This window comes from Zingiber officinale, chromosome 9A (genome assembly GCF_018446385.1).
Source record: "Zingiber officinale cultivar Zhangliang chromosome 9A, Zo_v1.1, whole genome shotgun sequence".
Lineage (NCBI taxonomy): Eukaryota > Viridiplantae > Streptophyta > Magnoliopsida > Zingiberales > Zingiberaceae > Zingiber > Zingiber officinale.
In genome coordinates, this window is record NC_056002.1 from 98,440,692 (window position 1) to 98,512,780 (window position 72,089).

A 72,089-nucleotide genomic window follows, 5' to 3' on the forward strand; every position below is an offset into this window, starting at 1 on the left:
ATGTAGATGATTTACAAATAAGGAAAGTTTTACCAAAATTAAAACCATCCTTTTAAACTACAAATAAGGAAAGAGATTAATCTCTTCTCTTAATCTTTGTAGAAAACTATAAAAGAAAATTTTAATTTTTAAACTCTTTAAAATCATGATATCCACATAAGAAATAATTTTAATAAAATCCTTTTATTCTAATGTCGGCCACCCAAGCTCGGGACCCAAGTTCCTACCACTCATACGGCTCATCCACTGGTCTGGCCCTAGCTGGGTTCCAAGCTAGCTGGCCCCACTGGATGGGTAAGGTGGGTATGTATAAATCTACATATACTAGGCTACGATAGGAGGAGGAATTGGTTTGTCTCCACGAAATTAAGCATCCCGTGTTCGCCACGAAACATAACTTAATTTCATCAATAATAATTCATTCCACTAAAGAACTATTATCAACTACCGCACCAATCCCAAATTACATTTCGACTCCTTCTTATTACGAGTGTGTTAGTTTCCCTGTGTTTAAGATAACAATGCCCACTAATTAAGTAAGTTACTGACAACTCGCTTAATTAATATCTAGCTCCAAGAGTAGTACCACTCAACTTCATCGTCATGTTGACTAAGTCCACCTGCAGAGTTTAACACGACAATCCTTATGAGCTCCTTTTGGGGACATTCTCAACCTAGATCACTAGGACACGCTTCCTTCTATAATCAACAACACACACTATAAGTGATATCATTTCCCAACTTTCGGGCTTATTGATTTATCGAACTAAATCTCACCCATCGATAAATTAAAGAAATAAATATCAAATATACGTGTTATTATATTAGGATTAAGAGCACACACTTCCATAATAACTAAGGTTTTGTTCCTTTATAAAGTCAATATAAAAGGAACAACCTCAAACGGTCCTACTCAATACACTCTAAGTGTACTTGTGTAATTATATAGTTAAGATGAACTAATACCTAATTACACTACGACCTTCCAATGGTTTGTTCCTTTCCATCTTGGTCGTGAGCCACTGCTTATAATTTATAAAGAACAGATAACAATCTTCTGTATGTGACACCACACACCATGTTATCTACAATATAAATTAATCGAGCAACTACATTTATCATAAATGTAGACATTTGACCAATGTGATTCTTATTTCTAGATAAATGTTTATACCAAAAGCTAGACTTTTAGTATACACTCCAACAATCTCCCACTTATACTAAAAGACTAAGTTGCCATATCTGCGCCATACATCCGATTCCCAACCCTTCAACACGCCCATCAAAAGCTCTTTAAGGACCTTAGTGAAAGGATCTATAGTCATCACCGATGCAATCTAGGCAAGAACAACTTCTCCTCGCTTATACGATTTCTCGTATTGGGTGGTACTTGCGACTTGCCTTATAGACTTATGGTTTCTTCGAGTTTGCATCACCAACATTATTACAATAAATTGTAATAATCTTTGACAAACCGGAAATCATATCTAAGTTTATCTTGAGGTTATTGAGTCATTCAACTTTTATGGTTAGCTTGTCATATACTAAGCTTCTATGGTGGAGTCCAGAAAAATACCTATGCTTATCACTCTTCCATAGTTATGACTTTACCTCCTAAAGTAAACACAAAACCCCGAGGTTTACTTATTATTATCCCTATCCGATTGGAAGCCCAAATCCATGAAACCTACTAGGACCAAATTAACTGCCTTGTAAGCTAGCATATAATCTCTAGTGCCTCTAAGGTACTTCAATATATGCTTTACTGCAGTCCACTGTCCTTGTCCAGGGTTACTTTGATATCTGCTAACTATGCCCTTGGCAAAACAGATTTCTGATATCGTGCATAGCATATATTAGGCTTCCGATAGTCGAAGCATAAAGAACTGCCTTTATTTCCTTTATCTCCTTTGATGTCTACAGAGATATATGTAGGATCGAAAAGAATTTAGATATCTCCACAATTGCATGATATTGTCCATTTTGGGCCTAGACACTCATGGCTTTGCTCTTGGACTTTCCCCAAAAGACCTCATGCCAATGGAGATATCTTTTCTCTTATAAACCCATGATCTTTCCCATGTGTTTCCAATATGGGACTATGTTTGCAACCTTGCAACCCCAACAATCCCCCCCTCAAACAAAGGACCATAGGCTTCTCACGTCTGATCCTCGACCCACCAGGTCTTCTTGCCCCTCAGTCCACCCGACCTACTAGGACTTCCTTGCCTAGTCGCAACTAGGACTTCCTGCCTGGTGTCTGGTCCTCTTGATCCGAACATAAGAACCCCCACTTTCTTTGTTCGAGGTCAATATTGTACCCACATGGCTCAATTAGACCATAGTTCTTGTGCACAATCGGCGGTTAAACCTTCTGGCAGTTCAGGCTCTGATACCAATTGTAGGATCGAAAAGAATTTAGATATCTTCACAATTGCATGATATTGTCCATTTTGGGCCTAGACCCTCATGGCTTTGCTCTTGGACTTTCCCCAAAAGGCCTCATGCCAATGGAGATATCTTTTCTCTTATAAACCCATGATCTTTCCCATGTGTTTCCAATATGGGACTATGTTTGCAACCTTGCAACCCCAACAATATATCTTTAGATAAAGTTACTCCATCCTAAAAAAGTAAGAAACCTTTCTTGGAGTTTTGCATGCTTAAAATGAGCAAGGATTTTTCCGATATATGAAGCTTGGAATAAGTAAAATATTCTTTTCTTGCGATCCCTTATTACTTTGATCTCAAGAATATATACATTCTCCCAAGTCCTTTATATCGAATTGTTTGGACAACCATACCCTTACTTCTGACAACATTTTGATATTGTTTCCAACTACCAAAAATGTTATCTACGTATAGTACAAGAAATACCACCGCGCTTCCATCATACCTTTTGTATACACAAGACTTATCCAGTTACTAAATGAATCCAAAGGTCTGGATTACTTTGATAAACTGGATGTTCCAAGACCTTGAAGCTTTGTATCAGTCCATAGACAAGATGCTCTTAGCCCTTTGCAATGAACCCTTCTGGTTGCTTTATATGGATGCTTTCTTCAAGACTTCCATTAAGGAATGCTGTCTTGACATCCACTTACCAAATAGATAAAAGAATCCGGATAGATTTAAGCATGACTACCAATGAAAAAGTTTCCTTTTTCATCTAGCCTTGCTTTGAAAGTTTCTACCTTCCTGTCTATCCCTCTTTTCCTATTATAGACCTTTTTATATCCAAAGGCTTTTACACCATTTGGTGGTTCTACAAGCTTCCAGATTTTATTAGAATACATATATTCTAATTCTGTTTATTCATTACTCTTTGCCAAGATATTACATCTTTATCTTGGAGTGCTTCGTCATATGTCCGGAGATCGTGTCCATGTCCTCCGTGGATCGAGTCCAAAATTCTCCCAAAACATGAATCTTTTAGGTCGCTTAACAACCCTCCCACTACGACAAGACATTTTCTACAATCGTATCATTTGTGATACGTGTTGCAGCTTCTTGTGGTATCTCATCTTGTACAATTGGTACTAGATTAGACATGTCTTTATTATTTCCTTAAGAACAAGTTTTCTTATGGGCACATGGTTTATTATATAGGTCATTGATGCTAACAATGACCTTCTGATTTTTAAGACTATAAACCTACTTTCATTTCTCTAGGATAACCCATAAACAAGTGAATTCTTGTCCAACTTATCATTGTCTCTCTTCAGCATATGTGTTGGACTACCCGAATCCAAATATGCTTCAAAATAAGCTTACGCCTATTCAGCAATTCTATATGAGTAGAGAGTTCTGACTTTGGAAGGTACTATGTTCACTTCCGTTTCTAGAGTATATCCTTAAAATGAATTTGGTAAAATAACTCACCATCAATCTACTTATTTCCATAAGAGTCCTATACCTTCTTTCTACTACACCATTCTGTAGAGGTGTACCAGGTGCAGTTAGTTTGGATTGAATCCTTACTTCTGATAAGTGACTCCTAAATTCTCCCAAGAGGTACTTGCCACTATGATTTCACCATAGTGTCTTTTTACTTTGTCGTTTCTCCACATCAGCCTAGTACTCTTTGAACTAATCAAAGTACTTAGTCTTGCGGTACATTAAGTAAATTTATTTGTATCTTGAATAGTTGTCTATAAAATAAACAAAATATTCAATACTACCTCTTGTCTGGATAGTCATAAGATCACACAAATTAGAATGAACCAATTTCAACATATCTTTGACTCCATACCCCTTAGACTTGAAAGCTTCTTGGTTATTTTTCCTTCCAAGTAAGACTCGCAGGTTGGAAAGATTTCCACTACTAATGAACCCAAAAGTTCATCAGCTACCAATGAATCATACTCAAGTTAATATAACCTAGCCTTAGATGCCAAAGATATAATTGGTTCATTTCCGAAGGTTACTTTCTCTTAAAGTTAGAAGATGTGTTACTAATTTCCATTTGTTGCATCATGAGAGTTATTTGATTTATAAATTGCCAATCAACGTACCAGAACAGATAACTTCCCTCTTTTTCTTAATAACAACTTTGTTATTAAAAGAGGCAGAATATCAAGTTCTTTGAATAGTTTAGAAACTGAAAACTAGTTCTTTCTAAACTTGGTGCGTAAAGACAATTACTCAAAAATCCATGTTTTATTCTTATCAAAAGATAAACATCTCCCACTGCAACAGCTACCATTTTTACAGTAGTGCCCATGTGGACGGTGTTTTAATTTTCATTTAGTTGCCGGGTTTCCTGGAACCCTGCAATGAATTGCGGACATGATTAATGGCATCTGTATCTACACTCCAGGTTCTGGTAGATAACACCACTAAACATGTTTCAACTAATGAATTAAATACACCTATGTTGTTCTTAGTTTTAAGAAGACAGTCTACCTTAATGTCCAAGTCCTATTTCCAATCATTACAATTGGGACTACTAAGCCTTTTCTATAGTATGACTACTAGGGGATTGACAAATATTTAAATCTTAAGAATCACAAAAATATTTGGTCAAGATCAACTCCTTAAAAATCTCCATGAATTTTGTATGCCACGATAGTGTGGACGTATACAAAATCGAAGAGAAGATTTTATTTATTAATTTTATTATCTCGTTAACTTTACTTTATGACGAATAAAATTAATAGTTGATCTGTCTTTGATCAAATATTTGATCAAAAACTTTTGAATTTTAAAAAAATATTGATTCCTCAAACAATATTATTTAAATTCACCAACACCTCAAACACCGTGAATTTTGGATGCCACGTTAGTGTGGACGTATACAAATTCAACATTTGTAAAAGGAGGGTTTTAACCCATTAATTTTATTATCTTGTCAACCTAACTTTTTGACAAATAAAATTAATAGTTGGTATCATTTGGTCACACAAATAATAGCAGTGACTCCGATGGGGAGGATACTATTAGATGTGTCTAAGTGTATACCATTACTTGACACTAAGTCCATTAATAAGATTATGCTCCTTCCGTTGGGGAAGATCACACGCTCTTAATTAACTTCCTATAGTCATCCAAAAATGGAAGTCTGTTCTAGTGATCCACAAACAAGCTCATCCGTTATGGAGGAAGACACTCAGAGCCAACGCGCAAGCTTGTTTGCATCACTTACAAACCAGTAATGGAGACCATGGGATTTACTTAAAAATCTCTCTCCCACTTAGTTATTTATAAATGAGGAATTTTAACTATGCTAGCCTACTAAATATGTAAACTAACATGCACACACAGCACAATATAAAAGTAATAAATAGAAAATCTAATTTTCAACTATTATGGCTTTTATCTCTAGTTGTCCTTCGTGTGTTGTCATCCCAAGCTGCTGCCATATTTGGCCACTGCCACCGGGCCTAGCTGTCGCATCCATCTTGCTCCTAGTTCCGCTGCGCCTCTGGTCCTTAGAAGGTTCCACGCTTTACAAGATTCGATCCGCGACATAAATAGAATTTTACATTTTGATCCTATATTCCATAAAAGGAATGTACATGTATCTAGATCAAAAATAAAATCCTAATAAAACTAAATACAGCTCCTGCTGTATTTTATAATACAATCATGCACACACAATAAAATGCCCTTGACATGTCCAAAGGTCCAATCACACATATAATAACTATAAGGCATAATAGTTGGATCCTGCATCCACAAAGTTAGTACATCCTACTATTATCCTGCCTAAATTATGTATGACATGTGCATAATTAAACTAATACCAAATACACAGAGGCAAAACCCTAGCTCTGATACCAATTGTTGGTTGCTACTCGGAAAGCCTAGAGGTTCCACTGTACAAAAATTTTATACAAAGGTCTGAACCTTTTCCTAGCTACCATGTGTTCTTTTAAATTAAATTTTGGATCGCCTGCGGAACTTAACACGTTTGATCCAAAACTTAATCTATTCGTTCTTTTAGGTTTTGACTTGGGTCTCCTGCGGAACTTAACACGTTCGACCCAAATCACCTTAAGTTATTAATTCCATTAAATATTAATTTCCATAATTGGTTCCCAGTACTGACGTGGCGAGGCACACGGCCTTCTTGGATATGGGAGCAACCACCACCGACTAGACAAAACCTTTTATGGAAAGCTAATATTTAATTTCCTAAAATAACTTTAGGTTAACCGAAAAGAACAATCAAATCACAAGGAAAAATAAAACAAAAGAACACATCATCGAAAAACATATTCGAAATACTAGAATCGTAAGCCTCTTGTATTTGGTATTATTTCCATAAATAACTAGCATGATGCGGAAAGGAAAAATTACTAGTTATACCTTCTAGAAAGACCTCTTGATCTTCTACCGTATTCCTCTTCTAACCGTTGTGTGGGCAACGTTCTTCCGAGATGAGAAACCACCAATCACCTTCTTCTTCCTTGCAAGTTTCGGCCATCAAAACATCTTCTAGGATGAAGAGGTTCGGCCACCACCACCATGCTCCAAGGGATGCTAGAAACGAGGCTTGCTTTCTCTCCTTCTTCTCCTTCCTTGATCCGACCACTAACAAAAGCTCCACCAAGAGATAAGTTTCGGCCAACAAGAGGAGAGGAGAGAAATAGGGCCGGCCACACCACCAAGGAAAAGAGGGAGAAAATATAATAGAGTCGTTAGCCTTGAAGCCTCCTCTACCCCCTCTTTTATAATCCTTGATCCTAGCAAATAAGGAAAATTTAATAAAAATTTCCTTAATTCTTTTTCCATTGAAAAGGAAAAATTATTTAATTAAAATAATTTTCTTTCTCAATTTTATTTGGCCGGCCACATAAAAGCTACAAACAAGGAGAGTTTTAATTAATTAAAACTTCCTAATTTGTCTCCAGAAATTTATAAAATTTAATAATTTAATCCCTTCATGATTGGTTTATAAAAAGGAAATTTAATAAATTAAAATCTTTCTTTTAAACATGTGGATAAAAAGAAAGTTATCTCTAAAAATTAAAATCTCTTTTAATCTACAAATAAGGAAAGATATCAAATCTTTTCTCAATCTTTTGTAGAAACTAATAAAAGAGAATTATTAATTTTTAAACTTTCTTTTAAATCATGAACATGGTTAAAAAGGAAAGTTTTCTTAAAATTTAAAATCCTCCTTTAATCAACAAATAAGGAAAGATTTCAAATTTTAAACTCTTTTAAACTGTAGATGCTTTACAAATAAGGAAAGTTTTACCAAAATTAAAATCATCCTTTAAACTACAAATAAGGAAAGAGATTAATCTCTTCTCTTAATCTTTTGTAGAAAACTATAAAAGGAAATTTTAATTTTTAAACTCTCTTTAAAATCATGATATCCACATAAGAAATAATTTTAATAAAAATCCTTTTAATATTCTAGTGGTCGACCAAGCTTGGGACCCAAGCTTTGACCGACCACCTACATGGCTCATCCACTTAGTCTTGGCCCTAGCTTGGGTTCCAAGCTAGCTTGGCCGACCCATTGGATGGGTAAGAAGGTGGGTATGCAGTGGGTATAAATCTTTATATACTAGAGGCTACGATAGGACCGAGAGGAGGAATTGGTTTTGGTCTCTGATGAATCCCGTGTTCGCCCTGAACATACAACTTAATTTCATCTAATAATTCATTCCACTAAAGAACTATTATCGAACTACCGCATCAATCCCAAATTATATTTTGGGATCCTTCTTATTATGATTGTGTTAGTCTCCCGTGTTTAAGATAACAAATGTCCACTAATTAAGTAAGTTACTGACAACTCGCTAATTAATATCTAGCTCCAAGAGTAGTACCACTCAACTTCATCGCCACGTCGGACTAAGTCCACCTGCAGGGTTTATGACAATTATGCATATGAGACATTCTCTTCTATAGATCAACACATTCTTCTTCTATAATCAACAACACACACTATAAGTGATATCATTTCCCAACTTATCGGGCTTATTAATTTATCGAATTAAATCTCACCCATTGATAAATTAAAGAAATAAATATCAAATATATGTGCTTGTTATTATATTAGGATTAAGAGCACACACTTCCATAATAACTGAGGTCTTTGTTCCTTTATAAAGTCAGTATAAAAGGAACGACCTCAAATGGTCCTACTCAATACACTCTAAGTGTACTAGTGTAATTATATAGTTAAGATGAACTAATATCTAATTACACTACGACCTTCCAATGGTTTGTTCCTTTCCATCTTGGTCGTGAGCTACTGTTTATAATTTATAAGGAACCGATAACATGATCTTCTTTATGTGACACCACACACCATGTTATCTACAATATAAATTAATTGAGTAACTACATTTATCATAAATGTAGACATTTGACCAATGTGATTCTTATTTCTAGATAAATGTTTATACCAAAAGTTAGGCTTTTAGTATACACTCTAACAAAAATTACATGATCCTATAGTTTTAGGAGCCAGCATCTCACAAGCATAATAGGATCCCTTGCTTGATAACTTAGAATGAGTGAGATGCTTAGGACCTAGCCTAAGATTTCAGATGCTTATGTCAGTGCATCGCTATAAATCTGGGCTTTAAACAACATACATGGATCAATTTGAGTTAACTAGCTAGTAATAACCTAGTTAGTACTATATACTCAAATTGACCAACCTGAGTCAATAGCTACTATATTGTGGTAGTTAGTTTTGTACAAAGGTTGGACATTTCATCATAAGGATATTTTTTCCTTAGTTTTTCTAACCATGCTTGGACTTTTAGGATATTCTCAATTTTAGGGGGAGATTCGACCTATATTTTTCAAGTCTACCTTACAAATTTTCCAAATCTTTTCCTGTTTATAAATTCATTTTCACAATTATTTTTGAATTTTTTTTTGAAGTATTTCTATAATTAGTAGAAATTTTTCACAATTTTACACTTCTCATATTTTTCAAAATTATTATATTTTGTAACAAAAATTCCTTAATTCTTATATGTCTTTTAAAATTATTTTTCTTTATTTCACTCTTCCTAAATATTTTTTATGAAAACAATAATTTTTCAGATTGGACTTTTCCTAAACACTTTACTGCTAAAATTTTAACTTTGCTATGTTTCTAAAATATTAACTTCATTAACTTTTCAAATATTTTTTAAATTCTTCAAAAGATTTAACTAAAAATTGTTAGGTTTTTCAAAAATTATTTCACAAATTGCTATAGGTTTAAAAACTTTGTGAAATTTTAACTGGGTTGTAAACCTTAACTTTTTTAATTCAAAGATTTTCTTTTAAATTGGTTTTGAGGTTTTCTCCTATTTTTGATGTATGTCAAGGGGGAGAGATAGAGAATCCAGGGGGAGTTGTTTAACTCAAGGGGAGAGTTAAAAGTTAAATTGCTTGTTTATTTAATTTTTGCATATTTTAACTTAACTTTGAACATTGGTTGCCAAACATCAAAAAGGGGGAGATTGTTGGTGCAAGTTGCACCAGAATCAAACCTAAGTTTTGATGTTGTCAAAGGTTCAAGTTAAGTCTTGTTGTGATCTAACAAGTTAACTGAGTGTGTAGACTGTTTACTCAACCGGAAAATACCTTGTTGGAGGCTAGGCAGGAGAAGTCTTAGCAGATTGTGAAACCCAGGTGAAAGTCCAAGTGGGTCAAGGGGACCCAATGCTTGGCGGTGTGATCAAGAGGTCTGGAGGGCCGAAGATCAAGAAAAAAGTCCTAGCAAGCTGATCAAAGCTAAGTGAAAAGTCCAAACTAGATCTGAAGGATCAAAGTTTAACAGGTAGGTTGAAGTAAACAACTAGAGGAGCGACAGTGAGGTCGGGTTCTCAAAGGGAACAACCTTAAGTCGCTGATCCAATTGAAGAAATCAGGAAAGTTTCCAAGTTGAGATCAAGACAGTTCTACTGTCTTTTATATTACTCATGTATTATAATATTATTGTGCTAACATCTGTTTTGCAGGATGCTTTGTCTAACACTGTTGTGTAGGTACAGCTGGATCGGTTGATTGAACAGGTGAATAGGTCAACCGAACAAGGAGAAATCAAAGCAGTGTTTAGATCAGACCAGAACAGATTGAGTCCAATCAAAGTTTGATCGGTCGGCCAATAAGTAAGTTTGGTCGACCGAACCTAATGACTCAGCACAAAATCAACACCGATCAGAAGCAGAAGGAAATAGAGCTGTTCGGTCAATCGAACCCATGGATCAGTCGACCGAACCAATCAACTATTAATGCAACATTAAATGTGGATCTTGGTAAATTTCAACGAACAGGGAAGGAGACTATTCGGTCGACCAAAAAGAGGGATCGGTCGATCGAACCCTTAATGAACAGTAAATGCCGAAGATTGAATCAACATCAAATCTCAGCGAGCAAGGAAAGCAGCTAGTTCGGTCGACCAAACCCAGGGATCGGTCAATCGAACATCGACAATCTTATAAATTGAAGCTCGAGGTCTGAGGCTGTAGAACATTTTCTGATCATCTCAAAGCTCTTCTCTGCAAGTGGACCGTGCTACAAGTTCTCTACAATTCTTCAAGCTACTCCGTCCGGAAGTACCGACCGAACTCCAACCTTCATTTACTATTGTCGGTATACTTTATTTGTATTGCACTTAAATTCATATAAGATAGTAGGATTGTTACTATCTTATATCATTACATACTATACACATTACTTCTTTCCGAGGTTTTCGGGAAGAAGAATCTTAGTGGATTGTCCATCGGTGTGGTCAAGGATCGCGGACCTTGCAGTAGGAGTCGACTTACGCTCTGAACCAAGTAACCGAATGAGTTTCTTTTACTTTCCGCTGCACGACTCTGTTTTCTAAAGAAAAAGAAATGTTTTAAAAGTGCGATATTCACCCCCCCTATCGCACTCATCCGATCCAACACATCAGATGATAGTCGACTAGCGGCTCTAAACCCAGGTTAGCAAGAAAGCTTCAATGTTTATTATAGCCGAGCTGCGATTCTAGGCTCGGATCAAAAAGATGAGGTAGAACGGCGACTATGAAAATAATATGAGCTGATCAACAACCCTCGAATAGAGAATGCCCGATTAGGAGAAGGTCATCGAAGATACTATTGGTCCAGTCAGTCATACTTACAACCTCCTTCGACTAGACTTGAGGGAAAGGCTTGTGATGCAGCGATAAAGGGAGCCCACCAAGTGCGGGTCAAATACAGAGACAACAATTGACGTGGAAGTCAAAGTCTAGGTGGTCAATGTGGTCAACAGTCGTCAACGATCCCACTAAAGTTGGTCGTGCGAAAATCGACTCTAACTGCCGATGGGGTCCGAAGTGTCTGTGAAACGCCCCAATTTTTTTTTATGGGCGTCCCAAATCATAAATGCACTTACAACCATAATATACTCTCGATTTAATTGAGATACTTGGATAGTCCTTAAAACATTTAACTACTAGCCATATTAGGTACCAATTATATAGTTCTAGAATTTATTCTACAAAAGGAAATATCCAACTGATGCAGAAACTAAATTAGAAGGTTTTCGGGTTGTATTGCCGTTGTTTCGAGCTGGCCCACTTGTCAACGCCTCTTGCTTCATTGTCTCATTATCTGAAATAGTTAAAATCTGTGAGTTGAGAGACTCATCATATTCAAACCATATTATGCATTAATTAGTTCTTATATCCATGCGTCCTTTCAAGGAACCTATACTAACTAATTTATTCTCTAGCTAATTGTTTTGCTTAAACATATGGAGAGCATAATCGTGAACATACTCTTGCCAAATATATATGTTATCATACTTTTTGCCCCCACATAAATAATTACATAGATAAAACATAACATGAGTATAGCAAATATAATCTTAAGCATTACTAATGCAAAGATCTAAGACCTAGCATAACATAAGTAAGAACAAAATTAGAAAGCATGGAGCATAAATTTACTTTACAGAAAAGAAAACATATGCATAACTTAATAAGGGATGAACATAACGTAGGTGTGGTAACCATTATTAGAGCTCGTTCATTTGGTCCATGATCATGTAATTAGTTGCACAACAAGCATATGACTTATGGTACAACTCACACTAGTCGAAATCAATGCGTTGCACCATCATTCATTTTTTGGAAAGGCCCTCCCCGGAGCTCATCTCGAGGCATCAATCCCGTATTGCCACCACACATGCACATTTTCCTCTACTTATCCATATAACTCTTTCATATCATACATCACAAGTATACAAGCATGGTTTTTAAACTGTCTTTGTAAAGAAAACTACTTATAACTCCACATGATATCAGTTACACATTGGAACCACATTACACATACATATTATCATCAAATCCATAACATACATGCCCCTAAAATAATGAACTAATCTAACATACTAAGTTATCAAAATATAATTGAGTGCATATATTAGACCTCAAAAGTCCGAAACACATAGAATTAACATATGACTCATTAAGTTAATATGATGAAGAGAAAGAAGAAACATGGACATAACTAGAACCAACATCCTAATTCCCTAACATTAACATGTGACTCATTAGTTAGCATGATAAGAAGCAAAAATAAACAAAGGTATAACAAAATCAAATTCCAAAAATTTACATATATCTTAAGTACAAGATGGTTAGTTTCATAGCAACTTAACCCCTAAGATCCGAACCTACACATGACACAAAGTAATAATAAACTTGGGTTCAACTTTATGGTTTCAAAATTTCTAGGAGCTAGCATGGTATCAGCTTCTAAGTAATAAAAGAGCATGAAGTCTTATACAATCGAAACCCTACAAATCTATAAAAGTTAACATGGTATCATCTCCTTAACACATACATTCAACCAAAATCGAAACTTATATAGGGTACTTAAACATACATAAACTTGAAGAACTAAAATAAAACAAGATGTGGGGAAAATATGGAACAACGGTAGCGCAACATCATGATGAATAAGATCCCCTAAATAGAATTTATAACTGCTCTCATAAATATGAAATTTACAAGTTTAATACTTAGAATTAAGCATGGATTTTCTAAGGGAAGACAACTAGAAGCATGACTCAAATTGTAATGCAACATTCATATTCATAACTCTTAAAATAGAATTTAAAACTCACCACAATAGAACTAAAAGTAGCAAGGTCACAGCATAATTCAAGATTCGTCAGTCAATGGTATAAAAATCATATGAAATTCATCTTTGATCCGAAAAGGGTTCTGTAAATTGGTAATGAAAGCTAACTAAATTTTCTACATTTCAACAGAAGACATTGAAGTGAAATTTGTTCGTCCATTGAGGCTAATTTACACCACAATAGACCCAAAAGTAGCAAGGTCACAACATAATTCCAGATTCGTCAGTCAGTGGTATAAGAATTATATGAAATTCATCTTTGATCCGAAAAGAGTTCCGTAAATTGGTAATGAAAGCTAACTAAATTTTATATATTTCAATAGAAGATACCGAAGTGAAATTCATTCACCCATTAAGGCTAATTTACTCCACAACAGAACCAAAAATAGCAGGGTCACAGCATAATTCCAGATTCGTCAGTCAGTGGTATACAAATCATATGAAATTCATCTTTAATACGAAAAGGGTTCTGTAAATTGATAATGAAAGATAACTAAATTACTACATTTAAACATAAGACACTGAAGTGAAATTCATTCACCTATTAAGGCTAATTTACACCACAACATAACCAAAAGCAGTAGGGGCATGACATAATTCTAGATTCGTCAATCAATGGTATAAAAATCATATGAAATTCATCTTTGATCTGAAAAGAATTATGTAAATTGGTAATGAAAGCTAACTAAATTTCTTACATTTTAGCAGAAGATACCGAAGTGAAATTCATTCACATTGAGGCTAATTTACACCATAACAGAACCAAACCTAACAAACTATAAAATCCGAAACTTCACAAGACATAGACGCTAAATAAAACAATAACATGGTTGAGAACATGCCTTTAAATCATAGCTACCAGCCCCTCCTTTAGTTGTCTTCTCTTGGAGCTCTAGAATCGGTGGAGTTGGACGAGGTGAGGGTTTAGGATCGGCGGAAACAAGAAGACAAGATGGAGTTCTAGGTGAGGGTTTAAATAAAAGAGGGAACTTAGGACTTTGTCTCAATTTCTAATTCCTACCAATTTTATAAATGCTAAGTCCTATATATTATTTTTATAAAACTCAATACTAAATCTAAATAGAAACATATATCCATGATTATATAATTCCATATATATTTTACTTAGTCATATAAATTTTATTCATTATATATATAATTTATAATACTATAGTTTCTTAATTAGTTTATATGCACTATATATTTTTACACGTTCTATATCTTATATCTTCCTTATTTAATTTTATTTATACTTTAGAATTTATATTATACATGTTATATTATATAATATATTATTTATATTTCATTTCTAAATTGATTAGATGAATAATTTATACACATAAATTATATAAATACTAAGTCTTTATATATTTTTATTTTTTTCTATTTTCTTAATATAATTAACTAATCTAAATTTTCTAACTATAGGATAACTTAATTAATTAAATCTATTTATGTAAATAAATTCTTAATTAAATCAAGTGAATAATTACAATTATCCCAATAAATATCCTTAATAAATTAAAATTGAAATATAATTAAATTGTAATTAATATAATAAATCCTCTTCATTAAATAAATCTAGATTCTAATTAAATTGTAATTTAATCCAATAAATCCCGTCAATTAAATAAGTGGTTTTGAACACTACGGTCTGATTTGCCAAGCGGCTTATCTGAGCGGATCACCCTTCTGACCAGGAGTACTACGCAAGAACATCAGATACTCATCACGGATCGGAGGAACGCTAAGGCAACTGGAGCGCTGGTCCGGTCGGGCGGAAATAATCTACTGAGCCAAGGGACTACGTAGAAGAACGGTTAAGGTCGACCAAGAGGGGATCTCGGTCGAGCGACTCCCCTGCTTGGCCAAATAGTGGGACCCCTCCCATATCCCTTTAGGAGGTAATGTCGTTGACAACAGGGCATGGTCAACAGACAAATCGTATGACGGAAGCTTCTATGATCATATCAGAGATTTGCATATCCTGTTAAGGTATGGTGTTGGAGACACTTTTTTGACATGTCCTTTTATAGGATGGTTGGAAAAATGTGCCCATGCTTTAAGGAGTGTGCATGTCGCCTACTATAGCACTATATAAAGGGAGGTTCATGAATCGACGGTGGTATATGTTATTCACTATTCATGCTTGTGATTTCACTGTTGCTACGCTGCTTTGTTTTCTACTATTCCAGTGACTAACTTAGGCATCGGAGGGCTAACGCCGGGGACCCCTTCCCTGACCTGGCATTGGCGCTTCCTGTGTTGTAGAGCGGAGCAGAGTCTTTACGTGGTCAACCGAGAAGCCACATCCCCAGCTAGCATTCTTCATAATTTTTGGACAGGATCAACGGTTGAACGACACGTGGGTCTGGGACACAGCGAATTTTTGTTTAGACTCTCTTGCATTCATAGAAAAAATATTTTTATAATTTACATGAAATCAATCACCAACTTACTACCCGACCTTGTAGGGTTGTAGATGATTTGTGCTTTATGGCTGTTCTAGGTTTCTTCCATTTTCATCTTGTAAATAATAGGATTCCGAATTGAGCTTTTGGGTTACTTTGTACGGTCCTTCCCAAGGGGTCTCTAGCTTGGTGATGTCCCTGATTGGCTTGACTCTTTTCTAGATCAAGTTGTCGACCTAGAAGGATCTGGGAATCAACCAACTCCTCTTTCTTCTCTATACCTAGATCGACTGCTATAAAGGCTATGACTTCTGATAGGGGCGATGCACCTGAACTTCTTTCTTTTCTTTGCAGATGAGGGTGGGAGGCTATTTAAGGATTGCATTCACCTCCAACTATTATACTTTCTGAGTGGCACACGCTTCCATCTTGACCATTTAGATGTAGCACCGATGAGTTGCTAACTGGTCACCTGACCAAGTTATCCACGGAAAACTTGATCTTCTGGCAGAATGTTAACACGACCACTCAAAACTCATTTAGCGTCGATCGACTCAGTATGACATTATAGGCGGGCAGGATGTCCACCACAATAAAGTTTGTTGTCCTTGTCCTCTTGAGCGGTTCCTTCCCAAGGGATATGACCAGCCAAGCCTTGCTGATTGACAACACCTCATTGCCCATGAACCCATATAAGGTTGTTTCATGGGCTGCAACTCGCTTTGATTGATTTGTAGTTGATCGAACACTTTCTTGAATATAATATTTACTGAGTTGCATGTGTTTACAAAAGTGCGGTGAATATTATAATTAGCAATTACAACTTTGATGATCAGGGTGTCATCGTGAGAGATCTCCACTCCTTCTAAGTCTTGATGACCGAAACTAATCTCGGATCCTTCTGCTCTTTCCTTATTGCATCTGACAGCGTGTATCTCTAACCGTCGAGCGTATGACTTTCAAGCCCAGTTGGAATCACTGTCAGTCGGGCCTCCCGAGATCATACCAATGTCACCCCCGAGCGGCATTGCTTCGATTCTCTTCCTCCTAGGCTGACAGCCGTGACTGCTCGGCAGATGCCCGTGTGGGCCTCTCGTAGTCTCTTCGCAAGGGTTGTTGTCGGTGCTGCTCGACTCTCATCTTGCCTTCCTTGTGATGTCCTCCTGATCGGCTATGTTGGTGGCGATCGAGACTCAGGGATCAACAGCGGAGTCTTGGAGGTGTTGGTCAGCGTGGTTTCAGCTTGAGCTGGTAGTAATCTCTGGTGTTATGGGTTGCTGATCCATGATAGGAATAGAAGAGTAGAGTCCAAGGCCAGGACTCGGTGAACTTTGGTCGCCTGACATCCACATGCTGGATTGCATGGGCTCTTGGTGTTGTGGCGCGACTCCTATTCAGGGCTCTTTTGGTGGTTGGTCTGTATGGACTGCGCGACGTTCTGGGGTAGTAGTCAGCTTGGGAATCACTTTCTTCTTCTGAGCTGCCTGGGCCTCCTCCATGTTAATATATTCTGTGGTCTGCCTGAGCAGGTGATCGAAATCTCTTAGGGGCTTCCGAATGAGTGAGTGAAAGAATTTACCATCTACAAGTTCTTGTCAGAAAGAACTCACCAAAATTTTCGGAGTGGTAGATGAGACTTCGATAACCACTTGGTTAAACCTTTTAATATAAGCCCGCAATGCTTCCTTGAGCCCTTATTTGATTGTAAATAGGTTGGCATTTATCTTTTGATAGAGGCGACTGCTCGCGAAGTGCTACAGAAACATTGTTCGGAAGTCTTTGAAGTTATATATGGATCTGATTGGCAATCGCCTGAACCACCTTTGTGCCAACCCGGAGAGCATGGTGAGGAATACTCGACATTTGATCCATCAGTGTACTGGTGGAGCGTGGCCATGTTGTCAAATTTGATCAAGTGGTCCTTGGGATCACTTGCCCCCGTGTATTTCTCGATCGTCAGTGGTCTATAGTGGAGTGGCAGTTGGTCATCCAAGATTTCTTGAGAGAACTACCTATTGATCTGCTCGAGAGAGTCGTTCAGTCGGGCTGCTTTGTCCTTTCACCCATCCCGAGCGAGCACGTCCTCTAAAGAGGATCCTTATGTTTTTTTTACTCGGCTTTGTTCTACTGAGGGCGTACGGAACAATGCTCGATGATAAGGAATCAGCGTGTTCAGTGCTTCTCCGTAGGTGCCGGTCGACTTGTTGCTTAGCTTGCGAGTGACATGGTTTTCCACTCGGGCTCTGGGCTCAGCTTGCTGGCCTGTCATTGATGCTGCGTGGTTGTTTGCTTGGCAATCAGTTGTTGTCTATTGCTGCTCCACTATCTTTACAGCTCGGGCTTGTATCAACAGCTCCTGGTCTTCTTGAGTTAACGTTATAGTAGTAAATCGTCTAACATCCTCTATTTTCATGTTTCAAAGTCAAGTGAAATTCCCACAGATAGCGTCAAATATGTTCCTATCTGAAAGCGGAGAAGATGACTAGCTGGGAATGTGACTTGAAGGTTGACGAAACGAAGACTCCACGCGATCTTGCATCATAAGAGGTGTTAATGCTGGGCCGAGAAGGAGTTCTCGACATTGGCTTTTCGACGCTCAAGTTAGTTTCTGGCAAAGTAGAGAGTAATGGGAATGCAATAACAATGAGCTTGTAAAATCACAAAGTTGTGCATACCTGTGGATGAGAATCCCCTTTTATAGTGTCACTGTAGTGCCTACGCACACATCTCAAAGCATGCACACATTTTTCAAAGTATCCTCGAAAAAGACAAGTCAAAAAGTGTCTCTGACACCTTTCCTTAAACGAACATGCAAATCCTTAATGTAATAGGCTGAAAGCTTCTAGTATGATTTTCCTGCTAGACATACTCTATTGTAAGTGACACAAACCTCCAAGAAGGTACGATGAGATACGTAAGTGGATATTGCTATAGGCTGATCGGTGACCGCTTGGCTGGGACACCCCTGCTCGATCATACTAATCAGAGTAATTTCCTATCACTCGACTATCCCTATTGCTAGAGGGTTGATTTTCATCTGACCGGACGTGTCATCCAGTCGGTCGGCCCAATGGTCCAGGGATTTTCATGTTGTCTTCATCATTTCTTCGCAGGCTTTCATGGGTTGGGCATACCATCCACCCTTGCTTGTCCACTCGGACTGGGTAAGCCGTTCGTTCGACCTTGCTATTCCGTTCGGCAAACTTTGCTTGACCTATAGATCATCTCTCTTTTACTTTGACCTTCACACCAACCATTTTTCCTTAATTTGATCTATCTTTAATATAACCCATTTTCATCACTGTATCATATAGTAAACTTTTTTTACTTACCAGTTTCTCTTAGCTTCTCTTATGCATTTAAGTATCTCATAGATGAATGATATGGAAATTAAACAAAAGGAGGTGGACTCATTTAAGTTTAAACTGGGCAAGACTGTTAATTGTAAATTCAACCCTCCAATTATCCTTACATCAATTGTTAAATTTCAAAACAAACTTTGTTAACAAGAGGCCTGTATCTTAGAGAATTATAAAGATAGGATTGAATTAGAATTGAATTTGGAAGGTGGTGAAATTAATAGACTATAAAAATACAAGGTCGAAAACTAAATTTAATTCTAAAAATAAAAATAAAAATAAAATATTTGATCCTAATTTTTATTAATCAAGTGGTCGGGAAAAAAACAAGTCAAATTTAGTTGATTGGTGTGACTTTGTCTTTGATTGAAACACACTCAAACTATTAAGAAATCATGCGTGTAACTAATTCAATTGCCTTTTGTGTCCACAATAGCTTTCTGTTCAATCAAAGGGTCATCATCATTACATCGAATGCTTAAAAGCTATCTTAAAAATAGATAATCATCAAATAAATAAATAAATAAATAAATAAAAAAATAAATATTAAAAAAAACAGGTTAATATTGCATGTGCAACGCACGTGTTCCCACATTGCCTTTTATGGAAAGGGGCAACATGGTTCCCAAATAATATATCAACTCGGATGATCAGATGACTTTTGATTGAATCGAAAAGTAAAAACATTATATAAAAATCTTAACTCGAACTCCAACATAATTCAAAAATTTTAAATCTCAATCTAAATCTAGATAATCCAAATCAACCGAATAACTTGACCAATCAAAAATAGTTTTTTTTTACTATTTTCTTATAAACCTTCACTTATAATTTAATACTTCTGTTACTTAATTTTTAAAATAAAATTTAATTTAATAAAAAAATATAAATCCTAAATTCAGATCAATATAGATTAATCTTAACCAAATATATCATAACATAATCTAAAAACTTTCAATCTAAACATGAAAATTTCCGATCTTAATTTGATATTTTTCCGAATCCACTAGAGTCATACAAATACATCAAACATGAAGTCGGACCGTTAATTTATTTACTGGATGAAGCATAAAATCCAACGGTATCTCAAGATTAGTCAGGTTATAACATTGGGATTTTTTTATGAAAATAATTTTTTCGATGAAATTCAATAATTTTTTTATGAAAACATCGGGATATTCGATATAAAAGAAAAAACAAGAAGGGTAAAATGATAATAAGTGCCAAATGGCAGGGGTAGAAATTGTGGGTTTTAAAAAAATTGGACGACGAAACTGTAAAATTGGGCGACCGATTTGGACGATCCGCTGCAGCCAGAGGAGGAGATTCGAAGGGAGCTCATCGGGATCTCCCGAAGCGAAAGCGGGGCGATCGATCGTGAGCAGCGGCGATATGGCGACGGATCGGGAAAAGGAGAGGGAGGCCGAGCTCGAGAGCGCAATGTATACTAACTGCCTTCTGCTAGGCCTCGACCCGGCGGTTCTCGGCGTCGGCGTCGGCGTCGGAGGATCCAGGGTTGGCCACTTCCGTCACTCCAACCCTAGGCTGGGGGAGCAGCTTCTCTACTTTCTACTTTCTGCACTTCGCGGCCCCGTTCAGTCTGCCAAGGCAATCAGATCGTTCTCGTTCCCTAACTGGTTCTTCCTTGCCGACGAGTTTTTTTTGTGCTTTTTGTTTGCTGATCTTGGTCTTCTTTACGTGTCAGGATTTCGACAAGGTTTGGCCGATCTTTGATTCCACTCAGTCCCGTGAATTTCGAAAGGTTGGTCGATCTTTATCTTCCTAACGATTTTTTTCTTTCAGATCCTTTAGGGTTATTCCTTTTACTGATCTCTGCTCATAGTTTTACTTTTTATGTATTGAAGATAGTACAAGGGATAATAAGCGAGTTGGAGGCACATGGAGCTCTGCCTCGGAGTAGTTCGAGGGTCTCGTCTCTTGCAACATGTTGTGGACCGAGGTCAGTGTTTTCCTCCTTATGCAAAGTTTTGGCCACACGAAAGAATGGGGCTTGAGTTGGCCCATGGTAACGTACTTCGTTGTATCTGAAGTCCTACTGGATTAGAGTTGTTCTGCAGAACCACTTCTTCACTAGATTCATGTTAGTTTTCTGACAAACTTCTTAGGAACTTATCTTCTAGATTTTTTTTTTCTCGACGCACGACGTACTGATGGATTTTTCTATATAAATGTGTGGTGGAGATGGAGAAACCGGAACAGAGTAAACATGGAACTAGAGCCTGGATTAGCAGTTTTACTATGTTTGTTGTCACCCAATTAGAGGATTGGATCAAAATTTATAAAAGCAGTGTATTCCTTCTTTTGCAAGCAACATTCCACTATAAAGATCTTCAAGTCACAAATCTTTATTCTTTACATCGTGATGAGTTTATGTTATGTCATTGTTAGCTACGCCTGGTTGGATATCTCCAATCACCCCAATCTCCAATGTCCTCATATATGACCTTTTGCTTTAAATTTGGATGTGCTGATGGAAAACAAAGTTAAAACACTCCTCAGTTTCAAAAAACTTTCTCCATTGAACTGAGGAAGATTTTACACCAAATCATCAGCAGTCCAAATTATATGCCATGGAAATTTCAGTTTGAGAGAGTAAAACTGGTATTATATCCAAATTATATCCAATCTTCATTCATGATGTGATCAAGTGTACTTCTGGTATTAGGAGAAAAACTCATGCAACTTGAACTGCTTATGGGTCTCACTGTTGGTTAGGGAAATTGATAGGTTTGATTGGGATCAGGCCTTCATTCCAGAGAGCAATGATAAAAAAATGTTAATATTTGTTTACTACCAGAATCAACTTTTGGAAATTACTCAAAAGAACACAGGCTGAACATGGTGCAAGACTTCAGAAACAAACATATTAAATTCAAGTGATAATTCTTGTAAAAAAATCAACTATCAAGAGTAGGTAGACTAATAACTGAGCAATCAAATATTCAGGGACATAATGCTCTTATAGACTCCTTTATGTGTTTCCAAATGCACAACAAAGCAAAGTTTTGTTCTAGTGCTTAATGGATCCATCTCAACTGTGGATATACACTACTAAATGAATATGATTCTCAAGTATTTTCTGCTTTTAGGTAATAATAAAGTGCATTCAAAAGCGAGCTTCATATTATCATCTAATGATGTTCATAGATGGAGAAAGGTGTTCCTTAGTTTTTACCTTCTTTTGTTTCAGTTGAAATCTGGATCATTATGAGATTATACCTTAAAGAAATTGAAGTGATTAGGCACTACTGCTAACAAGCGAAAGGGTTGACATCCTTTCTTTGATTTGCAATGGGGGAAAATTGCACAATCTCAAACATACTATATGCTATACTGTCTAATGCTTAATTCTTGGAATTTGGAAGTTTTATGGCATTTGCAAAGATAGTGCAGATTATATAACCTTTGCAAATTTTCAAATCTAGTGCAGATTTGTTGAGCTTTTATGGCAACTATCTGTGCATGCTTTACGAGAGGTTCACAAGAGAACATTTACGGCTGATGTGACTTCTAACCCTTTACCAGCTTCACTGACTGATGCTTCATATCTTAATGCTGCTGCACTACTTCCTGTGACCAAGGTGATCGAGCAACTTGATTTTTCATTCTGCTGTATTTCTGGTATAGCAACAGTCACTTTGTTTTCTAGAACTAGGCAGTTTTTGTATTGGATACGCTGCACACTCTCACTTTTTTCAATTTTTACAAAGAAGTATTCGCCACTTAAGTATCATGCCAACTGTGTTAACTCATCCACACATCTGTGATCTTCTCAATTGCAACTTTCAACCAGCCACCAGCCTTCTTTCCTTTTTTAAATGGGTCAATCCATGAGACAATGATGTGATGGGCAGTCGGTGGATGGGGATGAGGATAAGCATGTTACGATAAATGTGTTTGAAGGTGCTTGTAGGTGAGAGGAGCTGTGTTTCTTGTCAGTTGGAGAAGGTGGGGTTGTTCATGGAGGGCAATGAAGTGATTGATGGATGCAACTTCGAGCAGAGGACAAAACTCCACTAGAGTTCTATTGACCCTGACTTGCATAGTGTGTTAGGCAAGTTTGGCAAAGAAAACATCCTGTTTTGGTGAGGCTAACATAGGTGGGCTAATGTTGCAGGGGATTGTGGAGGGCTTTGGGCCTACTTATGTGGGTTTGTTCATAACGATTTGACCATGGACTATCTTGGTAGATAGCGGGATATGGTCTTCTGCCAACAATTGTGTGAGTGAAGATTACTAGTCAAATCAACTACTTATGATTGGTCTTAAAAAACACTAGCCTTGAAACTTAACCTTCATTATCTTTGTGTTGATTACCAAGAAGGGATGAAAGATTTTCAACATCTTCAACCTATCTGTGTTTAGTGCAATTAATTCTCATCCACAGTTTTTTATACTATTAATATTCTATTTGGATAAGCAGGCTAGGATAGCTCTTGAAAGGAGGAAATTCCTTGGAAATGCCAACATTGCTGTTCATAGGCAAGCTGCATGGTCTGACTTAGCTCATGAGATGACTGCTGAATTTCGTAGCCTATGTGCCGAAGAGGTATACAATACTTTTGTAGTCTATTTTATTGCTTTTTTTCTTCTTTTTTTCTTTTACTAGTAATATTATGATTTTTTTCAATGTGTTAATTTTTTTTTAATAGGCCTACTTGCAACAAGAGTTAGAAAAGCTTCAAGATATGAGAAATAAAGCTAAGTTGGAAGGGGAATTGTGGGATGATAGAATCTCCAGCTCTGGTCAGAACCATCACTTGGTCTCCAAGGCCACCCGCCTCTGGGAATCACTATTAGCTCGGCAGAGTAATATTTTAGTCATTATTGGCCATTTAATATTTTCATTGTTTTCACTCCATACATTTAATGTCTTATTTTGAGTTGTTTTATCCAATCTTGAAATTAATCTTATAAAACTATCTTTTATAGATTATTATAGTGTTCTAAATGGCAGTCGAGGCACTGCCTAGGCGAGAGGCAGGCATCAATCGCACCGCCTTAGGCTGTGGTGGTGCTTTAGGCAGTAACTCATCTTTTTCTGCCACCGCCACGCCTAGAGTTGCCTTTGCTGCCGTTTCGCCACTGTGACACGTCCGAATGCATGGCTTGGGTCCGACGATGACTTCGGATGCGTCACACAAGCCTGGAGGAGGTGTCTGGGCTGCAACACATCTGGATGCGTTGCGCAAGCCCGGAAGTGTCGCCCAAGCTTGGCGACGAGCTTGGAAGCATCGCTCGAGCCCAACGATAGGCCTCGGCACGTTGCTCAGGCTAGTGACGTGTCTGAACTCATCGCACGGTCCCGACGATGTGTCAAACTCGTCGCTCGACTGAAACAAAGTATGCGAGTAAGTTGTAAGTTAGAGTTTAATTAAATTACTTTATGTTAATAATTTTAATCAACTCCTAACTATGATTGAGATAATTTAAATAGACTTAATTAAAACCTAATAAAATTAGCATATTAATTATATATATATAATTGTACATTTTTTATTTTTTATTTTAAAATATTTAGATTAATTATTTAATTTTTTATTAATATATTTAATTAAAAGTAAATATTATAAAGAATAATGATTATTTATAATATTATGTACAAAAAAAGTAAAAAATATTCAACCGCCTAGGCACTACCTAGGCACCGCCGCCTAGGCGGCCGAGGCAGTAGGCGGTCCCCGCCACCGCCTGCCGCCATTTACAATACTAGATTATTAACAATGTAATCATTTAGTTGTTGAATTTTATGCTTTAATAGAAGATGCTCAATTGTTTTTGTTATTCTCTATCTGTAATTTTTCAATCTATGGCCCTTTGTTATTATTGGATGATGCTATAAGAATCTAGTTGCCACAAATCTATTAATGGTTTATTATGTTATTTGGAGTATACATTATCTGAGTCTCATTGCTACAAATTTACAAAGCATCAGTAGCTAGCTGGTATTACTTGTCCCTTAAGTGCATATGAATTTTCTAGTAGACAGGAGCAAAAAAGGATCAGGAATTGGTTGTGTGACCAACCAAGGATTGCTTTCCTAAGTGGGCAATCGTGCAACAAATGAAAAGAAGCTGTTAAAATAGATCCAATTTAATCAACACTTTCATGAAGTATACTAAGTTCAAGTGCATTTAAAAATATTCTACATTTGTAAACCAGTTTTACATGACCCCCGGTTATTTCATTTTGCATTATTTTCCCCAACCAGGTAGAACTCAATCCTGACATGAGTTTAGTTAAAATCATGATGATGTCTTGAGACAATGAATATGCATATACAAAATGTTCTGCTGAAGGAAATCATGGAAAAAAAAATTATTGCATTTGTTGATGAATCTTCAAGAAACATTTTAGGTGCCAAATTATGGAGTTCCTCTTTTGTTATCTGTCATTTACATCTAGAGTCCTTTCTAATATGCTAAATGAAATTGAGCTACCATGTGGAGAAATGTCTGTTTGCTATCAGGTATCAACTATGTCCTGCATATGTGGAGACAAAATTATTAGAGAGGAGAGTGCTCTTCATAATATATAGCAATTTTACTGATCCACATTGCAAGTTGTAACATCTATATATTGTAATAATATTCTATGTTTTCAAACTTTGATGAAAATTTTGTTTGGTTAGATTTAGTTTTCATATTGAACAATCTATTATTCTAACAAATAGATATACATCATTATTGTGCCAATTTAACCACTTAACACATGATCTTGATTTTATAGCGTCTTGCCACCATGAGGTTTAGGGTTCGAATCTCGGCAAAGTCGAGGTAAATGCATCCCTTATGTGTTAGTTACTATTCCAAAGGCTAATAGCCGCCCGTAATTTATCTCCTCCGTGTTGGCCTTGGGACGGGTTGGCGGGGCGCTGGGGGCGAACGTATTCGCCTTTTTGCCACCTTGATTTTATAGCGTCTTCTCTATGTTCTCCTTTCCTTTTCTTACCATGTTTTTCTCAATTTGAGGACTTCCAAGGATAATATTCCTATAACTGCTGCACAAATAGTTGACATTTTCTCCAGGATGTAAATATTTTCCTAATGTGCAGACCAACATGAAGTCCTAGCTTCTGGTCCAATTGAGGATCTAATAGCTCATCGAGAGCATAGGTGAAAAATACAGAAAAACTTGGCATTTTTTTGTTGTTGTTGAACTACATGTTGAAATTTGTTATTTTCTAATTTGCCAGGTACCGCATCTCTGGATCATCTTTGCTTGCAGCCATGGATCTAAGTTCAAATCTCCCACATTCTGATGTACTATCTGTTCGTGATTCTGAGATGTCTTCTGAGTTAGATACTCAAGAAAAAAAAGACTTATATCAGGTACAAAGACAGAGTGATGCTCTTCCTAGGATGGATGACAGAGGTGGAAGAGTTCATCCGACAGTTGATGTAGCTGAAGTTCTAAGGCGTTGGACTCATGCTCTACAACGCATACACAAGCAGTCACTCAATTTGGTAAGTGTATCTATTTTGTTCTGCTACACAGAGGCAAGGTTGTGAGAATGAACTTTATCCAATAGCTGTTATTGCCTGAAGTAGCTAGGAATATATCCTCCTTATTTCTTAACATCGTTATGAATAGGTTCTTAGTATCTTAGCCATGGTTTTGCTCCATTTTTTCATATCTGAAACATTCACTCTTAGTAAATGCTGTAAACTTATATTATTATTCTTCCCAAGTTTAATTTTCTGCAAATTGGAAACTTTATTTAACAGGTGAAAGCTAATGATGGGGAGGGTCCAGATATACTTCGTAGTGCTTCTGATGGCAGTAGCATTGGACACTCAGAGTCACTAGCTGCTACACTTGCAGAACATCGACAGCATTTGGTTAGCATACAGGTATAATGATATTTGGATACTATTCATAACTCGTTTATATACCACTGTAATTGGGCTTATTGTGCATCACCTTACTTATCTCTTCATCTCATTTATTACTTGGTTTGTTATTGTAATTCATTCATGGCTTGATTAATTTGATTGTGTTTAATGCTGCAGCATAATAGCTAGTAACCATAAATTCAGGGTAAGTATTTTCTCTCTGTAGATCTTCTAGGTTCTTTTATCCACGAAACATTCTTGAATAATTTGCTTGCTTAACTAGATATGGATAAATTTCTTTCTAGAAAGGAAAATAAAAGAGATTCAATATTTTATTCCTAGGAAGATTCATGCGCTTTCAATAAATAAGGGATGCTGCAAAAAAGTCTATAGCTCTGATCACTTCAATTTCTTAACATTTAACCCATTTGCAGTAGAATACAATGTGGCTGCAGTGTCCAGGAATGTGATTTTGTGTAATCAAATTATTACTCTACTAGCATTATATTACTCCCTTTATCTTTTAAGATTATGTTAAATAAGAACTGCCTAGCATTGCTAGTTTGGCCAACAAATCATGATTCAAAGTTCTGAAAATGTTTTTTTTTCTCTCTCAGCTTGAGCATACAGCTGTGTTTAGGTAGAAGGTAGTGGTAGGCTGATAATTTCACATACACGAAAATAGTAATGGTTGTAATGACTAGGAAAGAGGGATAACTTACAAAGAAATGAATGGAAAGAAGCTTGTTGTGCATGAGCAGTGACGGATTTAACGTCCGATAATCATCAATCATCATTATAAATTCCTCTTCTTTCACAAAGAATCAGATATATGGATTTTATCAGAAGCTTCAGGTCTACTGTTGGTCAAATTATGCTTAAGCAACAAGAAAATACTGTGATGTATGATTTATTGACCCAGTTTTAGTAATGGACTGCCTATATTATCACTCATTTACCTGTGTCCCTTTCCTTTTTCTTTCCTTCCATAAATAGGATTTCACTTTTTGTTTTGGAACCTGAGCTTTTTAATAATTTCATGTTATCCTTCAGGGACTCATTGACCAGCTAAAAGAAACAATTCCAACAATGCAGCAGTCAATTTCTGAACTCACTGAAGAAGTAAATAATATTTCAACACCAGATGGATTCAGTGCACAATCAACCACAGCTATCCAAAGGGAAAGTATCGGGAGACCCCTAGTAAGAATCGAATACCTTATTGTTTGAATTAAACTAATACCTTGAATACCACTGCTTTCCCTTTGCCGTTTAATCTATATGATTAATTAACAGGAAAGTATCACTGATGAGGTTGCTGACATCACTTCAAAACTCTCCTCTACCCAGCTTGAGAAATTTTCCAACAGTTCTACTTTAAAACTTCCTCATTTGTTCAACCTAACTCCAAATTCGTCAGCAAAGGGTACCCAAGCGACCAGACGCCGTCCTGTAACTACTCCAGTGAACCAAGAAGTGCCAATTCAAAAAGTGGCTACAACTAAACATTCAAATGATACTGATGGGGAAACACAAGGTAGCTTCGCGCCCGGTTTCTTATGTGGTTGACTGTGATGGCATGCAATTAAAGGAAGATTAGAACATGTCTTATTCTGTCAATGCTATCTATTTTTTTAATGCGTATATTTCTGATTTTGTAGAGAGTGCTGATAAATATGCACAGAACATCAGACGTTCCGTGCGTGAAGCTGCACTGTCAAGCTTGTCGAGCAAATTAGTGTCCCAAGATGGAGGCAATTTTGATGCTTCTGAACACTTCTTTATTTCTCTACCAACTGGCGATTTTGCAACTAATCAGAGAAAACAGCAACCCACTTTTTTGTCTCCAGAATCGCAAACTGCCCAGTTAAACACAATCCAGGATATGTTAAATAAAACGAATGGACAGAAAGAGTTCACTAACAACTCTTGCCTATTTGATGCATCTATAGATGATACCCTGAATCAAGTCTTTTCTCCTCCATTGCTACTAGAATCATCGTTCTTCCAGGATGCTTACGAGGATTTGCTTGGTATGATCATCTCTCAATGCATAATTTTTTTTTTAACAATCATCATCATCATATATATATATATAAGTGGATTTTAGCAGAAGTTCAAACATGATTCAGATTCTTTTGTGTATTGTACTGACCAAATGGTTTGATCTGTACTCCTTGCTACATGTCATTCACCACAACTATTTCTTTTACAAATTTTTTGGCAGCGCCATTGTCTGAAACTGATGCTGCTCTTATGGATCATTAGCGTTCGAAGCGTTAGTCAATCATCTTAATGGACGAATCTCAAGCTACAAGTTAAACTTGTTTGGGCACCAACACGACTGGATTTTGGTTTCATGGCAACTAACTCCAGCTACGTTGATTGAGCATTGATTCATTAATTGAGTGAGATTCATGTCGATTATTCTCCGTGTTGGCTGTTTTCAAAGGCTGTATGCCGCTGGATGTAATTTTTTGTGCTCTTGCTGTAATTATGTTGTAGTTTTCTCTACCAAAAGCTATTAACATTAAGTTTGGTTGTTTCCTTTGGGCTTCCAAGCTTGTCCCTCAACGAACATAATCATAATCCAAGGCCTGGAAGTGTTCTTTTTTTCCCTTACGACTGTGTTAGAATGCTTGCTTTACTCGCAGAAGCCAAGAGTATTGTGTTCGTATCTCGCTCTATTTGTAGTAACATTGTTTGTTTTGTGTGTAAGATCTAGCACGAACCAATACCTAAATGGCTAGTATTCTCTCCTTGAAGTGGACTGATGGAGCAATTTTTTCTCCCAAAGACGAAAAATAGAAGAATATCTAAGCGAGCATAAGTAAATGAATAAATTATTATTTAATTTATTTATTTGCTTGTCTATGTACAAATGAAAGGATTTTTTTTCATTAACTCGTGTATATATTCTAATGAATACAATTTAATTTTCAATCCATATATTTGATAGACATTAATTATTATTATTTTTTAATTTAAATTTTAGTGTACTGATTAGCTTGAGCAAGGTGCAAGACCGAAGGACCGTGGCCTCCAGGTTACATTGTGCAAAAGGCGGATTCCGCCGTCCAGCGGCCCCCTAGGCCTGGCCCCACAGGGATCCTAGGAGGAGATAAATCAGCGGTGAATGTTGGCCCGGGTAAAGTGTGGTATCTCCGGAATTTAACACAGCCGGCCCAGATTATTCATCCAGTTCGCGTCCGTGGACCTTCGACCCTACAACTCATTGTGCAAGGATGCCACACCTTAACCGGTTGATCCAGCCTGCGGGGGCGTGGCCTCCAGGTTACATGCAGCGGCGACAGGATGTTTAGACCGTCTCTCAAGTATTCATATTTGGATTCTCAATTATATTGCATTCTAGAATATTTTTTTGGTGTTGATGAACCCCACCTCGTTATCATGGTAAAAGTTAAAGAAAGTCAAAGTTAAGATGGTCAACGTATAGACGGTATCGGCCGATCGAGTGAAGTATGTCCCGACCGAGGAAAAGGCTCCGACTCGTCGTCGCCTTCGAAACGGGGAGCAAACAAACAACCGACGTTCAAAGAAGATAATGTGCAGAAGCCGAGCCGAGCAGCTACGTCGCTTGGCCAGACAACAGAGCTTGATGTGTGCAAAGTTCAACTTCGGTCGAGCAGCTACCCCGCTCTACTTGGCAATAGGCTCTGGCCGACAGCTACTCCGCTCGGCTTGGCAACAGGCTTCGGCAATAACAAAGTGGACCTTCTGTCGAACATACACACTGAGGAACAATGAGGTTCTGGCCCGACCAGATGGGGCACCAGGGCGGTAGAATTTAGGTCGAGCGATTAATCCGCTCGGCCTAACAGTACACTCCTGATGATATCCAGTGATATCCTTTTAGGAGTTGGTGTCGTTGACACCGGGCATGGGCTGCCAGAAGATCGTACAGTGGAAGCTTCCACTGTCACTTCAGAGATATGCTTGACCCGTTAAGGTAGTGTGTCAGGGATATTTTATTGACAAATTTTTTCAGGGGAAGCTTTGAGAAGCGTGCTCTCTTTGGGAAGCGTGCACACGCGCTACCGAAGCTCTATATAAAGGGGGAGGGGGGTCCAAGCATCAATGGAGGTATGCAATATTCACTGTCTGTGCTACAGTCTTCTTGTTGCTCCGCTTCATTCCTCATCGCCGGTGACTGACTTGAGTATCGGAGGGCCAATGTTAGGGACCCCTTCCCTGGCTCGGCACTAACGTAGTCTGTGTTGCAGGTCCGCGCGGAGTCCATAAGAGGTCAGCATGAGCGCCACATTTCCAGCTTTCTGTCTCTTCGACTTTAGGACAGGATCATATTTGGCGCAGTCTGTGGGAACATAGCATGCATCCAAGCCGAGAAGATGGAGGACGCTGGACGACTCACCATCATGACGCTAACCCAAGAGGAGCTCGAGATGCTCGTTCAAGCCTGAGCTACAAAGATGATCGAGTAGTAACAACAACAGGCGTTAGCCGATCGGCAAGTGTCGCAACCTACAACATCGGCAGCTGGCAAACGAGCAGGGCTGGAAGATTGAGCAGAGCAAATCTTCGTGTGGGGGCAGAATCGAAGGCCGATCGACACACAGGGGGAAGTGCCGCCCACGCCGATACCCTTTCATCCCGCCTTGTTCCAAACCCCCTCGGAGATAACCTGGGCGAATCAAGAGCGGAGATCGTCTTTGGATAATGCTCCCGTTCGAGATGCACACAAAGGCAAGGCACCCCGAAGCAACGCGTCTCCTAAACGGATCAACCGGCAGTTCTCAGAGGAGATCTTACAAGACCTTCTGCCCAAACACTACACCCCGCCGGCGATCGGGACGTACAATGGATCGACCGGTCCAGATGATCATCTAGATCGGTTCGACAACGAGGCCACGCTGCACCAATATATAGACGGGGTGAAGTGCAAAGCCTTTCTCACTACGCTTTCCGGATTAGTGCAGCGCTGCTCCAAAGACTGCCGGACGGCTTAATACGAACCTTCAAAGATTTCCGAGCCGCGTTCCAGCATCATTTCACCAGCAGCCAACGCTACCAGAAGACAAGTGTTAGCCTCTTTGCCCTAGAGCAAGGGCCTAAGGAAGCGCTCTAAGCGTACATCCAGCATTTCAACCAAGTAGCCATGGACATCCCCTCGGTCTCATCCAAGACAATGATGAATGCCTTCACCTAGGGGATCGTCGAGGGAGATTTCTTCCGATTGCTCATCCGGAAGCCGTCCAAGGGTTTCAATCACCTGCTCAGGAAAGCCAATGAGTACATAAATGTGGAAGAAACCCAGGCGGTAAGGAAAAAAAGGAAATGTCGGCCGAGCCCGTGCCGGCGTCTGAGAGGCGATATGAAAGCAGCCACCAACCGCCCAAAGGACCGAGGGCGAAGGGAGAGCGGCCATACTAGGAGGCTATGTAACGCCCACCATTCTTACCCAACCAAAGGTGGCGCTACGTTCTTATACTACTTACGTACATGCTTTAGTTATAACAGTGGAAGAATAAAAACTTTAAAGAATTTAATTTATTAAGCATAATATCACATATTCTGATTTGTTCAAATGTGCATATGTTGATTCTATAACTAATCATATTAATTTGTCCGGATCGTTCTTTGCCGAGCCACCACCACACACATCACTATCTGCTCCTCCTGTTGCTCCTCTAGCTCATCCAGCTTCTTTATCTGCGGTACAAGGAAAGTAAGCTATGAGCACTCATGGCTCAGTAAGTTCCTTTCCTACTCACTAAAACCGAATTCATATCATTGCATATCAATATCATGCGAGGTATCATAAGCATACGACATACAAGGGTATCATATTCATAGTCATATCATAATATCACGTGACATAATATCTAATCATCAGATAATTCAAGCACATATGTAGGCAATGCATCATGAATTTGAAAACTTATACTTATAAGTACTTGAAATTAATATCATCATTAAGGGGATCCCGGTTTGTACCACATACATAATGCGCGCGCTTCATAGGTAGGTCCAAGGTAGCAAGTCTTGAACCCTATCATGCATACACACTAGGCCCGAGTCTTACTCCATCGACCTAGGGCATTCAGAGGCCCATTACTGACGAGGCCCGAGTCTTACTCCATCGACCCCGGGGCGTTTACGGAGCCCACCCATGGTACAAACCCATACAAAAATAACTTATCATGCATAACTATCATATCATGTCCTTAACAATCTTTCATGCATTTCTTTTCATTATGTATAACATTTCCTATGCTATCACATATCATGGCATATTACATAACATAATTTCATTTCTTCATTTTATATAGCATTTCCTTATGCTATCACATATCATGGCATATTACATAACATTATGTATAGCATTTCCTATGCTATCACATATCATGGCATATAACATAATTTCATTTTCTCCTCATTATGTTTAGCATTTCCTATGCTATCACATATCATGGCATATTACATAACATTATGTATAGCATTTCCTATGCTATCACATATCATGGCATATAACATAATTTCATTTTCTCCTCATTATGTTTAGCATTTCCTATGCTATCACATATCATGGCATATTACATAACATTATGTATAGCATTTCCTATGCTATCACATATCATGGCATATATAACATAATTTCATTTTCTACTCATTATGTTTAGCATTTCCTATGCTATCACGTATCATGACATATTACATAACATTATGTATAGCATTTCCTATGCTATCACATATCATGGCATATAACATAATTTCATTTTCTCCTCATTATGTTTAGCATTTCCTATGCTATCACATATCATGGCATATTACATAACATTATGTATAGCATTTCCTATGCTATCACATATCATGGCATATAACATAATTTCATTTTCTCCTCATTATGTTTAGCATTTCCTATGCTATCACATATCATGGCATATTACATAACATTATGTATAGCATTTCCTATGCTATCACATATCATGGCATATAACATAATTTCATTTTCTCCTCATTATGTTTAGCATTTCCTATGCTATCACATATCATGGCATATTACATAACATTATGTATAGCATTTCATAGAAGGAACCTTTGCACTAGTTCGGTTAGACAATAATTTTACTCACCTCTTTAAAATATTTTTGGTTGAAATCCTAAGGTTAGATACTCCTCTGATCATACATCATATCAATATAAAATCATGGAAAGGAATCCTTCTACATAGCATAGAAAATCTTATCATGAAATGAGGTCTTGTTTAAATCATCCTAGATTTGAAAACATTTTCTTTAGCCGAATTTTCTTAAATTATTTCCTAGGTTTTCTAATCCTTATAAATCCGAAAATCACATAAAAGCCTTGTACCACAGGTGAGGGGAAGCTTACTTTCTTCGCTTAAGTTTCCTAGAGTTGAGAACTTGCTTGTGAACCTTTCTTCCTTGCTTGCTTTGCTCGGCACCAATGGAGGAGAGGAGTGGCTAGGTCTTTTGGTGGAGAGGAGGAGGAAGAAGAGGCTTCTCTTCCTCTTGTGTTGCTCGGCAACAACAAGAAAGAAAAGAGGGGGAGAGTGAGGAGGAAGAAGGTGTTCTTCCTCTTGTGTTGCTCGGCAACAAGAAGAAAAGAGAGGGGAGAGTGGGTCTCGGCACAAAGGGAGGAGAGGAGGATGAGTGGGTTGAGGATGAAGTTGAAGTCCCCCCTCCATGCCTATTTATACTAAGATGAGGGGAGGAAACTTGACTTGATTCATCCTCCCTATTCATTTCTCCCCTTAAATGACAAGAATATTCTAGAGAGATGCCTTTTAGTTCTCTCTTTTCTTTCCCTTAATTTCTCTCTTTTCTCTCCTTTAATAAAATTTTCTATCTCTCCTCTTACAATATCCTCTTCTATCCCACTTGGTTAACACATGCATGCATCCACAAGAGAACCAAGGATCAAAACTTGGTTATGCATATTTTTACTTCTTTTTACTTCCTTTTCTTTTAAGTAAAAAAGAATCCTTTCTTATTCTTAACTACTTAGTCCTTTCTCTCCTTATCAATAATTCTCCTATCCCCTTTGGTATCCTATACATGTTCCTTACAAGAGATTCAAGGTTCAATCTCTCTTCTAACGTTTTATTTTCTTTTGTACATAATAATTCATATATTACCCTATTATGCATTATGCATAAATATTTCATACATGTATTCATATTTCTTCCTTTTGTCTACATTAATTCCATACATTATAAATCATGCATAGATGATTTATATTCTCAACTTTATTTTCTTTCATAATCATCTAAATCCTTCCCATCGTAACATTCAACGTAGACTATCTACACATTCTTTTCATTACATTCGTACTCTCATTGCCCTTACTTTATCTAGGCTTTCTAGGGGTGTTACAGGCTAGGACACATGCCGTGCAGCATGTGACCTCCGGTCGGCCGAAAACGATAAGAGGGAAGGTATGGATGCCCATGTTTTGCTCCTTTCACCAATCGCCAACTCAAAACACGCGAGATTGTCGTGGTATAATGCCAATCGTTAGCCGACCGGCTCCAAGAGGATACCACTGCCGATCTCTAATGCCCGATCGACGACAAAGGCAACGGTCTATCGGGCGACGAGAGTACGAAAGAGGAACGCTTGAGCGGTTCGATCGACACCAGGGGAGGGATAACATCGATCCTGCCTGAGTCCCTGCCGAGTGAAATATGCCCTCCGCTCGAGAAGAAAAAAATTGAAGCAATGCATCCCGAGGAGAAATGGGAATGATCACCGGAGGGCCGACCGACGATGACTCAAACAGAGCCAGGAAGTCATACGCTCGACGGCTAGAGATCCACGCGGTGGGATGTAGCAAGGAGAAGGCCTAAGGGCCCGAGATCAGCTTCAACCCCAGCGACTTGGTGGGAGTGGAGATCCCTCACGATGACGCGCTGATCATCTGGGTGGTAATTGCTAATTATACTATTCACCAAACTTTTGTTGATACAGGGAGTTCGATGAACATCATCTTCAAGAAGGCGTTCGATCAATTACAATTGATTAGAATGAGTTGCTGCCTATCACAACCTCACTATATGGCTTCACAGGCAATGAGGTACTGCCGCTCGAACAGGCCCGACTGCCGTCTCGCTCGGAGAAGAGCCACTGAGGAGAACCAGGACCACAAACTTCATAGCAGTGGACGCACAGTCGGCCTACAATGTCATCCTGGGCCGACCGACCCTCAACAAATTCTGGGCGGTAGTATCTACCTACTGCCAAAAAATCAAGTTCCCGGTAGACGACCGGGTGAGCGAAGTCAAGGGCGATCAGTTGGCCGCTCGGTGATGGTACGTCGAGATGGTCAAGACCGAAGCAAGAAGCATTCGGAAGAATCCGCGCTCGGAGGTGAACGCCGTCATCAGAAAGCTTCGGGGGATAGTCTACGAAGAACCTCAAGTTTAGAACCATCTAGGCCAGACGGAGGCCACCATATTAATTACGACCAATTGGGAACCCGAGAGGAAGGCAGCTCAAGAGGCCATGCAACACGAATCATCTTCAATTCTACAGGGCTGGATGAGAGGTGTGCAAGTGAATAGTATGTACTTTTTGTATTTTTTGAATGCCTCCTAAATGCAAGGAAAAATATAAATAAAAAGTGAAGGCCTTTAATTGAAGTGCATCTCCCTTATTGGTTGAGCGGCCCCCTTAAACGCGTGTCTCCATCAATGGTCGAGTGACGACTTTAAACGCATGTCTCCATCAATGGTCGAGCAACGACTTTAAACCCAGGTCTACATCGAGTCTCCATCAACGGTCGAGCGACGACCTTAAACGCGTGCCTCCATTAACGGTCGAGCAACGACCTTAAACCCAGGTCTACATCGAGTCTCCACCAACGGTCGAGCGACGACCTTAAACGTGTGTCTCCACCAACGGTCAAACAACGACCTTAAACACGTGTCTCCATCAACGGTCGAGTGGAGACCTTAAACTATTGTCTCCACCAACGGTCGAGCGACGACCTTAAACTCGAGTCATCATTGTTGGTGCAATATCCCTCAGGTCAAGGTTGACCTGGGTAACCAAGCTGAGTCTTGGTTTGGGTTTAGATGTTTGACAATAAGATATTGATTGAAGAAGAGTCAAGTAGGTCAAGGTTGACTGGATACTTGACTGGGAAGTCCTAACTGGGATATTAGGCAAAATGAAAGACCTAGTGAGTGAAGCTAGGCAGAAGAAAAGTCCTGGTGAGTGAAGCCAGGCAGAAGGAAGTCCTAATGAGTGAAGCTAGGCAGATGGAAATTCTGGTGAGTGAAGCTAGGCAGATGGAAATCCTGGTGAGTGAAGCCAGGTGAAAGTTCTAGTGAGTGAAGCTAGGCAGATGGAAAACCCTAGTGAGTGAAGCTAGGTGAAAGTCCTGGTGAGTGAAGCCAGGCAAGGGAAAATCCAGATGGATCAAGGATGATCGGACATCTGGTGCTGGGAAGTCCAAGTAGGTCAAAGGATTGACTGGATACTTGGCATGAAAGAAAAGTCCAAGTAGGTCAAAGGGATTGACCGGATACTTGGCACAGAGAAAAGTCCAAGTGGGTCAAAGGGATTGACCGGACACTTGGTAAGGGAGTCCTAGCAGGTCAAGGGAGTGACTAGATGCTAGGCATGACATACCAACAGGTCAAGGTTGACCGGATGTTGGTTTGGGAGGTTTGGGACTTGGTTTTGGACAAAAATCAAGTGCTGGATCGATCCAGACCTGTCCCAGCGAACAGAGAGCCTCTGGATCGATCCGTGGATCGATCCAGAGGTCCCAATCGATCAGTGGATCGATTGGGACGCGGCTGCTTCGCGCGATAAGCGCTGGATCGATCCGTGGATCGATCCAGGCGCGTTTCCAGAGCACAGAGGCGCTCTGGATCGATCCGTGGATCGATCCAAAGCCTCCCCGATCGATTGGGAACATTCGAATCGATCGGGATCCGACCGTTGGCGTCGTTTATAGCTGCAGGCGTGTGATGGCTGCGGCATCGCTTCTCCGATTCACTCCAGATTACTCGCCAGCTCCTCCACAGCGCTCTCAAAGATCAGATCGCCAGTTCTTGAAGGATCTTGGAAGCTTTCCAAGTCAAGAGGCGGATCAAAGGCAAGAAGAGAAGCTAGGGTTAGGGTTTATACTCATTGTAAGCTTGTAAGCTTGTATTTCTTGTATCCTTTCCCTCTCTTCTTGTATTGAGTCTTGTAGGGCTTCTCCGCCCTTGGTAGTTACCATAAAGGAGCGTTTTATTTAGTGGAGGGTGCGTGCGTGGTGTGGATCCTTGGACTAGTCACCTCTTGTGAGGTGGATACCAAGTAAACCAACCGTGTTAGCGTTGTGTGTTTGTTTCTGTATTTTCCGCTGCACATCTTTGAAGAAACAAGCAACGCCGAGCAACGAGCGAACGCGACGAGCTATTCACCCCCCTCTAGCTACTTTTGGTCCTAACAAGTGGTATCAGAGCAAGGCCGCTCTTCACCGGAATCATCGCCGGAAGGGTCAAGTATAACAAGAAAAGCTAGAGGGTGAAGAAGTTGGAGCAAATTCTTCAAGTTCAAGATTCTATCAAGCTCAACTTCAAGATGCAATTCCAAGATGGACTTGGATTTGACACAAGGGTGGCTCCACCATATTCATCTACAAGCTTCGATTCTTGGAAATCAAGAATCGAAAATTTTCTTATGATGGAGATAGAGCAATGGTTTGCTCTCATGGAAGGTTTTGAAGCTCCCACAAATTCCAAGGGCAAAGTACTCAAAAGGAGCAAGTGGAGCAAAGACCAAATCCAAAGATGTGAGGCCAATGACAAAGTGACCAAGCTTTTGGTCAATTTATTGCCAAGCAACATCTTGGAACAAATTGGAGAGTTTGAAGATGCCAAGGAGCTTTGGAGCAAATTGGCAAGAATTCATGAGATCCCTTCCACTATATCAAATCAAGGAGAATCCAAAGAGGGCGACTCATTGGATCAAGACCAAGAGGAGGACTCCGAGGTTGAGAGATGCTCAACCTCCGAAGAAGAGGAAATCCAAGAAGCTTCATCCTCAAGGGAATGCACCGAAGGGAACAAGGAGGGAGCATACTCCTTGTTTCATGTTCAAAATGATGAAGCCTCCACCTCTAGGATTGAGGGGGAGCAATTCTTGGTGACGCCGGATCAAGAAGAAGGAGAAGCTTCTACATCCGGGTCAAGTGAAGAAGAAGAAGATAGTGCCACCTCCGAAATTCAAGAAATATCAAATGGAGGAGCAAGTGCCATCCTTATACAAGAAGGTATAAATGTTTCAATTAAAAATAAAAATCATATAATATGTTTTGAGTGTAGGGAAAGTGGGCACTACAAGAGCAAGTGTCCCAACTTGGCCAAGAAAAAGGGTCAAGTGACACAAAAGGGCAAGGAGAAGCCCAAGGAGACCACCCCCGGGACAAAGAAGAGCAAGGAGCACATTGTGTGCTTCTTGTGTCAACAAAAAGGGCATTACCGAAGTCAATGCCCCAAGGGGAAGAAGATGGTCAAGGCTCATGGAGGAAGCTCTAGTCAAGGGGGAGCCTCTAAGGTAAAGAAGAAGGTAACATTTATTGAGCCTACTCCTTTACATTATGGTAAAAAGCATGATAGTTCAAATTTATATCATTTTAATGCTATTTACCATGAAAATAGAAAGCATGATAGTGTTAAAGAAAAACATATAGCTTTTCATGCTAAAACTACTACACCTAAGGCTAGGATTGTAGGTAAAAATCTAGGCGAAAACTCTAAGAATTTTAGATACAAGCCTAGAAACAAAAATGCTCATGGGTCAAATACTAAGGACTTAGTGAGAGAAAATCAAGTCTTGAGGTCAAGACTTGATAAAATGGAAAAGACCCTAAAAAGGATGGAAAATATCCTATTAGGGCAAAATGAGCATAACCTAGGTCTAGGAGCACAAAGGTCATCTAATGGCCATAGAGGTTTGGGATACAAACCAAAGGCTAAGAAGGATGTGCCCTCTTACCATAGAGTTCCATATAGTTATGGAACAAACCCTAGGTCTAGTGGTCAAGCCAAAAATACTAGGGAAGTCATCCCTAAGAGTATTTTTGCAATAAATGTGACTAAGACTTCTAAGAAGTCTAAGAAAGTCACAAACAAGGTCACAAAGGAGGTTATCCCTAGAGTTGACCTAGAAAATGTGACCAAGGCTTCTAAGAAGCCCAACAAGGTCACTAGGAAGGTATCTAGGGAAGTTATCCCTAGTGAGTACCTAGAGCATCCAAGGAGCACCAATAGGTGTTGGGTTCCTAGGAGCATCTTCTCTACCCCATAGATGGGTTAGAGAGTGTCAACTCCGATTAGAAGGGTAGTTAACCCAACTTTGAGGAAATTGACACTCAAGGAGCATTTTCAAGGTTTTAGTTAACCTTTGAAAATGAAATGGAATTATTGATTACTCCTTGAAAGAGTAAAATGTGCCAAATGGTGAAAATTGTTTTTATCTTAAAATGGCACAAATTGGTAAAACCATAAGAACTATCAAGTTGGGATTTTGGTATGTTCTTAGGCAATTTAAGGCAACCGGGCCTTAAATTTAAAAGTGCTACTCTTGAGGAAACATGGAATATGCCAACTTTTGAGGACATGTTTATTTTCAATTGGCATACATTAAATCAAGGAAATTAGAAATGCCAATTTAGGTTTTGGCATTCTCTTGTAGCACTTTAGGGCAATCTAGGTTTAAGGTGTAAGTTTAGCTAAGACTTTAAGGATACTTAGATAGTTAATCTAGGTATATTTTATTTATGCTAAATCTTGCCATGATTGTTTGCCCATAATATGCCATGACATCATGTCTAGTTTTGCATTCATGTTTTATTATGAAAAATCCAAAAATACCATGTCATGACATTCATACATCATGTAGTAATAGGATATTTTCTTTTGAAAGTTATTTTATTTTGATGTATGTCATAACATAATCATGCATTAAGTTTAATTCCTTGTAATTAAGGACAAATGGCATTTAACGACACTTATTGACAAGTGACATCCTAGGTGGATGTCTAATATTTCTAAAATGCCTAGATAAATATGCATGATCCCTAGATTAGGGCAAAAACCAAAATCTACATCTCACAAAGACTATAAGGTGACTTTTATGTGTTTTAGTGCATATTATATACAAGTGAGATGTTAGGATGATGAACAAAACTCAAGATGTTGATTTAGTGCATTCTTTTGAGTTTTAGGTTCATCAAAACATATAGTTATGTGTTTTCCCATCATTGGGAAAGCTAATGTACAAGTCATGTGCATTAAGCCCAAGGAACATGATGTGATATTGGTTTTGAAAATGTTTTTAAAATGTTTTTGGAAAACCTTGGTGAAGGCTATCTTTTGATAGTAATCACCATTGAATAGTTAGACACAAACTTGAAGAAAAACACTAAAGTTTTTGTAAGTTTTCAAGTTTGTGTCAATCTTTGAAAATATGATGTATTTTCATAGAAAACTATTTTTCCATGATTAAGTATGCCCTAAATAATGTCTACACGAAATTTCATAATTTTTGGATTTTTGTAGAATTTTCTAGGGGTTTCTGAAGTTGACTGAAATGGAATTTCAGCAACTATCAGAGCTCCGATCGATCCATGGATCGATTGGAGTTACTGAATCAATCCATGGATCGATTCAAACGGCAATTCCCGCGAGCAGAAGCTCGCTGGATCGATCAGCCGATCGATCCAGGTAGTCTGAATCGATCAGTGGATCGATTCAGAAAGGTTCAATCGATTGGAACCCAACTCCAATCGATCCAAGTTGCTGATTTTGGCTGGGAAGGCTTGATTTCAGCATCTTTGAACCTCTTTGAGTCTAGGTAACCATTCCAAACCCCTTAAATACATTTGTATACATACAAAGGGTGTTTTCATGTTGAAAACAAGGATGGATTGGTTAACGAAGACTAAGTAGAAGTTTAGGTTGAGGTTGTTTCAAATTTTGAATATTTGAACCTCAAAACTTCTAAATTTGGGTTTCCTAATGTTTTAGGGATTCCAAGTCATTGTTGGTGCAATGACAGAAGTTACCACCATGTCTTTAGGGGGAGGGACTCTTTAAAGACATGAAAATTATTTTTCATGAACCTTGGAAGGTGGTTAACCTTCTGTTGTGAACTTGCTCAAGGTTGAGCATTTAAACTTGAAATGGGGAGAAATGGGGAGTGGATATCCTCATTATTTCAAGTGGACACTCAAGTGGTTGAAAATGCTCAAGGTTGGGTATTTGTCAACATTGAGGGAGAAGTTAAGGTGATAATGACGGGTATGGGATCTCATTATCGGGTGATCACAATGAGTGAAGTTGTGATCACGATGAGCAACTCTTCAGGGGGAGAGTCTTCAACAAATGGATTTGTTGAAGTGTGCCCAGAATTGGAGCATAGGTTGATGTGTGTCCAACGATGGGTTGATGTGTGCCAATAGGGGGAGAATGTATGGTTAAGTTTAGGCTTTCATTACCTATGGGAAGGTCATAAGGGGAGAATGAAAGGACTCATGAAAGGGAGTAAGTTAGGCTTTCATTACCTAGAGGGAGTTTGCCCTCTTAGGGGAGAATGAAGAGCTTAATTTATGCTTTCATTACCTAGTGGCATGAAGAAGGAGGCTATGGGATTAGCCTAACTTACATATGGGATTGTAAGTGTTATTGTGGTATTGTCAAACATCAAAAAGGGGGAGATTGTTGGTGCAATATCCCTCAGGTCAAGGTTGACCTGGGTAATCAAGCTGAGTCTTGGTTTGGGTTTAGATGTTTGACAATAAGATATTGATTGAAGAAGAGTCAAGTAGGTCAAGGTTGATTGGATACTTGATCGGGAAGTCCTAACGGGATGTTAGGCAAATGAAAGACCTAGTGAGTGAAGCTAGGCGGAAGAAAAGTCCTGGTGACGTGCCAGGGAAGTCCTAGTGAGTGAAGCTAGGGATGGAAATTCAGTGAGTGAAGCTAGGCGATGGAAATCTGGTGAGTGAAGCGGTGAAAGTCCTAGTGAGTGAAGCTAGGCGGATGGAAAACCCTAGTGAGTGAAGCTAGGTGAAAGTCCTGAGTGAGCCGGGCAAGGGAAAATCCAGATGGATCAAGGATGATCGGACATCTGGTGCTGGGAAGTCCAAGTAGGTCAAAGGATTGACTGGATACTTGGCATGAAAGAAAAGTCCAAGTAGGTCAAAGGGATTGACCGGATACTTGGCACAGAGAAAAGTCCAAGTGGGTCAAAGGATTGACCGGACACTTGGTAAGGGAGTCCTAGCAGGTCAAGGGAGTGACTAGATGCTAGGCATGACATACCAACAGGTCAAGGTTGACCGGATGTTGGTTTGGGAGGTTTGGGACTTGGTTTTGGACAAAAATCAAGTGCTGGATCGATCAGTGGATCGATCCAGGCTCTGGATCGATCGCTGGATCGATCCGGACCTGTCCCAACGACAGAGCCTCCGGATCGATCCGTGGATCGATCCATCGATGGATCGATTGGGGGCTTTCGCGCGATAAGCGCCGGATCGATCCGTGGATCGATCCAGAGCACAGAGGCGCTCTGGATCGATCCGTGGATCGATCCAAAGCCTCCCCGATCGATTGGGAACATTCGAATCGATCGGGATCCGACCGTTGGCGTCGTTTATAGCTGCAGGCGTGTGATGGCTGCGGCATCGCTTCTCCGATTCACTCCAGATTACTCGCCAGCTCCTCCACAGCGCTCTCAAAGATCAGATCGCCAGTTCTTGAAGGATCTTGGAAGCTTTCCAAGTCAAGAGGCGGATCAAAGGCAAGAAGAGAAGCTAGGGTTAGGGTTTATACTCATTGTAAGCTTGTAAGCTTGTATTTCTTGTATCCTTTCCCTCTCTTCTTGTATTGAGTCTTGTAGGGCTTCTCCGCCCTTGGTAGTTACCATAAAGGAGAGTTTTATTTAGTGGAGGGTGCGTGCGTGGTGTGGATCCTTGGACTAGTCACCTCTTGTGAGGTGGATACCAAGTAAACCAACCGTGTTAGCGTTGTGTGTTTGTTTCTGTATTTTCCGCTGCACATCTTTGAAGAAACAAGCAACGCCGAGCAACGAGCGAACGCGACGAGCTATTCACCCCCCCTCTAGCTACTTTTGGTCCTAACAATCATCAGCAGTCGAGCGGCGACCTTAAATGCTTGTCTTTGTCAACAATCGAGTGACGACCTTAAACTCTAGTCCCCATCAACGATCGAGCGGCGACCTTAAACCCGAGATCACAGCAATTGTCGAGCGGTGACCTCAAACCCCTGGCTTAGTGCATGAGAGGACAAGCGTCGGCTACTCAAAAGCTTAAGTCTTCAAAATATAGTGACCGTTCGACGCTACTCTTCGAAATACTCCAGGACCGATCGAAGGTTCGCAAAATCATGAAGGCCCTGAATACAAAAGGGATCGGTCGGCTGGATAGACTGATTACGAACGATCGGAGTCACGTGTCATGAGTTCGTGCAATGCTTAAAGAAGAGGGGAGTAAAAAAAACATTCAAGGAGATAAAACTCGTCCGAATGGACGAGCATTCATTAAGACTTCAAAAGTTTTGGACATTTTACAGGGACTCTTGGCCTCACTCAAGGTAGTCCAAAATGTCATCCGACAGTGCTGTAGTGAGTTTATCCCGACTGATGACGTTACTGGTCAAAGTTGTCGGTAGGTGGCCTCCCTCGTGGAGCTGATCGATTGTCCCATCAATGGCCAGATCGAAGAGGCGTAGAGCCTGATCAACGACCTTCTCATTAAAAACATCCGAGCGAAGGTAATTCTTCTTATAGTCTCGAAACGGTTAGGCTCGACTTCTTGGTAAGTCTTCAAAGTCACTCGGGAGGCCTCTAGCTCATCCTTGGTGGTGGCCAGCGCAGTATCCTTGGAGGCGAGTTATAAAATACTGAACAATTAATAATTAAATAATAAGGGTATTTGAGGAAATAATCTTATTGGAATTTTTAGAAATTTTTTGAAATTTAATCGGAGCTCGTATGACGTATTTAGAGGGGATGCGTTCATAGGCCCGAGAAAAATCTGTTTGGAATACCCGGAGATAGGAGTTGATTGAGAAATTAATCTAGGGCTTAATAAAAATACCTAAGTTTATAATTCCTCTCTTTTCTATTCTCCCCGTGCCCTAGTTCCCCATTCACCCGCCGACCTCCCTCCTTCTCCTCCTCCTCTCCACGACTACATTGTGTAGCCGCCGCACGTCGCACGACCGCCGCCTCCGCGCGGCCTCGTCCGGGCGACTGCGGAGCCCGAGCAGTTGCTGCGTCTGCTTGTGACGCTGCACACCGACTGCTGGAAGCCTCGTCCGATCGCATCCTACCTCTGCTGCCGGCCGGCTTGACCCCACCGTTGCGAACCCAGCAATCCCTCTTGACGATGATGCGTGTCAGTCGCCATGGTTTCCATCGTCGATACAACCACTGGCTGACCTCTCCGCACCCGAGCTCCGTCGTGGCGATATGGTCCATCGGAACGGACACCATTCCGAAGTCTGCACACACCCTTGTGACGCTGTCGCTGGTGTCGTAGCAAGCGTCTGACCGCCAATGCCTCAAACCTCCTCCTTCAGTGCTTATTGCCGCCAAGAGCCGAGAGAAGTTGTGCGTCCCACGATTGTGCCAAGAGCAACGACTGTTGCTATAACAGTGCACGCTATTGGCGCAGTCACCGTCGACCATCCATAGCAACCCAACCCCATGCCACCGCTGACAGCGGTGAGTCGCCGTCGAGAAGGAAAAAGGTATACATAAGTTTTGTTAATCAAAGGTAGTTTGATTAGTTGTGTTATTAGATTTTAATAAGTAATAGGTTAATTGATATATTAGTTAATTGGATGATTAAACTGATAAAGTACCAGTGATAAATTGATTACACTGATCTCGTTAGGCTAGTGATTCATTAGTTAATTAACAAGTTTATTAATCAATTGTTGATGATATAGATATTTGGTTAATGAACACATGGTCTGATCGATTGATAAGTTTGACTAATTAAATAGTTGATTAATTTAAGTAATTGATTTAAATATGAGTTAATGGGTTAACTTGTTAGGATTAATCTATTTAGTTAATTAATTAAGAGAGTAATTAATTAATTGACTTAATTGGCTAATGATTAATGAACTCCCTTACGTGGATAAATGATTAGATATCAGCTAAGTGTTAACTAAGTTAGTTTAATTAATTTAATAGTTAACTGAATTGGTAATAGGTTTACTCTTGTACTTAGACTAGATTTGTATCCTATATTTATAGGATTTGAGCTCGAGGCGATCTCACGGACTTGAAGACGGTTTGGACATACTACATTTAGAGGCGGATACTTCTTACCTTGATTCTATAGTTCTTTGAACTTGGTGCATGAGCTATCTTTGGATAGAAATTATTTTTACCTTGACTCCACTCTTATTTTCCTGCGCTTGATAGTTCCACGCGATTTTTGAGAAACTCATTTCTATATCTATACAGTCTCTCGTTGTTGTTCATGATAGGTAGCATATACTAGATACCATGGTTGTATGCTTTGACTGTTGTTTATTTATGTACAATATTGAGCATGCTGGCTTCTTATAGCATATCTAATTTCTGCTTATATTTGTATGATGACTGTTGCATTTGGCACATCATATCATGACATGCATGTCAAAGACAAATTCTCCCTTGCGGTCAAGAGAGTCGTTGACCAGGGCCGCATCCTCGCCCACTCAAGAGAGTGGTAGTTGGAGTTGATGTCGCTTGTCCTGTCGTGCTTCCACTCGGTCACTCATAGCTAATGATAGCTGGAGTTGCAAGCAGCAGAGACCCCTGTCACAAATGTAGCTATTTAGCTACTATACAACTGCCTCCTCGATCACTCGAGAGAGTGGTAGCTGGAGTGATGTACAGTCTGTTACTGACCCGACCTCTCGACCATACAGGGGTCATGGTGCAGAGAGGTGGGTGGGAGTGATCATCCATGCATACGCTGTTATTATACTTTCTTTGGCTGCTGCTATTTACATATACCGTTATTACTTACTGCTGTTATTCACTTATGCTGATATACTTCCTTATGTTGAGATATGCTCTCATTGTAGGTGTTTAAACATTGGTTTATTCATTGGAAATGTTTATATACCTTACATGTTACCTCTGTAGCTATGAGCAGTACTGTAGTAGATTAGTACTATTTCTAACCTTCTATTATTAGCCTAGGATATGGTTTGAGGTATGAGTATTTATTATGATTTTATTTTAGTATCTGCTACTTCCCTTATAAGACTGTATTCCTTTTGACATTCTCTATTTGTTTATTTTGTTCATGCACTATCTTACCTTTACCCGCTGAGTTCCAATACTCACCATCTCGCAAACTGATTTTCTTTCGCCAGGTAACAGGTAGATGATTGAGAAGTTGCTTGGAGAGTCCCGACTGTCAGCCCCATGTCACACTTGAGGATAGTCTTCTTTTTGGCTTTGTTTCTCTTCACTTGCATTTCACACTCGTTGGATTTGGTGTTGTGAGAACTAACTATGTTTTGATACTTTTCTTGTGGACTTTGTATCTATGATGTTTTGTGGACTTTGCATTTGTGGGCTTTCTTTCCATTATTCGGCTGTGCTTTCAGTGCAACAGTGTGTTGGGTCTTTCGGGCCGCGAAAACCATTTTTTCGCGTCGCGGAAACCCCGAAACCCCCGCCACCGGATCCGTGCGAAATAAAAATAAAACAAAATACGAGTACGAGTTTCTAAAGTCTAGATCTACACTAGATAAGAGTGTTACCCTCGATGCGATGCCCTTCGCTATCCCGCTAGTCCAACGGTTTGCCGGATTTCAAGATTGTCAAAGTAGACAACCCTCTAGAAATATCCACACGAACACAAGAAGGAGATCACCAAACTAAAGTGTGCTAGCACCTTAGTAGGGTTCGGCAAGATGAGGAGAGGGAGAGCAAGAAGAGAGAGCTCTAGGAGGAAGAAGATGAGAGTTACTCACACAAATGAAACTCCCTCTAAACCAATAAAGTGGCCGACCACACTTAAGAGGAGTTGTAACCTCCATGGAATGCCAAGAGTCACAACTCTTGGTAACTCTCATGAGGTGGCATCCCACTTAAGAAACCATGATGATGTGGAGCATCATCATTGGCCCACTCAATGCCAACTCACCAATGAGGTGGCATAAAGTCAAGTCAAACTTGACTCTTCATCTTCCTCTCAAGTCAAGTCAAACTTGACTTAATCTCTCTCATGGTTGATCTAATCCAACCATTTAATTCAAGCCAATTTAATATAATAAACCTAATTCATTTAATTAAATTGATTCAATGAGTCATAATCTAAATTAGACTCATTGAACACATGAATCAACTTGAGTCCAACTCAATTAGCCCAATTAGGATTACTCTTAATCCAATTTGATTCATCACATGAATCTAATCCTCTTGGTTCATCATATGAACCTAATCTCCATCTAATTGTCTTTAGTGTGTGACCTTATAGGTTCTTGTAACGTTGGCAATGCCCCTAAACCTATTTAAGAGCATAAGTAATGAGCATTATCTAGCAACACATCATTACTACCCAAGTTACAAGAATATTGAGATCCAACATCACCTTGTGACTACTAATTGTGACTCCTCACAATATATGACATGTGCCCTTCTATCCTAGACATCTAGATTGATCAATGTGAGGCATAGACCGTGTCATCCTCTGACCAATCTAAATCTTGATCTCCAAGTAGACTCACTAAATCAAATGAGCTCAATATCTCATATTGACTTATTTGGGCATGACCATGCACTTCGTGGTCTCACTCTATCAAGAATATCGATGTCGCTCCCGTCATATAGGAGGGATAGATCCCATCTGCATCACTCACATCCCTCTGCATAATTCGTTACACACCCAGTAATCGGCTTTATAGTTCACCCAGTTACGGGTGACGTTTGACGAAACCAAAGTACATAACTCCTTATGTAGGGATCCATGGTGACTTCAGGTCCAAGAACTAGTAGTCATACTAATAGCCACATGAGAAAGTATATGACACTTATATAACGATCCATGATACTTTCTCATGGCGGGTCATTCAGTATACATTCTCCAATGCATACACATGTGTCAACTTGATATCTCTATATCCATGACTTATGAGATCAAGTCATCAAGTTGACCTACATGCTAGTCTTATTGCATTAACATTGTCCCTGAATGTTAATACTCGAGTAGGAATGATTAAGAGTAGTGTTCCCTATATTATCTCACTATCGGTTCAATTAACCGATTGATATAGATAAGAACCTTCTACTTAAGGACGCTATTATACTTAGTTTATTTGGTACCAATACAAGTAAGTATAATAACAAAAAATAAATATCTTTATTTATATAAGAATATGATACAACAAGTCCATAATACAATCATCAAATGATTGGCTCTAGGGCTCTAACTAACACCGTGTGGACTGTTAGCATTTTAAACTGCGTGGGTGTTGTTGTTTTGTTTTAGCCGAGTAGGCTGTATTATATAAACTGCATGGTTGTGTTTATATCCAGCCGTGTTGGCTGTTGAATATGTTATATGTTGTGTATATGTATTTATTGCTTCATATTGTTACCGGTACAGGGGAGATGTTGTCGAATTTTTGTCTGGCAGAGACTCCTTTAGGGCGTGACACGAGTTGGCCACGAAGGGTCGTTTCTTCGGGCGATCGGCTGTTCCACTTGGCGACCAGGAAGTCCTCAACTTCCTTGAGTTTTTGGGCGAGGGCCTGAGCCTCCTTATTTTTCAGCTCGAGGTCTTCGATGGCCTAATTCTTTCTTACGTTGGCCGACTCAATTTTATCGTCGAAGGTGGTGACCTGTTTATTAAGCCGAGCCAAAAGAGTGGTTTGCCCTGAACTCCTCTCCTATTCAGCCTCGAGCAGTTTGTTGCTCTTCACAAGATCAGCTCGAAGTTTGGCCATCTCGGCGTTTGTTTGTTCTTGAGCAGCGGAGGATTGACCGCTCGGTGCCTTCATTTTCTTTACTTACTCCTCTAAAAATGTGAGACTTTGGCATATGACCAGGCTCTCCACCCAGTACTGCAAACAACAAAGCAAGTATAAGCGTTGATTCGAAGTAAACTATGCTAATGCAAAACTCACCCCAGTAGTTATCTGGGTGTGGATGTCCGCGAGTGCCCCCGGAGACATCACCGCCGCACGACCCCGGACATCTTCCCATATTTTGGCGAACGACCCTTGGATGTTGATCTGGTGCTCCGGAGCTCGGGACTCGACGCTGGATTCACGCCACTCCTTGGTTGGAAGATGTAGAATCCCTGCAATGTGGCGTTGGCCACTCGGGGCTGACTATACAGAAGTGGCACGCCCGGACGACCGTGATGAAGAAGTCGGCCGGATGCTCGACTTCTTGGTCTTCGATTTTTGTGGCAAGAAGGCCACCGGCGGCGCGTAGACCGTCCCCTGAGACAGACCGGATAGGGAGGGCGTCCGATTCGACGACTCAGGGGCAGCAGACTCTTGGACAGGAGCAGGGGTTGATGTCTCCACCCGTTCGGAGGACCGCACCCCGGAAGTGGCGGAGCGCGATGAAGGCTCCGCCCGACTCTTCTTGCGCTTGATCAATGGCTCGGCTGAGTAGGCTGAGCCTGAAGCCCCCTCAACTTCAACAACCAGCTGCCGTTCAGAAGGTTGTGAGCCATTAGTCGCCCCGCCACTGACCAAAATGGGAGTCGCCTCGCTCTCGTCTTGCGGATCCTCTTACGAGCCGATCGGCGGCAGGCCGCGACTCCCCAGTTCTTTGACAGCGTCCGCGTTGATCGCGCCATCTGTGAGCTTCGCCTTGTCGGCTAGACGCGCGCACAACATGACTTCGGCTGCACGAAAGGAAGAAAAAATAGTTAGAATCAAAGAAAAGAGTAAAGTGATCGCATACCTAGGCTGAACGGAAGCTAGGTGCGGATCAGACTCAAGCCGAAGATATATAGGACACCCTCCAGCAGCAGCTTGTGGATGTCGTATTTCTGACCGGCCAACATTGAAGTGGTGTTGAGGTAGTCCGATCGGCTCTTGCACTTCTTTAGCAGAGGCTGAGTTGCCACATCGAGCTATAGGAGGTGGGAAAGTCCAGCTGCTCGGGAAAATGCACAAAAAAGAAGTACTCCTTCCAATGTTTGTTGGAAGTCGACATTCTATCAAAGAAAACCAAGCCCACTCAGGCTTGGAAAAGGACACTACAAAAAAAACAGTCTATTAGGGACGAATGTTTGCAACGAATTTAAATTTTGTTCTAAACTTTCCAACAAAATTTGCAACAAAATAATAAACTGTTCCAAATTAGCAACAAATTTAGTAACAAAATAAATTCGTTGCAAATTAGCAACAAAAGATATTTTGTCGCTAATATTGTTGCAAGTTAGCGACAAAAAAAAATATTTGTTGCAAATTTTGCAACGAATAATATTTTCATTGCAAATTTTGCAACGAATAATATTTTCATTGCAAATTTTGCAATGAATAATTTCTTCATTGCAAATTTTGCAACGAATAGTATTTTCGTGGCAAAAATTGCAAAGAAACTATTATTTGTTGGAATTTCGTTGGAAACATTTCCAACGAATCTGCCATTTCGTTGGAAATTTCCAACAAATTCCAGATTCGTTGCAAAGTATGCAATGTCATAAAAACCCGTTTGACCGACTTAGAGACCTCGGAATCAGAAGAAACAAGTTCCTATGTGCTCCTCTTGGTCTCCTGATTCTATAGATGAGCTCAAATATTTTTTGTGACATAAGATGAATTTTTAACATCTAGGTCAGTTTGATGAATTTGATTTTGAGCATGAAAGTGTTAGAGTATTAAATCATATTTAAGTGTAGTTGAACTTGTTAGATTTATAAAATAATGTTCGAGTACTCAGAACGAGGCAAAATTTGTTTGCATTCGTAAGGTTCTCGCGATTATATCCATGAATTAAAAATAAATTTGGAGCTAATTTATTTTGATATGTGAATTTTTAAACTTGAAATTAATTTTTCTAACACAATAGGAATTGAAAAAATAAAGAAAAAAATATATGAGGGAAAAAATATTTGAGAACATATATAAAATCAGGATAAATAGAGGAGCACATAGGAACTGGTTTCATCCAATTCCGAGGTATCTAGGTCAGTCAACCGTGATTTTAGGGAAATGTAGAGTTTGCAACGAATCTGGAATTTGTTGGAAATTTCCAACGAATTGGCAGATTCGTTGGAAACATTTCCAACGAATCTGCCAGTTCGTTGGAAATTTCCAACGGATTCCAGATTCGTTGCAAAGTATACAATGTCTTAAAAACCCATTTGGCTGACCTAGAGACCTCCGAATTGGATGAAACCAGTTCCTATGTGCTCCTCTTGGTCTCTTGATTCTATAGATGAGCTCAAATATTTTTTTTGACATAAGATGAATTTTTAACATCTAGGTCAATTGGATGAATTTGAATTTGAGCATGAAAGTATTAGAGTTTTAAATCAAATTTAAGTGTAGTTGAACTTGTTAGATTTACAAAATAATGTTCGAGTGCTCAGAACGAGACGAAATCAGTTTATTTGCGTTCGTAAGGTTCTCGCGATTATATCCATGAATTAAAAATAATTTTGGAGCTAATTTATTTTGATATATGAATTTTTAAACCTGAATTTAATTTTCCTAACACAATGGGAATTGAAAAAATAAAGAAAAAAAATATATGAGGGAAAAAAATATTTGAGAACATATATAAAATCAGGATAAATAGAGGAGCACATAGGAACTGGTTTCATCTAATTCCGAGGTCTCTAGGTCGGTCAACCGTGATTTTAGGTAAATGTAGAGTTTACAACGAATCTGGAATTCGTTGGAAATTTCGAACGAATTGGCAGATTCGTTGGAAACATTTCCAACGAATCTGCCAGTTCATTGGAAATTTCGAACGAATTCCAGATTCGTTGCAAATTATGCAATGTCTTAAAAACCCGTTTGACCGGCCTAGAGACCTCCGAATTGGATGAAACCAGTTCCTATGTGCTCCTCTTGGTCTCCTGATTCTATAGATGAGCTCAAATATTTTTTCTGACATAAGATGAATTTTTAACATCTAGGTCAATTGGATGAATTTGAATTTGAGCATGAAAGTGTTAGAGTTTTAAATCAAATTTAAGTGTAGTTGAACTTGTTAGATTTACAAAATAATGTTCGATTGCTCAGAACGAGGCGAAATCAGTTTGTTTGCGTTCGTATGGTTCTCGCGATTATATCCATGAATTAAAAATAATTTTGGAGCTAATTAATTTTGATATGTGAATTTTTAAACTTGAATTTAATTTTCCTAATACAATGGGAATTGAAAAAATAAATAAAAAAAATATATGAGGGAAAAAATATATTTGAGAACATATATAAAATCAGGATAAATAGAGGAGCACATAGGAATTGGTTTCATCCAATTTCGAGGTCTCTAGCTTGGTCAACCGTGATTTTAGGGAAATGTAGAGTTTACAACGAATCTGGAATTCATTGGAACCATTTCCAACGAATCTACCAGTTCGTTGGAAATTTCCAACGAATTCAATATTCGTTGCAAAGTATGCAATGTCTTAAAAACCCGTTTGACTGACCTAGAGACATCCGAATTGGATGAAACCAGTTCCTATGTGCTCCTCTTGGTCTCCTGATTCTATAGATGAGCTCAAATATTTTTTTTTGACATAAGATGAGTTTTTAACATCTAGGTCAATTGGATGAATTTGAATTTGAGCATGAAAGTGTTAGAGTTTTAAATCAAATTTAAGTGTAGTTGAACTTGTTAGATTTACAAAATAATGTTCGAGTGCTCAGAACAAGGCGAAATCAGTTTGTTTGCGTTCGTATGGTTCTCGCGATTATATCCATGAATTAAAAATAATTTTGGGGCTAATTAATTTTGATATGTGAATTTTTAAACCTGAATTTAATTTTCCTAACACAATGGGAATTGAAAAAATAAAGAAAAAAATATATGAGGGAAAAAAAATATTTAAGAACATATATAAAATCAGGATAAATAGAGGAGCACATAGGAACTGGTTTCATCCAATTCCGAGGTCTCTAGGTCGATCAACCGTGATTTTAGAGAAATGTAGAGTTTGCAACGAATCTGGAATTCGTTGGAAATTTCCAACGAATTGGCAGATTCGTTGGAACCATTTCAAACGAATCTGCCAGTTCGTTGGAAATTTTCAACAAATTCCAGATTCGTTGCAAAGTATGCAATGTCTTAAAAACCCGTTTGACCGACCTAGAAACCTCCGAATTGAATGAAACTAGTTCCTATGTGCTCCTATTGGTCTCCTGATTCTATAGATGAGCTCAAATATTTTTTTTTGACATAAGCTGAATTTGTAACATCTAGGTCAATTGGATGAATTTGAATTTGAGCATGAAAGTGTTAGAGTTTTAAATCAAATTTAAGTGTAGTTGAACTTGTTAGATTTACAAAATAATGTTCGAGTGCTCAGAACGAGGCAAAATTAGTTTGTTTGCATTCGTATGGTTCTCGCGATTATATCCATGAATTAAAAATAATTTTGGAGCTAATTAATTTTGATATGTGAATTTTTAAACCTGAATTTAATTTTCCTAACACAATGGGAATTGAAAAAATAAAGAAAAAAATATATGAGGGAAAAAAAATATTTGAGAACATATATAAAATCAGGATAAATAGAGGAGCACATAGGAACTGGTTTCATCCAATTTCGAGATCTCTAGATCTCTAGATCGGTCAACCGTGATTTTAGGGAAATGTAGAGTTTGCAACGAATCTGGAATTCGTTGGAACCATTTCCAACGAATCTACCAGTTCGTTGGAAATTTCCAACGAATTCCAGATTCGTTGCAAAGTATGCAATGTCTTAAAAACCCGTTTGACAGACCTAGAGACATCCGAATTGGATGAAACCAGTTCCTATGTGCTCCTCTTGGTCTCCTGATTCTATAGATGAGCTCAAATATTATTTTTGACATAAGATGAATTTTTAACATCTAGGTCAATTGGATGAATTTGAATTTGAGCATGAAAGTGTTAGAGTTTTAAATCAAATTTAAGTGTAGTTGAACTTGTTAGATTTACAAAATAATGTTCGAGTGCTCAGAATGAGGCGAAATCTGTTTGTTTACGTTCGTATGGTTCTCGCGATTATATCCATGAATTAAAAATAATTTTGGAGCTTATAAATTTTGATATGTGAATTTTTAAACCTGAATTTAATTTTTCTAACACAATGGGAATTGAAAAAATAAAGAAAAAAATATATGAGGGAAAAAAAATTTTTGAGAACATATATAAAATCAGGATAAATAGAGGAGCACATAGGAACTGGTTTCATCCAATTCCGAGATCTCTAGGTCGATCAACCGTGATTTTAGGGAAATGTAGAGTTTGCAACGAATCTGGAATTCGTTGGAAATTTTCAACGAATTGGCAGATTCGTTGGAAATTTTCAACGAATTGGCAGATTCGTTGGAACCATTTCCAATGAATCTACCAGTTCGTTGGAAATTTTCAACGAATTCCAGATTCGTTGCAAAGTATGCAATGTCTTAAAAACCCGTTTGACCGACCTAGTGACCTCCGAATTGAATGAAACCAGTTCCTATGTGCTCCTATTGGTCTCCTGATTCTATAGATGAGCTCAAATATTTTTTTTGACATAAGATGAATTTGTAACATCTAGGTCAATTGGATGAATTTGAATTTGAGCATGAAAGTGTTAGAGTTTTAAATCAAATTTAAGTGTAGTGGAACTTTTTAGATTTACAAAATAATGTTCGAGTGCTCAGAACGAGGCGAAATTAGTTTGTTTGCATTCGTATGGTTCTCGTGATTATATCCATGAATTACAAATAATTTTGGAGCTAATTAATTTTGATATGTGAATTTTTAAACCTGAATTTAATTTTCCTAACACAATGGGAATTGAAAAAATAAAGAAAAAATATATGAGGGAAAAAAAATATTTGAGAACATATATAAAATCAGAATAAATAGAGGAGCACATAGGAACTGGTTTCATCCAATTTCGAGGTCTCTAGGTCGGTCAACCGTGATTTTAGGGAAATGTAGAGTTTGCAACGAATCTGGAATTCGTTGGAACCATTTCCAACGAATCTACCAGTTCGTTGGAAATTTCCAACGAATTCCAGATTCATTGCAAAGTATGCAATGTCTTAAAAACCTGTTTAACCGACCTAGAGACCTCCGAATTGGATGAAACCAGTTCCTATATGCTCCTCTTGGTCTCCTGATTCTATAGATGAGCTCAAATATTATTTTTGACATAAGATGAATTTTTAACATCTAGGTCAATTTGATGAATTTGAATTTGAGCATGAAAGTGTTAGAGTTTTAAATCAAATTTAAGTGTAGTTGAACTTGTTAGATTTACAAAATAATGTTTGAGTGCTCAGAACGATGCGAAATCTATTTGTTTGCATTCGTAACGTTCTCGTGATTATATCCATGAATTAAAAATAATTTTGGAGCTAATTTATTTTGATATGTGAATTTTTAAACTTGAATTTAATTTTCCTAACACAATGGGAATTGAAAAAATAAAGAAAAAAATATATGAGGGAAAAAAATATTTGAGAACATATATAAAATCAGGATAAATAGAGGAGCACATAGGAACTGGTTTCATCCAATTCCGAGGTCTCTAGGTCGGTCAACCGTGATTTTAGGGAAATGTAGAGTTTGCAACGAACCTGGAATTCGTAACGAATTGGCAGATTCGTTGGAAACATTTCCAACGAATTGGAAGATTCGTTGGAAACATTTCCAACGAATCTGCCAGTTCGTTGGAAATTTCCAATGAATTCCAGATTCGTTGCAAAGTATGTAATGTCTTAAAAACTCATTTGACCGACCTAGAGACCTCGGAACTGGATGAAACCAGTTCCTATGTGCTCCTCTTGGTCTCCTGATTCTATAGATGAGCTCAAATATTTTTTTTGACATAAGATGAATTTTTAACATCTAGGTCAATTGGATGAATTTGAATTTGAGTATGAAAGTGTTAGAGTTTAAATAAATTTAAGTGTAGTTGAACTTGTTAGATTTACAAAATAATGTTCGAGTGCTCAGAACGAGGCGAAATCAGTTTGTTTGCGTCCGTAAGGTTCTCCCAATTATATCCATGAATTAAAAATAAATTTGGAGCTAATTTATTTTGATATGTGAATTTTTAAACTTGAATTTAATTTTCCTAACACAATGGGAATTGAAAAAATAAAGAAAAAAAATATATGAGGGGAAAAAAATATATTTGAGAATATATATAAAATCAGGATAAATAGAGGAGCACATATGAACTAGTTTCATCCAATTCCAAGGTCTCTAGGCCGGTCAACCATGATTTTAGGGAAATGTAGAGTTTGCAACGAATCTGGAATTCGTTGGAAATTTCCAACGAATTCCAGATTCGTTGCAAAGTATGCAATGACTTAAAAATCCGTTTGACCGACCTAGAGACCTCGGAATCGGATGAAACAAGTTTCTATGTACTCCTCTTGGTCTCTTGATTCTATAGATGAGCTCAAATATTTTTTTTTGACATAAGATAAATTTTTAACATCTTGGTCAATTGGATGAATTTGAATTTGAGCATGAATTGAAAAAATAAAGAAAAAAATATATGAAGGAAAATAAATATTTGAGAACATATATAAAATCAGTATAAATAGAGGAGCACATAGGAACTAGTTTCATCCAATTCCAAGGTCTTTAGGTCGGTTAACCATGATTTTATGAAATTATTAATTTTCTAACGAATTAAATTTGTTGGAAATTTCCAACGAATCTGTAGATTCATTGGAAATTCCCAACAAATTTGTGGGTTGTTGGAAATATCCAACAAATAATTATGTTGTTGGAAATTCGTTGGAAAAACCCTTATATTAACTCCACCCGGTCTGTTCTTTTCTCCTTGCCCTAATTTTTCTCCTTTCCTGCGGCGGCTGCGCGACCTAATTTTTCCACCCATCTCTCTCATCCGGTAAGCCTTGTTTTTGCTTCGTCGATCTCATTTCCTTGTTTTTGCTCCGATCTCGCAGCGTCGCCTGGACGCTCGCGGCCGCGCCTGGCCACGAGCGCTCGCTCCTGGCCGCGAGCCGGCTCGCCTGTCCGCGAGCGGCCGCGCCTGGCCGCGAGCCGGCTCGTCTGGCCGGGAGCAGTCGCGCCTGGCTGCAATTGGCACCGCCTGGCTGTGAGTGGCCGCGCCTAGCCGCACGCTCGCGTCTGGCCATGGTTTCTCGCGCTCGCGGCGGTGCCTGGACCTAGCGTCGCCGCCTGGCCGCTCTCGCCGGCGCCTAGGTTGGCCACTATCTGCCTCACCTGGCCACTGTCGGCATAGGATGGCTGCTGGTGGGCTCGCCTAGCTGCTGTACGCGTTGGTGATCCCGCTGGCGGCGTAGGCTGGCCACTGGTGGCTGATGCTGGCCGCTGGCAGCGTAGGCTGGCCGTTGCCAGCATTGGATAACCTCTGTTTGTAAATCGGCAGGTCATTGTTTGATGTCGGCTAGTTGTTCTCGACCTTGGTAGGCCTTGGGGTGTCTGTGCCTTACCACGGCACAGCTGTCCGGGGGTCAGTTCCTTACGGCTGGGGCCAAGATTATATTTGATAATTTGTAGACCTTTTTATTTTATTGTAATTTTGATATTATTGTTTGTGCAGGTTTGGATTTGACGTGGCTGGGAGAGACGTTCGGTTTTATTTACCTTTATTAGGTATATTTATTTACATATGATATTTTAATAATGATTGCATGTTTTTATTTGTAGATCTTTTTATTTTATTATAAATCTGATATTATTATTTGTGCAGGTTTGGATTTGACGTGGCTGGGAGAGACGTTCGATTTTATTTAGGTATATTTATTTACACACGATATTTTAATTCTGATATTATTGTAATTCTTTTATTTTATCGATTTTATAAATTCTTAATTTTTGTATTTTGATTATTATTGTTTTTTTTGTTCCAAATAGGGTTGGTAGGTGAAGATGATGATGGTATTGACGTAAAAATATGTAAGTCTTTACTTATTTATTTTTGTGTTGGTTTATAAGATTTTCTTTTTGTTTGTTTATCTTTTGATGTAGGTAGAAGAAGGATTTGGATTGAGAAGGATCCCCATAAGATTATTTTCTACTCTACCTTTTACATGTTTATGTATAACATTGGAATTTTGATACTATGACATATTTCTTGTAACTTTATTATAGTGTTTGGTTTAGGGTATTAGTTGTAGTTGTATATTATTGTAGTTTGTGTTGTTGGATGATGATGTGTGTTGTATTGTTATTTTTCTTGTAACTTTTTCATGTTGTATTGTTAGTTTTATGCTCTTAGTTTAGGTTTGTATGGAACATGTTTTAATGATGTATGTTGTATGTGTTTGGGTTTATATTATTGATATTTGTATTTATTTTGTTGTACATTAATATGTTGGTTGATTTTTGGTTTATATTTGTGTTATTGTGTTTTAGTGGTGTATTATATATATGTTGAATTTGTTTAAAAAAAAGTATAATAGGAAAAAATATTGAAAAAATATGGCTCTGGATATATTTTTTTTTAATTTTGGGACGAATTTTGCAACGAAATTGGATTCGTTGGAAATATCGTATTTATTGGAATGCTGCAACGAAAAATGTATTTTTGTTGGAAATTTCCAACAAACACAATTTTTTGTTGAAAATTTCCAACGAATATGAATTTTGTTGGATATTTCCGACGAACACAATTTTTCGTTGGAAATTTTCAACGAATACGAATTTCATTGGAAATTTCCAACGAATACCATTTTTCATTGGAAATTTCCAACGAATCCATATTTTATTGGAAATTTCCAACGAAATTCAACAAATATGTATTTTCGTTGGAAATTTCCAACGTAAATGTATTTTCATTGGAAATTTCCAACGAATCCACATTTTCGTTGGAAATATTATATTTTGTAACTTTTCCAACAAATAGTTATTCGTCGCAAATCTATTTGCAACGAATACGTTTTTTCGTTGCTAATTTGCGACAAATTTGGGGTTCGTTGGAGATTTTTTCTTTTGACATTTCCAACAAATATTTATTTTCGTTGCAAATTTCCAACAAATTTTGGAACGAATTTTGATTTTGTTGCAAAATTTCCAACGAATTTTGCAACGAATATTGATTTCGTTGCAAAATTTCCAACGAAATTATAATTTTTCGTCACAAATTTTTGCGACGATATATTTGCAACGAATTTTTTTTGTCGCAATTTTCGTCCCAAATCCAATTTCCAACGAATTTTTTTCTAAAATTTGTTGCAAAATTTGTCCCTAAATGACAGTATTTTTGTAGTGGGAAAGTCCCTGGCTCGGAAGATTTGGGATAATAAAAGTAATGAAAGAGCTGGGAGTGAGTGGAATGTTGTGCAGGCGAAAAAGAACCATCACCCTGTACAACAGCGAAAGGAGTTCGACACTAGCTAATAGTGGGAGACTCGAAAATACTTACACACTACGGAAAAGAATGGGTGGATGGGAAATCACAGACCGACCATAAAATGATCTCGAAAGAAGGTGATATAGCCGGACGGAGGAGAATTCGACCGATTGGAAGGAGAAGGAAGGATGATTTCATATTCGGGAGGAAGCTCAAAAGCGGCTTTCAGACTCTCAGCATCGCCAGCGTCAAACCGGGACTCAGTAGAAGTATACTAGAGCCTCGGGATGCCGGCAGAAGGCTGTGATGAACTTGCTATTGCGAAACAGAAAAGAAAGAGAAGGAATAAAGTGACGGAATGACCACCGGAATACTAAGACACCGAAAAACTCGAGGATGGGGAAGAATATACACCGGAAGATGCGAAAACAAGGGGATATGAGGAGAAACTTACTGGAAAGGTCACCAAAGGAACAAAAGAGAAGGAGGTCACCGGAGTACGAAGGAGTTAGCGCTGAAGAACTCGAAGATGAAGATGCGAAGAAAGAATCGGTGACACGCACGGGCTTATAAGCCTGGGGGTCGGCTGACCGGAGCCGTCCGATCTAGGTCACGGAAACCCAAGCCAAGATATCACCGTTGAATTTGAACCGCTAAATGTCACATCACAACGGATATCCACCTATCACGTCAGGTGTGCGACGGAAGTGGGCAGGACAGGTGGCACATCGCCACGGGTCGTCATTTAATGACGGTATGGGAGCGCGCTCAACCTTAATGCAAAGAGATTTGCACAATTTCCTAGAAATCTGGGTGACGTAAGCCTCGCTTGCGTTGGCCCAAGACAACCCAAGAAAAGATTTTACAAGTACAAACCTTCGGTGTGCCAATCAGATTAAGGGAGCATACCTACGGCCGAACGACAAGCTTCAACAGACCGATCTGCAAGGAATGGTGGCATCCCGATTAGAAACCACATAGTGTCGAAGGCCGATCGGGAGGAAATCTGCTCAGATAATTGTCCAGTCAGTCGGATTTATAGTCTCCTTCGATTAGACTTGAGGGGAAGACTTATGATGCGGTGATGATGAAGTGCCCTACTCCGCTGCCACGATGGAGGTCAAATCAAGGTGATCAATGCGTAGATAGCATTGGTTGGTCAGGCGAAGTATGCTCTGACCGAGGAGAAGGCTCCGACTAGCCGTCGCCTTCGACACGGGGAGCAATCAAACAACCGACACTTAAGGGAGACAATATGCAGAAGCTGAGCCGAACGGCTACCCTGCTCAGCCAGACATCATAGCTTGATGTGTGCAGAGTTCAACTTCGGCCGAGCAGCTACCCCGCTTGGCTTGGCAACAGGCTCCGGCCGAGCGGCTACCCCGGTCGACCTGGCAACAGGCTTCGGTAATAACAAAATGGACCTTCGGTCGAGCAATCACACTAAGGAACAACGAGTTTTTGCCTGACTAGACGGGGCACTAGGGCGGCAAAATTCAGGCCAAGCGGCCAATGCACTCAGCTTAGCAGTACACTTCTGATGATATCCAGTGATATCCTTTTGGGAATTGGTGCGACCGACACCAGGCATGAGCTGCCAGAAGATCGTACGGCGGAAGCTTCCACTGTCACTTCAGAGATATGCTCGGCCTGTTAAGGTACTGTGTTAGAGACACTTTACTGACAAGTTTTTTCAGGAAAAGCTTTGAGAAGCGTGCTCACTTTGGGAAGCGTGCTTGCTTCGGGAAGCATGCACGTGCACTACCGGAGCTCTATATAAAGGGGGTTCAAGCATCAGCGGAGGTATGCGATATTCACTGTTTGTGCTACAATCTTCTTGTTGCTCCGTTTCATTCCTCACCGCCGGTGACTGACTTGAGCGTCGGAAGGCCAACGCCGGGGGCCCCTTCCTTGGCTCGGCACTAATGTAATCTGTGTTGTAGGTCCACGCGGAGTCCACAGGAGGTCAGTGTGAACGCCACATTCTTAGCTCTCCATTTTTTCGACTTTCGGACAGGATCATAGATGATAAATTAGGTATGTTGTATTTTTAAATTTCTCTTTATAGTCGGTCGAAAATTTTTATAGAGTCAGATTAGTTATTTCAAGATTTATTAGACTGAAGAGTTGGATATCTAGTGCTAGTTAAAAAAAAGACGGAAGGATTATGATCCCTTAAGATTTGGTGTGATGGTAAAAAGAAAGGTAAAATTTCAAATAACCAAGTTCAATTCACACGCATGACATATATGCCTAGGAGGATTGAACTATTGATGAAGTTGAGGCATTATGTCAGAAGTTACCCTTTTTTCTGAATTTATTTGGTGAGGGAAATGTAGGACTATATATATATATATATATATATATATATTTTTTTTTTTTTTTGAAGGACCATGAAATCGTCAAAGAAGAAGAAGCAGATTAGTGAACTCATTAGCATTACTGAAAATGAAGTTGTGCCTTTGGAATGACAACTGAAACGTGCGTTCGTATTTCTCATCGTGTTCTTTCTCAACTGAAATGTGCCTTTGGAATGACAACTTATGAGCATTACTAAATGAATCAATTGTTTGTTTGTTTTTTTTTTCCTTTCTTTGTTTTTAATTGCTCATCTCACAGTTAATTAGCTTTCTTTCTTTCTTTCTTTTTTTTTTTTTTGAATCCATGTATCCCGTTTTTTGAACCATCTAATCTTGGAGATGATCGGCGACCTTATGAAAATTTCCTATCCGCCACCCGGCACAGTTCTAGATCAAGCTTCAGATTTCCTCCCCGTCAATCTCTTCATTAAAGAACTCATAATTAAAACGTTAAAGGAGGACCACCAAATCATGGCGCAGCTCGTTTTTCTCATTTGCGTGGCGAGCGAGACGTTGAAAGCAAGCATGCGGCGACGCCTTCCCCACATCACAGTCCGTTTGATCTCAACAGCAATTCGGCCGAGGCCTAATTTTTTTTTAATAAAATAAAAAATAAAAAAAATAAATTCCGTGTGGCCAATCTCGCCACTCTCTTTCTGCTATCACTCCGAACCCTCGGCCTCGCTCTGAACACCAAAACCACATTATTTTTAGCAATCAATCGTCGCTTGTTACAGAGACGTAATTATTCAATGATTTTTTTTATTAATAATAATAATAATAATAATATAATAATAATAATAATAATAATAATAATGTTTGATTATATTTGCATTGTGTTTGTATAAATACGCAGCAGCTGCACTGTTTTGGAGAGCAGAGAAGCGATGGAGAGGAGGATGTGGATGTCCGTTTGGCTCCTCGCGGCGATGCTCGGCGCAGTTTCCGTCTGCGGCCTGCCGCTGTCGACGTCGGGGCGGTGGGTGGTGGATGGCGGCGGCGGGCAGCGGGTGAAGCTGGCGTGCGTGAACTGGCCGGCTCACCTGGAGCCGGTGGTGGCGGAGGGGCTGTCGAAGCGGCCGGTCGACGAGATAGCGAAGGCGATACGCGGAATGGGGTTCAACTGCGTCCGCCTCACCTGGCCCACCTTCCTCCCCACCGGCGACGCCTCCCTCGCCGGACTCACCGTCCGCAGCTCCTTCAGCCGCCTCGGCCTGAACTCCGCCGGTGTCCAACGCCACAACCCTGCGCTTATCGATCTCCCCCTCCTCCAAGCGTTTCAGGTCAATTTATTTGAATAATCCTTTTTTAAAAAAAAAAAAAAATCTTTAATTCAAATTTTTTCTTATTCCATTTTTTCGATCTATTTTAATAAATTAAAGCTATTTATATATTTCTGGTAAAGCTGATGGATCATCTCGTAGTCGTAGATGAATCAAAATCTACGTTGCCAAAAAATTCTGTACTTTGAAGTTTGAATCTTGCACTTTGTTGCATTTCGGTCCAAAATTTTATTTCATTTTATTTTATCAATTTACTCCCTAAAATTTCTAGAATTACATTATGTATGAAAAAACGCGCGCAGGCGGTGGTTTCGAGCTTGGAACAGAACGACGTGATGGTGGTCTTGGACAACCATCTGAGCAAGCCTGGGTGGTGCTGCAGCAGAACCGACGGCAACGGCTTCTTCGGCGACACCTACTTCGACCCGGGCCTGTGGGTCGAAGGCCTTCGGAGCATGGCGGCTCTCTTCCGGTCGCACCGGAACGTCGTCGGCATGAGCTTGAGGAACGAGCTCAGAGGGTCGAGACAGAACGTCGACGATTGGTTCAGGTCATCTTCCGTTTCCTCCCCGTGGCCTTCGCCGGCAGCGTCGCACAGATGGTTAATAGGGTTTATCTGTTGAACTCCGGCCAGGTACATGCAGATGGGGGCGGAGGCCGTGCACGCGGCGAACCCCGACGTGCTGGTCATCCTCTCCGGCCTCAACTTCGACTCCGAGCTCAGCTTCCTGTCTAGCCGGCCGCTCAACGTGAGCTTCTCCCGCAAAATCGTGTTCGAGATGCACTGGTATTCCTTCACCAACAGCGGCACGTGGGCCGGAGAGAACGCCAACGACGCCTGCGGGAGCCTCTCCGGCGGCGTCAGCCACCGGGTCGGGTTCCTGCTCGACAGGGGATTTCCCCTGTTCTTGAGCGAGTTCGGGATGGAGCAGAGCGGAAGAAACGAGAGGGACAACCGGTTTTTCAGCTGCGCCTTGGCCTACGCCGCCGAACATGACCTGGACTGGGCGTTGTGGGCGCTGCAGGGGAGTTACTATCTCCGGCAAGGGGTGGCGGACTCGCCGGAGGCTTATGGAATGCTCATGTCCGATTGGAGGAGCGTTCGGAATCGAACTCTGTTAGGAAGAATTCGATCAATTCAGCAACCATTTCGCGGTATTAAACATGGAATTAATTAATTCATTCATCTCTTTTGAAATCGAAACAGAGTAGAATTTAAATTTCGGGATGCAGGTCCCGGCGTCGCTGCTGTTCCTCCCTACAAGACGATCTTGCATCCATTAACAGGGCTCTGCGTCACCATCGACTCGTCCTCCCGTGGCCTCGCCCTCGCCGCCGGCCCTTGCGGCCAGCAGTGGCGCTACGGCGACGACAGGACGCTGTCGCTGGCGGACTCGTCTGCCTGCGTGACCGCCGTCGGGGCAGGGAAGCCGCTCAGGGTGGGGAACTGCGGCGGAAGCGGAGGAGGAGGGAGCTCCGCCGCCTCCACGTGGGTGCTGGCGTCGGCGTCGCACATGCACGTGTCGACCAGAGTGGAAGGGGACAATAGGACGCTGTGCATGGACGTCGGCGGCGACGGCCGGAGCGTGGTGACGAACCCGTGCCGGTGCATGGGCGGCGACGCGAAGTGCGACCCGGAGGGGCAGTGGTTCAGGCTGGTCACCACCGCCAGGCGCGTCGGATGACCGGAGGATGCGAATTTGCTGCGACGCCGACGGCGTTGATGATTCGTTTGGAATAATCCGCTTTCTGTGGACAATAAATCGAAGCTCAATATTTATTTACGACGAGATAAATTCCACAAATTGTTTCGTAAAAACAAAACAAGTTTCGTCCGCTATGCCCGATAGCGTTGACTTTGTGCCACTATGACGAGAATCCTGGACGACGCGATTTAGCATTAGATATTGCCAGCCGTCAAACCAACATTAATCCAATCACGGCACCACGTGGCGCGTTCTCCGTTTCAAGACCATCGCCACGTGGCTTGAATTATTTGGAATTATTGGATGGGCACGTCGTCCATCCAATCTGACTTCGTTTACCCTCGCTCCACCTGCCCTAGGACTATGATACAATGATAAAACCTGGATAGATAATTTAGACCGATTGTGTTAAATTTTGGAGACACCATATTTTATCCGGGTCAGTATTCATCGTTGATTTACCTCCTCCTAAGATCCCTGTGGGGCCAGACCTAGGGGGCCGTTGGGCGGCGGGACCCGCCTTTTTTGCACAATGATACAATGGTAAAATATTAAAATTATTATTTAAATATTTACGATTCAAATCTTAGTTATAATAAATTTATAAAAATCTTTTCTCCAAATGAAATAAGTAATTAAAAAATGTTAGACTATTGAGCTGTTAGTTGTGAGTATTTTCTGATTTATCCTGATAAACAATGAGAAATTTTTATAGGATCAAATCGATCAATCCAAATTTAATATTATCTAACTTGATTAATTATTTTTTTTCTCTTTACACTCGAGCTTCATATTCATGTGAATTATTTGGAATTATTGGATTGTGACGGATTTCACTTTTACAAAGGTGCTTGCCAACCCAAACGAATCCATCCTTCAGAGCATCGCTAGTTTTTATGGAATTTTTTTTTATCAATATTACATTTACACCCCTATAGTTTTATAGAACATAACAAAAATTTTCTTAAATGTGCAAAAATCAAATGGATTTTATCATTTGTATTTTCATCAAATAGACGCTCCATTTTTAATTGATGTCAATGAACGTTCTATTTAAAGTAATTTGTATTATCTAATTATTCCATCATATAGAAAATAACAACGGACTTCTATAATATATTATTTAATTATTTGATAAGTAGAAACTAGTAACTAGGTTTTATAATACTTTATCTGATCATTAGATCATATAGAATCTAATAATTAATTTTTAATGTATTGATTATTCAGTCGTGTAACGTGTAGAAGCTAGATGTTTAACTTAATTATTTAAATGATAACTTGTTAAAATAACATTTCAACATAAAAAATTAATGATTGGGATTCCATGACATTTATTATATTTCAAATTAACATTATTTAATTATAATCAATCATATAGAAATTAACATGCAACTTCTATAAAATGCAAAAATTAGTTCTTAGCTTTTACAATGTATAAAAGTTAGTTGCTAGCTTTTATAATTGTAAACGTTAGTTATTAGTTTTTACAACGATAACTTATATTATTTTGATTTTACTTATCTGAATAATAACTTGATTAAAATAATAATTCAACGAGCAAACTAAACGATAGAACTTCATGATCCTTATTATATTTCAAATGAATATAATTTAATTATGATTGAACGCACCTACTTGCTAGCTTCTATATATTGTAAAAACTAATTGATAGCTATTACATATTATAGAAGCTAATCGGTAGTTACTATATGTTGTAAAAATTATATGTTAGCTTCTACAACAATATTGAATTTAAATTTTCGAGATAAAATCACAAGAGGACTAAAAAAAAGGTATGCTCGTTGAATGTATTTATGTAGGGTATGAAAGGGTTTTAATTGTACATAGGGTTTTGAAGGTTATGACTCCATCTAGTTGAAGCAATAACATGAATAGCGTGAGGTATGAGTGGGTTCCTTGTGGAGATTGTGAGAGGAATGCTGAGGTGTTGGCGTTTAATTCCACCAAGAATATATCCTAGAAGATACTATGGGCGCCCTAACCATGGATGGTTGGAGTGGGCGGTGACAATTCCTAGAGAATCTGAATATGGATGTGAGTTACGAAAGAAAAAGATTGAAGGAAGAGGCATAATGGAAAATGAAGATATGGTTATACCTGGACTAGATGTGGTGAAGAAAGCTTCTTGCGAATGCAAGTATATTGTATGAACAATGTTGATTCTGAATATGTTTTTATTGGCTGCAAATTTACTTGTCTTGTTAATATTAATAATAATAGAATGAATTAGGATGAGCATGCTATGTATTAATTTATGTTGGTTATCATTTGGATTGTTTATATTAAGAATATTGACGGGTGACTTATATTTGGATGAAGGTCAATGCGATGGATGTCAGGGAAGAAAAATCTATAAGGATTTTTTGTAATAAAATTTTGTTGTGATTTTATATAATAGAATTTTGTTACGATTTTTCATAACAGAATTCTGTTGCGATTTTTTATAACAAAATTATATTACGATTTTACTGGGTTTAGGATTTATGTATTATTTATAGGGATCATTTAAAACCTATTGTACATAACAATCACAAGAATCATTGGATGTGATTATCTTATGTAAAGAGAATTCTAATAAAGTTTCGGCCCTTTTTGTGAAGTAGGCAAATTGTCGATGTAAAATACCAAAAAGGGCGAATAATAATAAGGGATTTTTCCGGAATTTTTAGAAATTTTTCGAGAAATTTTCGGAGCTCGTAGGGATGAGTTTACGGAGATAAAAACGAGGTCCGGGGAAAGTCTGTTTAGGCTACCCAATTAAGCGAGGAAAAATTGATTTTCTTTATTTATTTTCTTTTCTCATTTTCTTTTCTCCGTTTCTTCCTCCCCGCACGACCGACGCCGAAGCCCTAACCGCCGTGGCGGTTTCTTCTCCTCCCCCTCCTTTATTTTGATCGCGCCGCACCTCTTCTAATTTTCCTCTTCATCTCCTCCTCTCCTCTGCCCGACGCCGACCTGACCCATTCTTCATCGCGTGCCCTAGATTTTTGCGGACGATCGAGACTTCTTCCCGCATGAAACCAGCCCAGCGACGCCAGCCGATCGCCGGTCGCCTCCTCTATGCTCGTGCCCTAGTTAGCCACCGGCGCTCGTCGCCCCTCGCCGTGGAGATCCCAGTGGCGCCACCACCCTCCCCTGTGCCCCAGTTCTCCGCCGCTGCCACACTTCTGCACAGTGTCGCCGCCGCACGGAAACATCACCGCCGCAACTCTACACCTCACTGTTCCGATCACCGGATCTAGTTCAGCCACGCTGTGCCCTAGTCTGGATCATCTGCCCTCTTTTGATTTTCTTGTGCCGTGCCCTAGATTTCCTCTTGCTGACAGGATCCAAACAAAACAACAGTGAGGTGAGCATGCGTATCCTTGTTGATTTCTAGGATTTCAATTTTGGATCAGATCAATAAATTCCTGGTAGTGTATCTGGTTTTCAGCGGCTGCCCCTATTCCGACAACAACTACCTGTTGTAGATCAATAGAGGAGACTTGGGTGTTGAGGTAAGATATTTAATTAGGTTGGATTAGGTATGAGTTGGATTAACACCCCGGCCAAGGCAGGCCCCACTCGGATTGAATCGGGAATGCCACTAGAATTGCCCATCGGGTTGACGACTAGCTCCACAGACCACCGGAGGTCCTTTCAGCATGCTTTTTCCTCACTCGCACGGACACTGGAAAACTTCCCAGGAGGTCACCCATCCTCAGATTTCTCCAAGCCAAGCACACTTAACTTTGGAGTTCTTAAGTTTGGGCTTTCGAAAAGGAATGTGCACCTTAGTGATATGAATAGTACCATCTAACCTTTTAAGCCATACTTAACCAGAATCTTAGAACCGGGGCATTACAGTACATGTGTAAATGGAATTAGGTTTATGTTATGTGTTAATTAGGGTTTGTCCTATTTTTTTTATTTAGCTATTTATAGGAATTAACTAAATAAAATGTATATATATTGGTGACACAAGACTTTAACACAAGACAAGTATCTCGACGTCGAATTTGGACCGGTTTGGACTTTTCGATTGAAGGCGGGTACTTTGACTTTATGTCATTTGATATGCATAGTAATGTTTTTAACAAATAGCAATGATTGTGTTTCTTATCTGCTTCGGTTGGTCACTACCTGATCTGTTACATGCTTGTTTGTTTATTTGTTATGCACTTTATGTTAGTACCTACCTGATTATACATACTTATAGGGGTAGTGACACAACCATGTTTTTATTATGTTCAGGACCTAGGTTTTATACCTTATCTAATCTGTGTACTTCTGATTTGATTCATTGTCCTATGATACACATTTTACATATATATGGATATTGTTATGCTGCTTAAGATTTTGCCATGCTTAGTGTCATGCACCATTTGCATGATTGCATGCTGCGCGATAGTCTGCTCCATTATTGTTGAGCACATCGCCAGTTTCATTTCTGTTGGTGCTCCGCTGGTCCGGTCATGGGTAGTGTGACGCAACATGGTAGCACGTCAGTTTGCTCGGTGGTGCTCCGCTGGGACGCTCATGGGTAGTGTACTGCAGCATGGTAGCACGCCGGGATCCCTCCCCGTCATCGTGTACCAGGAGATGAGAGCATTGAGCTCCCCCACTTATGATTTGGGGTAGAAGAATAGGTGTACTTCGACAGCATCCCGTCCACTCGGTCACTCATCAGGAGCAGTGATGGCAGAGTGCACGGTTGTCACAACCCTACCCACTCGGTCTCACCATCGTGTGTGAGATGGCTGACTAGCGTCAGGGGTGACCAAGACCCATCATTGGCATCATATGCATTTATGCATTTTCTGATTGTGTTTGCTGCACTTATATGTTGCATTTGGATGGATGCATATGTTTGACATGCATACAGGATTTTGCTACCTCTCGGTCTGACGATCCTATTATACTTATACCCTGGTCCTGGTTAGTACAGTTTTCTCTTGCTTATTTCAGTTGCATTTATCCTTCTTGTATCAGGAGACTGTACGCATGATTAGTGCTGGTTGTTATTTTCTTTATTACGCATATCAGTTGTTACCCGCTGAGTGTTGGACTCACATCCTCCTCTGTTGCTATTTTTAGGTTGATGTTGTCCGGAGAGTTCCAGTCGCTAGTCCCTTGCAGTCCACGAGGACGTTTGTTGGTCTTTTGGTTTTTCTTTATTAGACTATGTTTAGACTTGTTCTATTTTGGATACTTTGGATCTTGTATGGATTTTCACTTGTCGATGGATTTTTATTCGATATGATCTTCTACATGCCTGCCTGGATGGCAGAAGAGGTAAGTTGATTTTATTTGCGTCGTTGAGTTTTTGTGCTTTATGAGTGTAGTTGAATATGATATCGGTTTTGTGCTTTATGAGTGTAGTTGAATAGGATATCAGTTTTGTACTTTATGAGTGTAGTTGAGTAGGATGATTTGAGATGTTTACTTATCATTTGTTTTAGTTCACTATTTAACTGCGTGGATGGTGTGATTGTTTACTTATTTATTTGTTGTTATATACATATGTTCCGACCGTGTTGGCCGTGTATGACTATGGATGTAGAAAAGTTTCAGATTGTCACCTGTACAGGGGAGATGCTGCCGAAATTTCTTTAGACAGGGACTCCTCCAGGGCGTGGATAAGTACTAGAGTTTATGAATCCTGGTAGCCAAGTGAACGGCTCTCACTTGGCTACCAGGATTCATAAACTCTAGTACTTATCCTGGAGGTCTAGAGTTCGAATCTTGGGGAAGGCAAAAATCCACTGGCCAGGGGTGGGAAGTCCTAGTGAGTAACGACACGGCCGAGGGTCGTCGGTCGACGACATAAGGGGTCGCCAATTTGGGCCACTAGTTGGGCCGCCCAAGGGATTGCCAAGTGACCGCCAGTTGAGCCGCCCAAGGGGTTGAGGGGCCGGGCCATTACAGCCGAACCACGATAACTCTTCTTCTTCTACTTCTTCGTGTTTACTCTCTTTTTATACGTATTTGTCTTGTTACTTCACGCGATCTCTTTCT

The 72,089-nt window shown here is 39.5% G+C and overlaps 2 protein-coding genes across 2 annotated transcripts; both read left to right on the plus strand.

Annotated features, from left to right (window-relative positions):
* The first annotated feature begins 20,269 nt into the window (after positions 1 to 20,269).
* Positions 20,270 to 29,831, plus strand: LOC122018922 (AUGMIN subunit 6-like). Its single transcript, XM_042576393.1, has 13 exons — positions 20,270 to 20,961; positions 21,059 to 21,115; positions 21,219 to 21,313; positions 22,805 to 22,955; positions 23,798 to 23,923; positions 24,027 to 24,183; positions 26,429 to 26,489; positions 26,570 to 26,840; positions 27,102 to 27,227; positions 28,263 to 28,412; positions 28,506 to 28,746; positions 28,871 to 29,242; positions 29,437 to 29,831. Exons 1-13 carry the CDS (start codon positions 20,581 to 20,583, stop codon positions 29,475 to 29,477), a joined length of 2,229 nt encoding a protein of 742 aa, XP_042432327.1. The 5' UTR covers positions 20,270 to 20,580; the 3' UTR covers positions 29,478 to 29,831.
* Positions 29,832 to 64,041: 34,210 nt separating this feature from the next.
* LOC122019369 (glycosyl hydrolase 5 family protein-like) lies at positions 64,042 to 66,047 on the plus strand. Its single transcript, XM_042576844.1, has 4 exons — positions 64,042 to 64,362; positions 64,665 to 64,912; positions 64,997 to 65,517; positions 65,596 to 66,047. Exons 1-4 carry the CDS (start codon positions 64,192 to 64,194, stop codon positions 66,045 to 66,047), a joined length of 1,392 nt encoding a protein of 463 aa, XP_042432778.1. The 5' UTR covers positions 64,042 to 64,191.
* Positions 66,048 to 72,089: the final 6,042 nt, after the last annotated feature.

Excerpts from the sequence above, each read along its gene's own strand:
- LOC122018922 (XM_042576393.1), top strand. The coding sequence starts at position 20,581 with ATGGCAGGGGTAGAAATTGTGGGTTTTAAAAAAATTGGACGACGAAAC. Across the intron at positions 21,116-21,218 it reads AGTCCCGTGAATTTCGAAAG|ATAGTACAAGGGATAATAAG; the intron begins GTTGGTCGATCT and ends TATGTATTGAAG. Across the intron at positions 21,314-22,804 it reads GCAACATGTTGTGGACCGAG|ATTTGTTGAGCTTTTATGGC; the intron begins GTCAGTGTTTTC and ends AATCTAGTGCAG.
- LOC122019369 (XM_042576844.1), top strand. The coding sequence starts at position 64,192 with ATGGGGTTCAACTGCGTCCGCCTCACCTGGCCCACCTTCCTCCCCACC. Across the intron at positions 64,363-64,664 it reads CCCTCCTCCAAGCGTTTCAG|GCGGTGGTTTCGAGCTTGGA; the intron begins GTCAATTTATTT and ends AAACGCGCGCAG. Across the intron at positions 65,518-65,595 it reads AATTCAGCAACCATTTCGCG|GTCCCGGCGTCGCTGCTGTT; the intron begins GTATTAAACATG and ends TTCGGGATGCAG.